At 34.8% G+C, this 72089-nt stretch overlaps 1 protein-coding gene and 2 long non-coding RNA genes across 7 annotated transcripts; 1 reads left to right on the forward strand and 2 right to left on the reverse strand.

The window, feature by feature from the left end:
* Window positions 1-26340: 26340 nt before the first annotated feature.
* Window positions 26341-42816, forward strand: LOC108338846 (protein ZINC INDUCED FACILITATOR-LIKE 1). Of its 4 annotated transcripts, XR_008248829.1 has the most exons (19): window positions 26341-26496; window positions 26606-26796; window positions 27433-27473; window positions 27771-27831; window positions 27926-28028; window positions 28113-28215; window positions 28324-28377; window positions 28460-28522; window positions 28856-28905; window positions 29015-29090; window positions 38823-39011; window positions 39144-39231; window positions 41010-41095; window positions 41193-41300; window positions 41420-41464; window positions 41562-41650; window positions 42008-42051; window positions 42136-42221; window positions 42463-42597. XR_008248829.1 is itself a non-coding variant. In XM_017575890.2 (18 exons), exons 2-18 carry the CDS (start codon window positions 26640-26642, stop codon window positions 42573-42575), a joined length of 1470 nt encoding a protein of 489 aa, XP_017431379.2. In that variant the 5' UTR covers window positions 26341-26496; window positions 26606-26639; the 3' UTR covers window positions 42576-42816. The 4 variants fall into 4 exon arrangements, 3 of the variants coding, with proteins under 3 accessions (XP_017431379.2, XP_017431380.2, XP_052733567.1); XM_017575890.2 differs by lacking the exon at window positions 42136-42221 and having other exon boundaries at window positions 42463-42816; XM_017575891.2 differs by lacking the exon at window positions 42136-42221 and having other exon boundaries at window positions 26398-26500; window positions 42463-42816.
* A 236-nt stretch (window positions 42817-43052) lies between these two features.
* Window positions 43053-46840, reverse strand: LOC128196551 (uncharacterized). 2 transcript variants are annotated; one of them, XR_008248984.1, is made up of 7 exons: window positions 44846-46840; window positions 44653-44762; window positions 44258-44425; window positions 44077-44180; window positions 43926-43974; window positions 43748-43843; window positions 43053-43659 (listed from the first exon to the last, which is right to left on the reverse strand). It is a non-coding gene; the product is annotated as an uncharacterized LOC128196551 (long non-coding RNA). The 2 variants fall into 2 exon arrangements; XR_008248983.1 differs by having other exon boundaries at window positions 44557-44762.
* Window positions 46841-49963: 3123 nt separating this feature from the next.
* On the reverse strand, window positions 49964-53560 carry LOC108339920 (uncharacterized). The gene is made up of 2 exons (XR_001833119.2): window positions 53458-53560; window positions 49964-50337 (listed from the first exon to the last, which is right to left on the reverse strand). It is a non-coding gene; the product is annotated as an uncharacterized LOC108339920 (long non-coding RNA).
* Between the last annotated feature and the right edge of the window lie 18529 nt (window positions 53561-72089).

Consider the following 72089-nt stretch of genomic DNA (forward strand, 5'->3'; position numbering starts at 1 on the left):
TTGCCAGATAAGATTCCGATAAGCCTTAGATACATGGTCAAAAGATGGAGTAAGTATAGAGATACGATCACATGCTAGTACTCCAAGGTCAGACCTAAATACATCTGCATTTGGTCAATATGCTACTCCTATAACCACGTCAATAATGACAGGTGTCCTCTCACCTGCATTTCTCCTAAGTATAAGTTATCTCAACTTCGTCGCTCCTTTGGTGGGTCTAGAAGTGGGGACTTCATCCCCTGACAAATGTGTTGCCTCAGCCATATATCTGTCACAAAAAATAAGATGAAAGATTAATAAAAGACATATAAAATAACATATTACATTTAACAAAAGCCATAAGTTTTTACACAAATGTGAAATTCATACATAATCATATGGATTGGTCATATGTATATTCCCTCATTGTGATCTTCCCGAATTGCATGTACATCATCAACTAGAGGGTCGTCATCCAAATTTATTGTTGGTTTAAATGGATGGTTGTAAGCAATATGAAGATTACTTATATTCTCTTATTTATCTTCAATTTGTCTTTTTCCTTAAAGAGCGACATACCAATGGTTAGACGCATGATCTTTGACATAAAAAACCTGACTTGCTTGATATGCCATGATAAACGATTCATCTCCATAACCAACCTTTCGAAAATCAACGAGTGTCATACTAGATTCATCTATTTTGACACCACTTTTATTGTCAACCCACTTACATTTGAAGAGTGCAACAGAAAACTTAGTGTAATCAACCTCCCATATCTCTTCTATTCTACCATAATATCTCATTGATCCAATTACAAGATTTTGATCTTTGGATGTGGAAAATTGTAGTGACTCAGCTTCTAGACTGACGCCACTATTTTGTATTGTGCTTTTATCATCCAAAGTGATTGTATAAAATGTGCAATTATTAAATTCATAGTCTGTACAACATATAACATCAAACTTCAAACCAATTGCTAGCCACAACAAAGTCTTAGATAACCGTGATTCTTTCAAAACTTCAAATTTGAACCAGGACAAGAATGTTATGTTATGCTCCATCAACTGCCATTTCTCTTATTGTCTTGCATACTTGTCCTTTTCAACCTCTTTGTGTGCTTCCAAAAACGGGATCACCTCATCTGTGTTGTTTAATATGTACAAATGTGCTTGCGTCAATTGTTCACGACTTTTCGTCACCATATTCACACCTCAAATGCTTTTACTTGTAGAACATCTATTCAACCATGATGTTCGAGGGACTCCTATCGGATTTGCTTTAGTCATATAATTAGAGCAGAACTGGATACTTTCTTTAGCAATATATCTTTCAATCATTGAACCTTCTGGACGATATTGATTTTTGACGTACCCTTCCAAAATCTTCATATAACACTCAATAGGATATATCCATCTTAAGTATATTGGTCCACACAACTTGATTTATCTAACCAAATGAACAAGTAAATGCACCATGATGTCAAAAAAAGATGGAGGAAAAAACACTTCTAGCTGACACAAGATGATGATAATGCCGGTTTGAAGTTCATCTAACTTTGTAGGATCAATGACTTTACTACAAATTGACGAGAAAAATGAGCACAATCGAGTTATTGTCAGCCTAAATTTTTTGGGAAAAATTCCACAAATTGCCACCGATAATAATTGTTGCATTAAGACGTGACAATCGTGAGACTTGAGTCCAATAAGCTTTAAATCCTACATTAACACTAAGATATTGATATATGAAAAGTATCCTTTTGGTACCTTGAAACTCTTTAAACAAAGGCGTAAACTTATCTTCTCTTGTCTGGACATTGTGTAACATGCAGGGGGAAAATAAGTACGTTTACCAATCTCTCTTGGTGCCAACTCTTCTCGGATCTTCATGTCAACAAAATCCAAACGAGCATTCACTCCATCTTTTATTTTTCCCAGGATGTATAGTAGTGTACCAATCAAGCTATCACAAACATTCTTTTCTACATGCATGACATCTATGAAATGTCCAACATCTAACTTTCATCAATATGGAAGATCAAAAAAATATTGATTTTTTCTTCCAAGGGGTTGTTATAGAAGACTTCTTGGACGTTTTCCCAAATACATGATGTACTCTGTTAACTTTTTCAAGAACTTTAAGTCCAGTAAGTGGAATAGGTGTATTGTCTTTCTCTTGTTTTCCATTGAATGCTTTCTTTAACCTTTGATATGGATGATTAGATTGTAAAAATCTTCGACGACGCATATACATTGTCTTCCTTCCGTATTTTAATTGATGAGCTGCAATGTTTTCTTCACATATAAGACATGCTTTATGACCCTTCACACTGTACCCTGATAAATTACTATAAGCTAGGAAGTAATTAATGGTGCAAAATAACATGGCATGCATCATGAAAGTTTCTGGAGCAAAGGCATCAAATATTTCAACCCCATCAACCCACAACAACTTCAAGTCTTCAACTACTGGCCTGAGATAAACACCTATGTCATTTCCAGGCTGCTTTGGACCAGATATCAACATTGACAACATCATGTACTTTCTTTCCATGCATAATTCAAGAGATAAGTTGTAAATTATCAGTATAATGGGCCAACAACTGTGATTGGTACTTAAATTACCAAATGGGTTCATTCCATTAGTAGCTAAGCCAAATCTAAGATTTCTACATTCTTGACCAAATTGGGGGAATTGTTGATCAATATTTTTCCATTGCTTTGAATCAGTTGGATGACGAAGCAGCCCATCAATTGTTCTGTCATCTGCATGCCATCTTAGGTTTTTAGCGTCTTTGGGATTTGCGAACAAACGCTTAAGTCTGGGCACGAGTAGAAGGTACCAAACTACTTTCAAAGCATAACCATTCTTTTCTGTGTGACCACTATCTTCACTGTTATTTTTTGACTTGTATCGTGATAACCCACATTTTGTACACTTTGTCAAAATTTCATACTCATTCCTATATAATATGCAATCATTCGGACGTGCATGTATCCTTTTATACACCATACCCATCGGACAAAGAATTTTTTTTGCATCATAATTACGAGTGAGTAGTAGTGTATTTCCATCTGGTAGCATTTCATTCAACAACGACAACAATTCTGAAAAACTCTTATTAGTCCATCCATTGCTAGCCTTTAAATTCATGAGCCTTAACACCGCTGACAACCGTGTGAACTTAGTTGAACCAACATACAAAGGAGTCTCTACATTAGTGGACATTGTTTCATACACATGCCCTTGGGAAAAAGCTTATGCGCCAACATCGCGGATCGTGTCCTCTAAGTTGTCTTCTTCCGGTCGATCTTCCATATCCATGGTGGAATCATATACATTTTCAATTGGAGAGAAAGTTGGAAAGTCTGTTAATTCGCCATGCTATATCCATGTTGTATAACTTCGTACAAAACCATGACAGATAAGATATTCCCTAATATCGATTACGTTCAACTTCCTCCCATTCAAACAGTACACACAAGGACATCTAAACTTGACTTCATCATCACTTGTACTCGCACTACATTGCACAAACTCTATAAATTCTTCTACCTCGCTCTCGTACTCAGTGCTTATGCGTGGTAAATTAATCCACCCTCAATCCGTACGCATGTTTACTGAAATTGTTTACAAAATTTCAATAATCTTGAATGATCACTTTGATTGTGTTTGTATTCAAGGTGTGACCCTATCCCATTCAAGAAGATTCACTTTTTTTAGTTTATTAAACATATAAATTTTAAAAAACATATCTAAAATTTCACGAAAATTTGTCAACATTTCACATTGGTCTTCAGGTTACACGAAATGAAAGTGATTATAAATCACAATCAAATATGCACTCGAAGATGAATACAAAACACAACGACAAATTTTCATGAAATTTATGACATGTATATTAAAATTGATATGTATTAATAAACTATAAAAAAATTATTACTCTTCTTAAACTGTTAAACCGGACAATTCAAGATTCAATACTTGTAAATTATTATTACTATCTCCTCTCTATTCATTTGTAAAAAGTACATTTTTTCAAAAAAATCTAGATATAGTAAATAATTTTTTGTATTGAATCTCAAACGGGAAACTAAGGCTAATTCTCAACAACAATATATATTCGAGCAAACAAATAATTACATATGTAAAATATAACAAAGTAAGCAAACAATATATTCAAGCAATCAAATAATTCATATGCAACATACAATATATTCAAACAAATAATGTATTCAAGCAAACAAATAATTATATATTTATATTAAAATGAAAATCTTAAGAATATTTACTTGGGAGCGTGAAAGCGATCAACAATGAAGAATGTCTGTGTTTTACAAACCATAAAATCTCACCACAAAAACACAATATCTGAACAAAAACAAATAACACATTAATTAGTGACATTATCGCCACAAAACTAATCTTATTTTTACTCACAAACTAAGTAATTTCTACAATTTACTACCTACATTCTTAGCATAAACTAAGCCTAGACTTATAAACTATCTTACAATATAATGTATACTCTACTGGGACCCAAATATTCACACTTGCAATCATAACAAAAAAAAATTTCACTTACCAAGCCAAGGAGGACCACGATAGTGACGACAAGGACCGTGTGAGTGACAGCGACAATAGGATGGAGACAGTGCGGCGTGGCGGGGTAGCAAAAGCCAAGGAGGACCACGCGACGATGGCGGCAATGCGGGGGCAACACTGTCTTCACTACGTGACGGCGAGGCAGAACCGGGAGGCAGCGGCGATGACGCTGTGGACGCAATGCGGAGGCAGCAACAGCGAGGCAACAGCGGGAAGGCGCGACGGTGAGGCAGTGGTTGGATGGAAGCACCAATAATGGTGTCTAGAGATCTTGCGCGACAAAAGGAACCATGAAGCAACGCGAGAACACCATAGCGGCGATAGAGTGCGACCTTGTAGTGGGGGCGACGACCAATCGGCGACCCTGTGGCGGAGGCGATGATGGAGCGCTTGGATGCAGCGAAGGCCTTTTCGCTTGGATGCAGCGACAAAGAAGAACAGTGCAATAGTAGGGTAACTTCCTTCGCGCAGTGAAAATATTGAACACATATTGCCTCAGTTATCCCCTTAACCGAGGTAATACAGAGCTACTACCTTGGTTTCTTCCGCCAACTGATGCCTATATGCAGACTATACGCCTTAGTCTGGTAGAACCAATGCCAAAGAGGTCGACATAAGGAATTGATAGCAGTTGAAAAACTGTTATTTTTATACTTAAAATGTACCTTAAAGACAACCTTTATGACTTAGAAACTAGCTTGAAATCATGTTTTTCTTTATGTTTTTGAAATAAGAGAGTTGGATGGGTTTTATGCTTGGTTTCCTTGTTTTTGCAGGTTTTAAGATGAATTGGATGAAAGAAGTGAAGTAGGAAGAAGTTGGAATCAGAAAAGAAAGTGAAAAGTGCATAAAAAGAGAAGACACGAGTATCGCTGAGCGGTATTTACCGCTGAGCGTCATTTTTATGGGCTTGGGCTTACTTTTCTGTAATTTTTAGAATAATATATAAGGTTTTAGTCGACCTAGGTCAGTCATCTTTGGCTGGAACGAAGCAAAATACACTTTCTTCACCCCTTGGAGGAGGATTTTGGATGCTCAAGCTCCACTCTTCAAATTCTAGGGTTTTATCTTTCATTTTTCCATTGTTTTTCATCTAGTTTCACCATGATTATGGTGAACTAAACCTTCATTGTTGTTGGGGAACCATTGTAATCCTTTAAAGCTCTCATGTATTGAATTGATTCTTTATAATATATGCTTTCTTTCATTAATTGTTAGGGTTTTTCTTCTATACTTTATGCATGCTTTGTTTAACTCATTCTATTGCATGATCATTGATTTTGTCGATATGGACACATACGGGGAAATCTAGACATGAAGTAATTCTCCCAATAGTAATATAAACCTAGACATAGGAATATGATGGTTGGTTGCCTTTAAGCTTCTATGCTAATAATGCATGAATAATTGCTAGGGAGACAAGACATTGTAAACTAGTGATTATGAGTAGGCTTTCTTCACCAAGACATTGGGTTTAAGGTAATTTAGAAAGCGGCATTAACATTAATGAAGAAAGATGAATTCTTGAATACATGAGAGTGGATAGGATGAATTGGTAAACCCCAACAACCTAATCATTCATACTATCCATCAACTGTTTTTGAATTGTTGAAGTCCATTGATCAACCTTGCATTCATGTTTATTTTTGCATAGTTCAACAACAATATTTTCGGTTACAAGTCTAAGATAATCAACAAATCACATAATTGTTTAGGTCGTGAGTCCTTTGGGAAACGATACTTGGTCTTACTAGTTTTATTACTTGATACGATTCGGTTACACTTGCCGAGGGTTAACAGGAATTAAAACCTTCAAATGTCAGATGGTCAGCATTTTGAATTACCCCTACTACCTTGGTTCTAGGGGGAACCGATGTCGTAAACTGTTGTCAGCGTAGGAGTCACATCTAGGTGAATTGTAAGTGGGAATTTACTGATCATTATGCCTTGAGTGGTTTTTATCCGAGGTAATAGAGTTGTTATGTCTCGAATCCTGTTGAACCGAGACCTATAAGTTCGCTGAAATTGCAAAATTGCCACTGCGTTTTCATATGCTTCGGTTTTGTGCAAACTGAGGTGTATTAGTCGCGTTAGAAAACCTTTTTTTTACTAGTGGTTATGCAAAGCAGGTTTTTCAAATAGTCATAGTTAGAGGATGAAGACATTCAAAAGAAATAACTTATGCGATTTTAATAATTCAAAAGTCAATTCTAATCGGGTGAACAAAAATGAGAGACATAAAACTATTTCTACGATACCAACTAATTTTACATTATTTAGAAGTTAAACTCAAGTGCACTACACTAAATAATTTCACATTGCTTAAGAATTAAAGTATAGTGCACTTTAAATATTCTTTTATTCTTCTACCTTCTTATGTGTTTTTCAAGAGCAAAATCATGATGGACAAAATTTCAAAGCAGACAATACTTCAGATATATGATGAGGAATTCATATCTCATTCAAGAAGATTCACTTCCTTTAGTTTATTAAATATACAAATTTTAAACAATACATCTAAAATTTCACGAAACTTTATCAACATTTCGTATATATACTGAAATCTTGAATGATCACTTTTGTATTGAAGGTTTGATCATATCTCATTAAAGAAGATTCACTTCCTTTAGTTTAATGAATATACAAATTTTAAACAATATATCTAAAATTTCACGAATTATTTTTTATCATTTCGCATTAATCTTTCTTCTAGTTACACAAAATGAAAGTGATTATAAACCACAATCAAATATGCATATTCATGAATTTTAATACATTTCTATTAAAATTTATGCATTAATAAATTATGAAAAATGGATTACTCTTCTTAAACTATTCAACTGGACAATTCAAAATTCAATACTATAAATTATTATTAATGTCTCCTCTTATATTCATTTTTAAAAAAATACATTTTTTTAAAAACTTGGAGAGAATAATAATTTTTGTATTGAATCTCAAACTTAAAACTAAGACTAATTCAATACAACAATATAATTAAACATATTATTAATCACATATCTAGCATACAAAAAATGAACAATGTACTACAACATTATATAAAATTATATGCCCATATTAAAAGGTAAATCTTAAACATAATAATAGGAACTAAGGAGCGTGAAAGGCAAACAACAATGGAGAACGACGCAACAACTTACGTTTTGGAAGGGTACAAAATTCCACAACAAAAAAACAATACCCGAACACAAATACAAACAAGATATTAGTCTCTGGAACCAAAGGAAACTCAAAAAACACCCAATAAAAGGTCACAAACGAAGCAACCAAAGCTCACCACGAATGGTGAAGAATCGTGCTCAAGAATGAAAGAGGTGTGGGACAACTTCAGACAGATTCAGACCATTGACAACGACGTTGAAGGCACTGACCATGACATTCAGACTGATGGAGCACAAATGGCACTGGTTGGCGAGCAACGAAGAAGAAAAATGTACATGGGTCTGTGAATTTTTGCGAGTTTTTGCCCTAGGAACACATATTGCCTTGGTTATTTTAACAACCGAAGCAATAATTGGTCTATGACATTAGTTCTACTAAAAACCGATGCCTAAAGCCTATCGAAAAAATTAAAAAATAAAATTTTAATGATATTTTTTAAATTTGGTTCACACTTTTGGTCTTAGTTGTTCATGAAACTGAAACATAAGGACTCTATGGCACTAGTTCTCCTAATAATCGAGACCATAAGTGTTGTCCAAATAATAATTAAAATAAAATGGTCATTTTCGAAAAACTTATGGCACCAGTTCTGAAAAGAATTGAAGCCATAAACTTGTTAAAAATGTGTTAGTCTGAAATATCAATTTACAAAGAGAATGTTAGGATTTTATGATACCAATTTTGCAAAGAAGCATGTTTAAAGTGTTATAAGTTAAAAAGATAAAATTTAGAACTTTTTAGGTTTCGGTTAGTTTTTAACCGAAGCCAAAAATTACATATAATTTTAATTTTTTTAATTGAATTCTACATATTCACAAAAATATTACTTTTCGGTTTGCCGAAACGTAATAGATGCATTAAAAACCTTTTTATGTATTGTTATGAAAGGCTACATCAATCACCACATATATAATCAAATAGAAGGTTATTCAAGGAAATAAAGTTAAAGATGTAATGTTATTCAACACAAAAATTGGGTGAGAAATAGATGTCATTAGATTGGAAAGATCATCCAGTCTTCAATCACTGTTTGATAGATTTTATCGAGTTTGTTTGGATTTTAGTTATAACATTTAAATTCACTTTTAATTTTTATTGAATATTTATAAATATATTTGACCTTTCATAGATTAAATTTATTAGAAAATATAATAATTAAATCTAATTTATTTTTACAAAATTAATTTATATTGAGATTATTGAAATATTACTATATATTGTTATTTGTTTCGGTAGATATTTGTGTAGGACCAAGAAACTAATCTTTCTGACGTGACTTTCCTGCTTTCCAAGGCCTGAGTCGCCTGCTCTGCTCGGTTGTCACATGCTCTGCTCGGTTATTTCCTACTCTGATCGGTTGTACTCTTGATCAGGGGGAGATACTTGCAAAAGGCACTCCGATGCTCAAGTTAGGAGCGGTTTAATGAACTATTTATCACAATTGAGTATTTGAGTTCTGATCGAACCTACCTGGCTTTTGGCCTTGTCATCCTATTTATAAGTGTTTCATGGATCTTAAACTAGCATAGATCCAATAAAATAAAAACAGACTTACTTTGAGATTCGGTTAGTTACTGATAAACAAGTTATCAATATCTTTAATCAGATATCTTTGATTATTTTATTGTCTACTGGACTATTAGCTCAATAATAACTTAAAATTTGCCTAATTATGGCCCAACATTGTTGATGTTGCGGATGGACCGATCGGTCGTAGCGGATTAACCGTTCGGTCTATATTATATACCATACATATGCCCCCCAAGTCCAAGTTAACCATTCGGCTTTACCCAAGGTTGACTATAGGACTTATAATAGGCGTATTGGAGTTTGAGAGGGGTCGTTCTCATTGTATCCGGGAGCTTGTTTTCAATGTCCTTTTAGTCGTCGCTCATCTTTGGACCGAAAGACGGATTCTAGGAGATGGAAGTTTTTTTAAAACTTTTCCCCATGTTGAGGAGTAGTTGGTAAGATCCTGAATAAATCTTCCTATGCAAGATATTTCCACCTACAGAAGTGTGCGTAAAATAAAGTAAAGTAATCGCATTAATAAAAAGTGTTTAGAACCTGGCTTGGATGAACTAAGCGTGAGTGATAAGAGTTCTCTGGGAACTTTTTCCTATCTTGAGCGGAGACTGATGGGTGTTCTTTTTAGAACTTTTTCCCATATTGATCAACGACTAATAATGTCCTGTTTTTCTACACTAAGGAAAAATAACAATCGAATTTGAACTATCAAAAAAGAATGTAGATGATTAGACTAACACATTTTACGAGGCTGAATGACCAAGTAAGCAAGACTGTTTGGTTGAAGATGCTTGAATGAGAGTGAATGTTCCTAGAGAACTTTTCGGTAGACGAGAATGACTGTCCGTGGCCCAGGAGTTCCTGAAGAACTTCCTAGTAGACGAGAATGACCGTCTGTGACCTAGGAGTTCCTAGAGAACTTCCCAATAGACGAGGATGATCGTCCGTGACCCAGGAGTTCTTGGAGAACTTTCCAGTAAACGAGGATGACCGTCTGTGACCTAGGAGTTCCTAGAGAACTTCCCAGTAAACTAGAATGATCATTCGTGACCCAGGAGTTCCTGGAGAACTTCCCAGTAGACGAGGATGACCGTCCGTGACCCAAGAGTTTCTGGAGAACTTCCTAGTAGACGAGGATGACCCTCCATGGCCTAGGAGTTCCTGGAGAACTTCCTAGTATATGAGAATGATCGTCTGTGACCCATGAGTTCTTGGAGATGCCGAACGGTCGAATAGTTTGAATGCTAGAGGCCAAATTTGCTTAGTACCTAAGGCCATGGAAGGGCAAGCAGTTGAGGCCGAAGGGCCGAATACCTGTGAAGCCGAATGGCCGAATACCTATAAGGCCGAATGGCCGAATACCTGTAAGGCCGAATGGCGAATACTTGTGAGGTCTAATTGTCAAATACTTGTGAGGCCGAATGGCCGAATACTTGTGAGACCTACTAGCCGAACGCTTGACCACTTGATTGAACCAAATATTTTCAACTTTATTTACTTCAACAAAAGAATTTAAACAACAATAGTCTATGTCTTAAGAAATGGAAACAAAATGGGATAGTAATGTTCAACTAAAGTAAAATTTGAGATGAATCGTTTTCCAAGTGTAAGGACAACTTTCCCATTGAATAACTCGAGCCAATCAGCTCCTCTCACAAAGTGTCGGGGTTAACCTGTAGTTGTTTATGCTCCGCTGCTCTTTTTAGGGGGAATGAAAGGTGTGACTTTTAAGCTAAGAATATGGCATTGTCGAGCTGTCCGTTGATCTGCCCGCAGAGTACATATGGTTCCTCTATCCGATGGAAACTTCATAGTCAAATGAGGAGTGGAGACCACAGCTCCGAAGGCATTCAAACTGGGTTGTCTTAATAGAGCATTGTACAGAGTATGTGCTTCTACTAATAAGAATCTTATTCTGAGCTCTTTTGCCTCTTCGCTTGTTCCAAGCCGAGTCCTCAAATCTAAATATCCACGAGTACCGACTCTTTCTCCTGAAAAAGCCATAATCTGTTCATTAAACGGGGCTATTAAATCCTCGGACAAATCCATTCTCAGGAATGTTTTCCAATAAAGGATATTGACTAAGTTTCCTTGGTCAACCAAGACCTTGCTGATATTGTAACGAGTTATCTCGGTTGTGATTACCATGAGATCATATTGATCAAGGTTAGGAGCATGAAAATCGACATCAGTAAAGTTAATATGTGGCTAGGATTGAGGCTTTCTTTCTACCATGTGAATTGTTTTCAAATTCCTTAGGTGCTTTTTGCGGACCGAGGATGGCACCCCTCCTCCAGCAAAACCTCCAGAAATGGTATCGATACGCCCACGGACCGAGCGACCATGTTCATGACTGTGACTGCGACTACGACTACGGTAGTGCCTCCAACTTCGGTAGTGTCTCCGACTTCGGTCGTCTCTTTGATATGACCGTTCGGGACTTCTACGTAGAGATTTTCCTCTACGGGGACTTCTTATTTGGGTCCCTTCTTTCTTTACGTACTTATGGAGATGGCTCACTCGAATGAGTGTTTCTATTTCATCTTTTAGTACCATACATTCTTCCGTAGTATGGTCGCGGTTCTGATGGAAATGACAGCTTTTTCTCTCGTCTACGTTATGGGGAGTTGCCTTCCTTCAGAGAGTGAGAAGTTTAGCATTGAGAGCCTCCTCGAGAACCTTATCCCTCGGTGCACTAAGGGCTGTATAGTATTAAACTTGGGTATCCGAGGGAGATCCCTCAAATGTTGACCTTCGTTTTTGTTGTCATTACCAGACGATCGCTTCCCTTCTTTCTTGTTCCCTCCTGCATAAGCTTCTTCTTGTTGTTTCCTCCTTGAGTTTCTCATGTCTTCAATACGAATGAACTTTGCAACCCTTTCCTAAAGTTCCTCCATAGTTTTTGGTGGCCGTGCATATAATTTTTCAACAAAATATCCTGGTCTCAAGCACGAAGGCAAATTGCTGATGATAAACGTGTGATTAACATCTTTAACCCGTCGTGTGGTTTCATTATACATTTTCATAAAGTCCTTCAAAGTTTCATCCTTCTCTTATTTGGTGTTCACAAATTTTGCCGATGTCATCTCCTGTCTCCGATTGAAGGTGTATTTCCTTATATTGACAATATTTTTTATCTCTAGAAACGAAACCAAAAACTTGTGATAGATCGGCAATTGTACCAAATCACACAAGTAATACAAAATGGTAAGACCAAGTATTGTATCCCTGAAGACTCTCGGCACTAAACAATTGCGTGATAACTCAATTAATTAAGACTTAAAAGAAACGAGATCATTGGTTTAAAATGCAAAGACAGAAAATTAAATATGAATGCAAATTGATCAATAGTAGAGTAACACAAAGATGAACGGAGGTTGTTTAATATGAGATGAATATGTTGTTGGGGTTAGATTTCACCAAGTTCCCTCTCATGTATATAAGAATTCCCTTTATGCATTAATGTTAACGTCACTCACTAAAGTAGTTAGAACCAAATTCCTTGGCATAATAAGCCTGTCTTAATTCCTAGTTCGTGCAATTCCTAGCATTCCTAGAAAATTAAGTCTGAAGATCAAGAGCTTAAGACGACCAAGTATGCATACCTTCATCCATGAGAAATATTACCCTTGGGAGAATTCAACAAGAACCTGAATTGTAAGGAGCCTCCCGGCACTCATGCAATTCATATTCATGCAACTAAATGAGTTAAATAGAGCAAGCATTAAAACAGATGAATTTCCTAACAATTAATGAATAAAGCATATATGATTAAGAATCAATTCAAATACATGAGAGTTCACAAGGTTACATCATTCCCCAATAACAAATAGAGTTTAGTTCCCCATAGACATGGAGAAACTAGATGTATAATGGAGAAGCATGAGATAGTAAAACCCTAAGGGTAGAAGAGGAAGCTTTTGCCTGCAGATCCGCCTTCAGAGAGTAGAAGAGTGTGCTATTGTGTTGCTCCAGCCAGAGATACAAAACCTAGAGTGTTTGGGTCCTTTAAAAAGAGTTGGGACAGAGTAGAAACAGGGCCCGATCCAAAAGAGTCGAAATAGAGTAAAACCTGGGTCGGATCTGCAACGCACGACGCTCGGGTGCCCCATTTAGGGCGCCCGGGCAGTGGACGTCGATTTCCGCAGGGCTTGAGCCTTCAATTTTGCCCGGGCTTCAGGGTTCGACGCCCGGGCAGCCTATCCCCCGGGCAGCGGGCGGCGATTTTCCACGCTCAAGCCTCCTACAGGTCGCCCAAGCTTCGTGCGGTTCTCTCTTCTAGTTCTTTTCTAGGCCTTTCTGAGTATTGAGTATTGGCTGAATCCGGAGTGAGGCATCAAGGAAGCTTACAAAGTTTTGAAACTTGGAGGCAAGGCGTGTGTAATTGGTCCTGTGTACCCAACATGTTGGTTGTCTCACTTCTTTGTAGATTTTTGGATGCTCTTTCCCAAGGAAGAGGAGTATTTTGAGTGGTTTCAAAAGGCAAGGTTTAAGGATGTCCAACTAAAAAGGATTGGCCATGGTTAGAGTTAAATAATGATGCACATGGAGGTTCTTTTTGATGGGTTATGTTTTGGTAGAGAAAAAATATGACTGTGAAAATTATAAAGATATTGATGCAGGGATTTAATATGGAAGATAGAAATGGAAATTGTTCTTCTGAGGAGATGATAAATCTGATAATGGCTTGGGTTTTTCGATGGCAGTAGTAACAACAACAGCTTGGAGACTAGAAACACTGAGTTTGTAGAGGGATCCACAAGCGATGGACACCGAGTCGGTCACCCCTTTAGGCTTTTCCAAAGAACGTCTAGAAGAATGCGCAGTGGTTTCCAAATCTCTCATTCGCTTTTCAATTTTGCCATGTCATAATTCTTTTATTTAAATAAAAATTGCACGTAATGAAACAATGCTCGTCAGCATAAACACGTCATCACAATTAGACACCGTTAGTGAAAACTTAACAGCGAGGGCTTAATTGGCTCAATTTTACAAGTTTATGAACCCAATTGAGACCGAAAAATAAATAAGGACCCACTTGAGATTGACCAACAAATATGAGGACTAAATGAGGGTTTAAACCATAACTTATAATTATTTTTGCAAATATCCAAAATGACTAAAAATTTGCTAATAACCCTTTGTTGTTGTAGATAAATAAAACAATGAAAGTTGGGTTATTTTTCCGAATTTATTGTTGGAGAACATTTAACTACAAACAAATGGAATTTTTTTTTATTAAAGATTACCATAAGTTAATAAATATTTGTTATACAATGATTTCATTAGTTGCAAACAAATTCTAATTAAGTTTTTCTTATTTTGTAATGAATTATTCCAACTATTTTAGATATATATTTGGACATCAAAGTTATCAACTTTGCTGCAAAAATTGGTTGGTAAATATTCCTAAGAAATCATTGTGTAAGCGTGTTTTTCCTTATGTTATGACATTTTAACCATTATGAGTCAAGAATTTAATAGTATACAACTTAGATTAGTACATGGATAATGATTAACTTTAGTACCTTTAATAAATAAAAGTTATAAAAGAATTTACTTTTATTGTACTTTTTAGATTAAAAATTACTTTCAATATATATATTCTTTCGGTGCAATCTTAACTTCAATTTAATTGGACCCATCAAACTTAAAAAAAAAAAAAAAGTAAGGAGGTGTAATAAAAGGAATATTTAGCAACCTTTGATTTAAGCAAAAATAAGAAAAATCCAAAAAATAAAAAGTGAGCTTAGCATTAAGTACGTGACAAACATGAAAATGAAAGTATGGCACAATAAGAGAAAAAGTATGACACATTAAATTAATTTTAACTTTCCATATCGATTTAGGTTTTGAATCCGATAAATAGTTGACTTGAGGTTTGCATATTATTTTAGAGATATAAAATTGTGACAAATATCTCAATATTTAGAGTGTGAAACTTTTTTAGAGTCTTATCTTGATGATAACATCTCATTATTTTTATTTGCATTTACATTATATATATTTTTGTTTATTTTAAATAACAAAATATTAGGAAAGCCTGTATTTGATATAATTTCAAAGATTAAATTTTTCATTTTTTGCAGTTTCTTTTTTTTTTAATTTTTTTTAGATGTCATTTCTTCCACTTGTCTTTCCTTAATTAAATAAATAATTTTTTTTTTCCTTTTTTATACAAGATAACCAAAAACAACTTCCTCTTCAACTTCTTTTTTTCTTAGTGAAACTCTTCAACACAAGAAAACAAATTGCTGCTACTTGTTTCCTGTAATAAAAACAAAAAAACATAACTATCCCAATTCACAAAAAAATAAAACAAAAATACATAACCATAAATAGAAAATGACTTACATTTTTTCATTCAGCATCTCCATAACTATGAGAAGTCGACAAACTTCTTTTTTCACATAATGATAAATATACATATTTATCAAACATTTTTTTTATATATTTCTTTCTTGTTATCACATTATATATTCTATAAATTTATCACTTTCAATTCCTCTTGTGTTGAGAATTTATTTTTATGTACATGAATAATTTTTCTTTTTACAAAATCTTTCAAGAGTTACACTTATTAGCCACGGAACCTTTACTAATCATTATTTTATTATTTCTTTTCTTGTATAATCCTGGTTTTTAAATTTAATATAAAATAAATAAATAATATTAATATTATTAACAACATTATTGTTGTTATTATTATAACAAAAATTAGTAAATACTAACAAAAAAATAATGGTAACTATTTAAACTATTTTTTTCTTTTATTATACACTTATTCCCTCTTCTTTCATTTTTTTTTTCAGAAATATACCATTGTAATTTTTATTTCTTAGTGAATTTTTGGTATTATCCTAATTACTTTTTGTTGTCTTTAATCACTAGTAAAAGTGAGTTTATCATTATGTTGTTGTTATGATTGTGTTATTGTATTGTTATTTTTATGTTATTTTTTTATATATTAAATAAAGATAATGAGTTTGTGATTTTTTTTATATGGTGTTTAGTTTTATTATTTTTACTTGAAATTTAAAATTATAAATGGATTATTTTTTATGTTTTTTTTATTATATTTTCAAAAGTATACTACTAAACATTAATTTTAATATTTTAAAATATATTAAAAGAAATTACCACGCAATAATGTATTTATAAGTCAGGCCAAAAAAAAAAAAAAAAGAAAAAATAACCTAACATAAAATATGCTACTAATGAAAATAGTACATACATTGGATTGTATGTGAATGATGGGAAACAAACAGGAAAAAAATAAATAATTTGAAGTCAGATAAATCTACAGAGTTGTTCCACTTGGTAGGGTTGAAAGAGCAAAATCAAACTTTAAAACTAGGTGTGGGATCCACCTCTCTATGTCACTTATGAAAAAGAATTAGCACCATTTAGGGTTCTTTCAACACAAACCTCCTCGGTCATATTTGTTTTAAGGGTCAAAATATAAGTGAGTATATCACTATCAATATAAAAAAGACATTTCAACAAAATATATGAAAAAAAGAGCATAACTTTGTTTTTAGGTTTCAATTTGTTTCCGTTGAATTGGTCGAGGGCCGGTCGTCTGATAACGGTTGAAAAATCGTTATTTTTATACTTAATTTTGATAATCAATCAACCTTTTTTGACTTAGAAACTTGCTTTAACTCATGTTTTTGCTTTAGTTTTGTGAAAAAGAGAGTTGAAGGTGAATTTAATGGTTTTGTGCTAGATTCCCTTGATTTTGTAGGCTAATTGAATGATTTGAAAGAAGAGTTAAAGTATCAACTGGTTGGAATGCAGAAAAGTCAACCAGAAACCACAAAAGTCAACCAGAAACCACAAAAGTCAACCAGTCAACCAGAATGCAGAAAAGTCAACCAGAGTGCAAGAAAAAATTGCGTCGAGTTGCGCTGAGCGGCAATTACCGCTGAGCGCCACTTTTCAGGTGCCGAAATCATCGCTGAGGGGCAAAAACAACAGTTGAGGGGCAAAACTGAAGTGTCGCACTTGTCGTTGAGCGGTAAAAATCGTTGAGCGGCATTTTTATGGGCTTGGGCTTTATTTTTTGTATTTTTTTAGAATAATATATAAGCTTTAGGACGTCCTAGGGTTTGTATCTTTGGTTGGGACGAAGCAGAAACACACTTTTCACCCCTTGGGGTAGAATTGGAGATGGTAACGGCTCTCCTCTTCTTTTTTTCGGGTTTTTCTATCTCTTCCATTCTTTCATTGTTCATCTAGTTCTTCCATGACGATGGAGAACTAAACTTTTATTGTTGTTGGGGAATCAATGTAATCCTTTTGGAACTCTTATGTATGGAATTTGTTCTTCAAGATCATTTTTATGATACATGCTTTCTTTCATTAATAGTTAGGGTTTTTCCTCTTTGCTCAAAGCATGCATTGTTTAACTCATTCGATGTCATGATTATTGGTTTTCTCGATATGGACACATACGAGGAAATCTAGATCTGGGGAATCTCTCCCAACAGTATATTACAAACTTAGACATATGAGTATGATAGTTGGTTGTCTTTAAGCTTCTGTTCACTATAATGCATGATTAATTGCTAGAGAGACAAGACATTGTAAACTAGTGATTATGATTAGGCTTTCTTCGCCGAGACATCAGGTTTAAAGTAATTTAGAAAGTGGCATTAACATTAATGAAAAAAATGATGAATTCCTAAATACAAGAGAGTGGATAGGATGAAATTGGTAAACCCCAACAACATATTCATCCATATATTTCAATTCACGTGTTTTGTTTCTTCTTGCCCATTGATCATCACATGCATACATATTTACTTTTCAGTCTTTTGCATTTGAAACTTACAACAATTTGTTTACAAGTCTTAATTAATCAATAAATCACATAACTGTCTATGCCATGAGTCCTTTGGGAGAACGATACTTGGTCTTACCAGGATTATTACTTGATACGATTCGGTTAATCCTGCCGAGGGTTAAGAAGTTTTTGACTCCGTTTTCGGGGATTGAAAATTTGTTCATCATCGTCCTTCCTTGCTTTTCTATCTTTCGATCGTTCAATCCTCTTCAAGAACGCAGTCCACTCTGATGGATTGTTGACCTCCATAAGACACTCTGACGCTCAAGTCAAATATCTTTTTCAAAGAGGTTGTTATTTTATTAGGATAGATCAAGCTTAGAAAAGGATGTCTTTACTTGGACATCGATTGTATATTTATAGGACTTATGGCAGCCAAGTCCCTTCATTAACCATTAATACAATATATTTTTAGGCAATCAAACCTAATAATCAATTACTAATACTGTATATTTGTAAAGTGTAAGGTAATCTGACCATTAATACTTGCTAATATATCTGTTAATTGCCCATAAATGATCATTACCTCGGATCGGTATATTTCATATAGTACATAAGTCCCCCAAGCAAGCTCTTTCTTGAAAGAGGTGCGCATGTATTATTATGAGTTTAAGAGAGGTCGCTCACGTTGTGTTAGGGAGTCTATTTTCGATGCGCTAGTCTTCATTCCTTTCTGTACCAAGCAGTGGACTCTAGGAGTTCTCTTTGGAATTGTTCCCTAGACTGAGCAAAAAATGCTAGGAGTTAGTTTTGGAACTTTTTCCTAGGTTGAGTAGTAGACACTAGGAGTTCTCTTTGGAGCTTTTTCCTGTGCATGAAATTTTCACTCCAAAAGATATGCGTTAAAAAAAATAAAGTAAACACTTCAATATTTTATAATCTAATGTAATAATGAAAAGGCATTGGAACCTGACACGACTGAACGTAGGTGGTCCGAGCGGAAAGGGACTGAACCTATTGAGTATTTGACGCTAGGAGTTCTCTTTGGAACTTTTTCTCTAGGCCGAGCGACGAGTGATAGGAGTGCTTTTAATAACTTTTTCTTATGTTGATCAAGGGCTCTAGAAAATCTCTTTGGAACTTTTTCTCTAGGCCGAGTGAGGAGCGATAGAAGTTCTTTGTAGAACTTTTTCCTACGTTGATCGATGAGCGATAGGGATTCTTTTTAGAGATTAAGTGCTCCAGAACCTTTTCCTACGTTGAAAAACGAGCGATAGGGATTCTTTTTAGAGCTTAAGAGCTCTAGAACCTTTTCCTACGTTGATCGACAGGCGGTAGGGATTCTTTTTAGAGCTTAAGAGCTCCAGAACCTTTTCCTACGTTGAACGACGAGCGGTAGGGATTCTTTTTAGAGCTTAAGAGCCTCATAACATTTTCCTACATTGAATGACAAGCGGTAGGGATTCTTTTTAGAGCTTGAGAGCTCCATAACCTTTTCCTACGTTGAACGACGAGCGGTAGGGATTCTTTTTAGAGCTTAAGAGCTTCAAAACCTTTTCCTATGTTGAACGAAAAGCGATAGGGATTCTTTTTAGAGCTTAAGAGCTCCAGAACTTTCTCCTACGTTGAACGTTGGTGGTCCAACTGACCAAGCGATAAGGGATTGAACCTTCGTGAGAAGTTTGAAGTTTAGTGGTCCAACTGACAAAGCGGTAAGGGATTGAACCTTCCTGACAAGGTTGAACTTTGGTGGTCCAACTAACAAAGCGATAAGGGGTTGAACCTTCCTGTCCAGGATATTTTTACTCACAAAAATATGCGTTAAATAAAATATTCAATATTTTATTTTTATAATGAGAAGTCATTGGAACCTGACAAGGTTGAACTTTGGTGGTCCAACAGACCAAGCAGTAAGGGATTGAACCTTCCTGTGCCGGATAGTTTTAATCACAAAAATATGCATTAAAATATTTAATATTTTATTTTTATAATGAGAAGCCATTAGAACCTCATAAGGTTGAACGTTTGTGGTCCAACTGACCAATTGAACCTTCATATACAGGATATTTTTACTCACAAAAATATTCGGTTAAATAACATTCAATATTTTATTTTTATAATGAGAAGTCATTAGAACCTGATAAGGTTGAACGTTGGTGGTCCAATCGACCAAGCGGTAAGGGATTGAACCTTCCTGTGCAAGATATTTGCACTCACAAAATTATGAGTTAAAGAAAATGAAATAAACACTTCAATATATTATAATTTATAAATTATAATAAGGGTTAAATATGTTTTTAGTCCTTCAACTATCAAGCGATTTTGTTTTTCGTCCCTCTTTCAAAATTTGTACGCTTTGATCCCTCTCCTTAAGGAAACTATAATTTTTCGTCCTCCTAAACTAATGTCGTTAGAATTAGGCTAAGTTGGCTAACGAATTGCCACGTCATTATTTTTTTTTCTGACACTAAGTCAATCTGTCCCTCACCGTACGGTAATGACCGAACAATATTGTTAATGGCCGAACGGTTATGATGACTGAATTGTGATGGTGGTCGAACGATATTGGTAATGGTCGAACGGTATTGGTACCGACCGAACGATATTGGTAATGGTCGAACGGTTATGACGACTAAATGGTGATGGTGACCGAATGGTGATGATGACTGAATGGTGATGGTGATCGAACGGTGAGGGACAAATTGACTCAATGTCAGAAAAAAAAATGATGTGGCACTTCACCGTTAGCCACCTCACTTGATTTTTAACGTTGTTGGTTTTGGAGGACCAAAAATTATGGTTTCCTTAAGGAGAGAGATCAAAGCGTACAAAGTTTGAAAGAGGAACGAAAAACAAAATCGCTTGATGGTTGAGGGACTAAAAACATATTTAACCCTTATAATAAAAAGTCATTAGAACATGACAAGGTTGAACGTAAGTCTGAACCTTCTTGTGCATGATATTTTTACTCACAAAAATATGAGTTAAACAAAATGAAATAAACGCTTCAATATATTATAATTGATAAATTATAATAAAAAGTCATTAGAACCTGATAAGGTTGAACTCGTAAGATTGAACCTTCCTATGCAGGATATTTTTACTCGAAAAAATATGAGTTAAACAAAATGTAGTACACACTTCAATATATTATAATTTATAAATTATAATGAAAAGTCATTGGATCTCACAAGGTTGAACGTAGGTCTGAACCTTCTTGTGCAGGATATTTTTAATCAAAAAATATGAGTTAAACAAAATACACACTGTTCAGTATATTATAATTTATAAATTATAATGAAAAGTCATTGGAACCTGATAGGATTGAACGTAGGACTGAACCTTCGTGTGCAGGATATTTTCACTCACAAAAATATGAGTTGAACAAAATAAAGTAAACGGTTCAATATATTATAATTTATAAATTATAATAAAAAGTCATTGGAGCCTGACAAAGGTTGAACGTAGGATTAAACCTTCGTGTGCAGAATATTTTTACTCACAAAAATATGACTTAAATAAATAAAAGTAAACACTTCAATATATTAAAATTTATAAATTATAATGGAAAGTCATTGGAACCTAACAAGGTTGGACGAAGGATTGGACCTTGCTCTACAACATACTTTTACTCACAAAAATACAAGTTAAACAAAATAAAGTAAACGTTTAAATATATTATAATTTATAAATTATATTAAAAAGCCATTGGAACCTAACAAGGTTGAATGTAAGATTGAACCTTCCTCTGTAGGATATTTTTACTCACAAAAATATGAGTTAAAAAAATAAAATAAACGCTTCAATATATTATAATTTATAAATTATAATAAAAAGTCATTAGAACATGACAAGGTTGAACGTAGATGTGAACCTTTCTGTGCAAGATATTCTTACTCATAAAAATATGAGCTAAACAAAATGAAATAAACACTTAAATATATTATAATTTATAAATTATAATAAAAAACCATTAGAACCTGTCATGGTTGAATGTAGGTTTGAACCTTCCTGTACAGGATGTTTTTATTCACAAAAGTATGAGTTAAACAAAAATAAAGTAAATGCTTCAATATATTATAATTTATAAATTATAATAAAAAATCATTGATACCTGACAAGGTTGAACGTAGGACTGAATCTTCTTGTTCAAGATATTTTTACTCACAAAAATATGAGTTAAACAAAATGAAGTAAACACTTCAATACATTATAATTTATAAATTATAATGAAAAGTCATTCGAAGCTGACAAGGTTGAACGTAGGTTTGAACCTTCATGTGCAGGATATTTTTACTCTAAAAAATATGAGTTAATCAAAATAAAATACACTCTTGAATATATTATAATTTATAAATTATAATGAAAAGTCATTGGAACCTGACAAGGTTGAATGTAAGACTGAACCTTCCTGAAAGTTCTCAAAACAAAAGACATGCCTTTAGATATTATTATGGAATTTTTTACTCTTAGTTGCAAAACATGGTATTGATCCGAAGTAGCGATGTCGAAACGAAGCGCGTGTCTGGTTTTTCGTGGCTTCATGGGGATGTCGCTCGGCTCCACGGTAGGCGCCATTTAAAGACTTCTTTGAAAAAGATATCTGACTTGAGCGTCAGAGTGAATTGCGTTCTCAGAGAGGATTAGATAATCGAAAAAGAGTAGAGTAAAGAAAGACGACCGATCCTCGACCAATTCAACCGAAACACAATTAAAGGTGACATGAATTTATTAGTGTTATAATTTTTTTTAGTAAACCACTCTTCAAAATACCCTACAGTCATTATATAATGTGAAAGGAATTTTGGATTTGTTTTTTTTTAAATATTATATTTTAAAATTCCCATGAATTGAAGTTTTAATTGCATTACTTCATTACCGTGCAAAATTGTTGACTAAAGGAAAAAGTTGTAACATCAAGAAACTTCATTTGTGGCTGATGTTATAGCCAAAGTTTATTCTCTTCTATTTGTCATCTGTTTCGGTATATTTTTCTGGGACCGAGAGACTAACCTGTTGACGTGCGTTTCCCGCTTCCAAACTCCGAAATCGCTCGCCTTCCTTCTGCTTAAACCGCGCGTTCGTCTTCAGCTCTCTACTATAGGTCGATCAGTATTGGAGCAAATCGATCGGTCTCCTTCTGGGCGATGGGGGAGGTACCTGCAAAAGGCACTCCGACGCTCAAGTTAGGCGTGTGATTTGAAGAGCCTCGACTCTTGGTTGAATATTTAGTGAATGATTATCACTATTGAGTATTTGAGAGTAGCGTAGAGTGAATCATGCGTAAGTGGAACGTACCTAGCTTGTGGCCCTGGCTTCGTATGTATAATTTACCTCATGGATCATGAACTGATAAAAGCCCAATAAAATATAAACAAAATAAGATATAAACAGATTACCTGAAAACCCTACTTATCAATATATCTTCAACCAAATATTTCTGGATTTGGTTTATCAAATATCTTTAACCAGATATCTTATGGTTCACTGGATTATTGGCCCAATTACCATTTGAAACAGCTTATTAGCATTGTAGGCCCAATTACGGCCCAAACCTTTTGACCGGGTTAACCAAAGAAGGATGGATCGATTGGTCTTAGTCACCGACCGCTCGGTCAATAATTTATACGATACATCATCTAACATGTAATTATGAATATGTGGCCAACCATGTCCAGATCAAAATAATTTATTATATGTATGATTATTGATCGTGACTAATGAATAAAAGTCATAATGATTTTATAAGAATACAAATAGTATTTATTACTATTATTAATTATTTTCTTTTAAAAAAAGACAGTATTTTAACTTTATTTCTTATTTATTTTTCTCTTTTATTCTTTAAAAGAAATAATTAATACTTTTTGTAAGTAATTAAAGCCATACAATGTTTTGAGATAAATTACAAATTCTTAAATGAATAAGACATTATTGGCATAATCCTCTGAAAAACGTTATGATTTAGTTTGTATAGAAAGTCAAACAATAAGTACTACTTTTATGTTTATCTAAATCTTTTAATTTTATTTTAGAAACAAATTCTATCGTAAATATTCCAAAAATATTTACATGACTAAATATAAGACAGAGTTTATTGTACATGAGTAGATACAGATTTCAGTTTAAAATTTTATAAAATTAAATTAGATTAAATGTTTAATTTAAAAAAAAACATTTTATTATTAAATTATAATATGCTAGAGTCTATCTGTATTTTTTTCAGACAGACAAAATAAAAAAATTTGATTTTTATTACAAAACTAAATTTAGAGCATATAAGGTATTAATTTACTTGGTCAAGAATTTATCATCTTTTTGAAATATCAAAGATCAAGAACGTGTTTAAACCAAAAAATAACCATGTTATACAAATTTTAGGTTTAATGTTTCAATAGGTCCCTATTTTCGTCCGGAATCTCAAATAGGACCCTTTCTTTTTTGGCGTTTCAAATAAGTCCTTATTTTTGTAAAATTGAATTAAATAGGACCTTTCCGTTAAGTTAATGAGACGACGTTAAGTGTTCTATCATCTGGTATGCTGATTGTGTTATTTTTAACACACATGTCATTAGCAACGTGGTGGACGTCCTCTCTGTGGTGTTCTCCATTGACAACCGTCAGATCGTGTCGGTCTCTCTGGGTATGTGAACACTGTTGCTATTTCTCCCGATGGTTCTCTGTGTGCCAGTGGTGGAAAAGATGGAGTTATTTTGCTGTGGGATTTGGTTGAGGGTAAGCGTCTCTACTCTCTCGATGCTGTGGGATTTCGCTGCCGTTTCTGCTGGGGCTGATCCGGGGAGCGGCGGGAGGCGGAGAAAGGGGGCTGGGATGGTATTGGGGGAAGAATTTGAAAGGTTGAGAGGGTTATCAAAATGATCCAACAAAAAGGAAGGCGAGCTTGTTATTCTCGTGTTCGATCTCTACCCCGCTCGTTGTCACCTATGTTGAAGAAAGGTTTGGAACCCTGTAGAGAATGAGGAGGGGCCAAGGATCTTCCTCTCAACAGTGCTTCTCGGGGATCCACTCTCCCCCCCTGAATAAGGCCCCGTTAGCCTGGGCGAGGGGATAGGGAATAAGGATGGAAGCCCCCTTCACTCTGCCAGGGACTGGACAGGGGTTAGCTCTGGAAATGTGTAGAGCCGAGTGTAGTGTGGTGTAGTAGTAGGCACTTCTAGGCCCCTTCCCGGCTACTGGACCACTCCAGTGCTTTGGGTACTACGGACCCTCTGCCATCCATTGCAGCAGAGCCGTTTCATGAGATTCTCTGTATTATGATTGGTATGTGCAGTATTGTATTACTGTTATGAGACTTTTTCTCGGTAAACCTTTCCGTTGAAATAGTAGGAGAAGAAAGCAATCTTGCAAGGGAAAACACATCCATCTTTTCTCTCTATTAACATTAACGTTGGCCCTATCCCTCTTAGACTGGCTTAGGATTTTCCTTCAAAATCCACTCCGGCTGTATTAAGGGACTGCGCTTGACAAGGATTTTTGGAGGCTATGCGGTTTGCGAAATTAGGATTGGGTCGTCAGTCCGCGAAAAAGGAAGGGTTGAGAGGGGAGTGGCTGTAGACTGGTGCCGGAAAACATGGGGTCCAAGGAGGAGACGTCGCCGGAATTGCAGAGAGAACGGGATTCTGTGATTGAATTGCCAACTTTGCCCTAATTGAATTTCCCCTATTTTAATTTAATTTTTAATTCAAAATTTAAAATAATAGAATTTATCCACGTAATGACACGTGTGTTAAAAATAACATTGTCAGCATACCAGGTCATACAACACTTAACGCCATTTCATCAATTTAACGGAAAGGACCTATTTAATTCAATTTTACAAAATTAAGGACTTAATTGAAACGCCAAAAAAGAAAGGGTCCTATTTGAGATTCCGGACGAAAATAGGGACATATTGAAACATTAAACCCAAATTTTATTTCAAACCTTACCTAATCAAATTAGAGCCATACATAGGTATGTCACAGATTTGATATCACTTCAAAATTTCGGAACTAATCCGTGTTTGACTATTATGTTGTCTTCACTTCCGACATCATTTTGTTCCTATTCCTATCTCTGTCTTTAGATGTAAGACCCCTTTGTTTTGTTATTACTCATTTTCTCTATTTTAATCACATATATGATCTTAGATACGTAGATTGAATAGCTTCACACCCAATAACGATTCTTTCTTATACAACTTTTCCACCTTCATCACTACCCCCATTGCACATTTTTTTTCACTCTGACGTGTGCAATGATGCCACTAGTTTTGTTCGTCTACGGCTCTGGATTATTTGTTAGGTGGCATCATATAACATGTGAGAGAGAACAGAGCCTGTGTTGTCATGTTCCTACTTTTGCATTATAGCAAGAACGGGTCCTAAAGTTCCTCCTTTGATTGTGTGCATGTATGTATGTTTGTTTCCTCACCCTTTGTGATTCTCCATTGTGCGCTTAGCAAGTGGCTATCTTTTCTGATTATCTTTTCTGGGTTTGAATGATTGATGCATGTAAAAGGCAAAAGGGACCTGAGTGAAACAATATCACAAACATGAGAGAGGAGAACGTGAAGCAGCCATTGTTGGGGAGGAAGAAGTACTACGATAACTGCCCCGGTTGCAAAGTGGATCAGGCCAAAGAGTTAAGTGAGGGACAAGGCGTACCCATTAAAAATCTTGCTATCATATGGACATTGGTGTTGTCCAATGGTAAACATTTGACATTATTTTTAGCATTTTAACTTCTGGAAAAGTTGGTGCTTCCTGTTTCTGTGTTGTTGTTGGGGACTTCTGGGGTGTTTGTGAGTGCAATGTTTGCTAATGCTACAGCTACTGTTCTAGCTTCTGACTAACTGTTTAGATTCTTTAACTTCGTGTTAACTGTGAAAGGGCCTTTCTCACGAGAATGATCTAACTTTTTTTACTGCTCTTATCTTCTTTTGCATCACTCAAAGAAAGTTTGCCATAGGGGTTGCTAAAAGTTCAGCCAGGTAGGCATTAAATTTGGTGCTTATTCAAAGCTGAAACTGAAAATAAAGTTGACAGGTTACGTTAACAGTTTAATCTTAAGCTAAAGCTGTAATACTAGTGTTTTAACTAAATCAATCAGGAAAAGGACCCCCCTTTGTGGTGTCTGATTAAGTTTACATGAATATTTCATCTCTATCTTGAATGTGTGATATTGTGTACCTTGGCTAAAAAGAGCAGTGCCTTCTGATCCCATAATATTTTGAAAGGAAAATCAGCATTTGTTTCTCTATTTTACCAGTTGCCATTATTCTGTTTCTTTTGGTCATTTGAAACTATTGAGTTTGCTCTGATAGTACTTTATTCTGTCCTCTGCAGCACTGCCTATATCATCCCTCTTTCCATTCCTTTATTTCATGGTGAGTTTAGCTATCAATTGAACTCGATGTATATTTTGATCTTGTGACATTGTTGGAAGTTCTATGAATACATTTACTTGAATGCTTAAACATCATTGTTGGAAGTTCTAGAATACATTTACTTGAGTAGTTGGAATATGCTAAAGTCTTTTTTTAAGTGATTACTACTCTTAGTTCTGTTTTTTTATTTGTTCTGAAATACTTACAAAACTAAAGTTGTGATTACTGTTTAACTTTATGTCATGGATGAGTATAATACATATCCAGATTCCTCAATGATGGAACGATTATTTTCAGGTAAGGGATTTTAATATTGCGAAAACAGAAGCTGATATCAGTTCTTATGCTGGTTATATTGGTAAGATTACTTCTATCATTATCATTTTTTTGAAGTCTTCAACAATCCTTGCAAGTTACTTACTAGGGAAGCCTGTGTGATGAAAATGTTGTAGGCTCTTCATTCATGCTTGGCAGATGTTTGACATCTATATTATGGGGAGTTGTTGCTGATCGCTATGGTAGAAAGCCTGTAATGTTTGCAGGGATTGTGGTGGTGTAAGTATATCTCTCAAAGGATTGGTTCTTTCTTTAAGTTATTTGTTCAGCTTCCTATAATTCTCAGTGCTTACTTGATTTCAGTGTCATTTTCAACACACTATTTGGCCTCAGTACTAGTTTTTGGATGGCTCTTACTACAAGATTTCTTCTTGAAAGTTTAAATGGTATGGTTGGACCAGTGAAGGTATCATATTTTTAACACTAAATAGTTAGCACTTTCATAAATTTCTTGCTCAATTTAGTTCAAACTTCCGGTTGTACATGTCTGTTTGCTAACTCCTTTATTTAACAGGCCTATGCCACTGAAATTTTTCGAGATGAACACCATGCTCTAGGACTATCAACAGTTAGCATCATCATCTATTTTATACTATTACTTCTTAAAACTACATTTCCCAAGAATAATTCAAAGTGTGATTTGCTTTTAGGTCAGTGCAGCTTGGGGCACAGGTTTAATCATTGGCCCAGCATTGGGAGGCTATTTGGCTCAGGTTTTCTCTATAATCTTTGCCATCTGGAGTATAAATATCGGATGCACCTGCATAAAAAGCCTTTAATTTTGTATATACTGTAAGATGAGTTTGTTTTTCAATTGAAAGACTTCTTGCTTATTCAGAAAGTCAATGCCTGAAATTCTGTATTTGATTGAGGAATAGAAATTTTTACAGTATGGTCTCATGCATCTAGGAAAATTGGTCTCATGCATGTTCTGTTTTCTTTTATCCACATTTTGCATTGATAAGTACTCAAGTTTCTGTGTGAGTGGGTATTGTGCAGATATATCACATGTTTATCTAATACTTTTGGGAAAATTTTCATTGTAGCCAGTAGAGAAGTACCCACATTTATTTTCAAAGGGTTCCATTTGGGATAAGTAAGTGGTCTTTTGGATTCGATTTCCTTTCTTCTTTGTGTTTTTATCATTTTATCCTTTTAATAATTCTCTGATTTTCATTTACCAAAGCATATAAATCATTGTGCAGGTTTCCATACCTCTTGCCCAACCTTGTAATATCAGCAGTAGCATTTTTAGTAATTATTTGCTGCTTCTGGATTCCGGTATGTTTCTAAGGTTCTTCATTGATTACGTATGTTTCTATCTTCTTTATGTTTTGTGGCTTTTTAGTCTTGTAACAATTTTTTGATGACTTTTTATAGTGTAGAACCATCTTCATTGGCTATATTATCTAGTTTGTCTACCTCATCTATTAGAAAAGAGATGACTTATATCTCTAGCCAAGAAAGGGTTAAATTGGAGTTTGCTTTAAAAAATTGATATTTTCAAAAGCTTTGCAAAATCTTTGGTTTTCTTGAAATCATAAACAACAAATGTTGAATCAATGGCAAAAGAGTAAAGGATAGAAAAATATTAACACAAGCAATTTATATTGGTTCGGCCAAGCCTACATCCAGTCTTCCTTCAACAACATGAGTTGAAGGAATTCCACTATATTGATCTTCTAAGTACACTCCAGTAGTGCAGATCCAATCAAAACAATTCAGCCCAGTTTCTTGATAAAATCTTGATGTGCAAAACCCAAATTTGATCCTTGATTCTTCAAGACACTTCTTAGACGCTTCTGTAATCAAAACTCAATGAAATAGTTAGTTATGAAATTGATTGCAATTGAATTGTTTTGAAACAATGCGCAAGACATTATTTATAGGATTTTCTAAATCGTGACGCATTTTTATTGATTACTAAATTTATGTTATCTATTAAGTTTTTCCTTATGCTTTAACATATTCTCCCAAGTTTTCTTATTTTGATTTTAATAGATTATGCACATGTAATCGATTATATAATTCTTATAAGCCAGCAATAAATTCATTTGACCGTTAAAACAGTTCAGGCTTTAAATGAAATTGATTTTGACACATAAAACATACTCAGCCGATTATGAAACTTATGTAATCGGTTATGTCAACACTTAAGCAAATTTTCAAATCAACTTTCATTCTAAACAGATCAATACACTAATGAAACATATATTGCATAGCTTCGTGTTTTAATCGATTATACAACTTATGTAATCGATTATAGTTGAAAATAAGACTTATTTTATTATTCTCAATCATAAAAAATACATTCTCATACCCTCTATTTGTAATAATCTAGTTCTCCTAAAAAAGGAAATAGGGAAACTAGGAAAAATAAAATAAAATAAAAGATTATGAATCTATTTCCTCTAATTAGGAAGATTCTAAAGATATTATCTCAAATTACAACACTCCCCCTCAAGTTGGTAAATGAATATCAATCATTCCCAATTTGCCTACAAGATCTTGAAATCTACCCGGAGTAAGTCCTTTTGTAAAAATATCTGCTATTTGAAGTTATGTAGGAACATGAGTTGTAATCACAAATCCTCTGTCAAGATTATCTTTAATGAAATGTCTGTCAATTTCAATGTGTTTTTGGTTCTGTCATACTGTACTGGATTATGGGCTATGCTCATAGCAGACTTATTGTCATAGTGTAGTTGCACCGGGTGTTCCACTTTGACTTTAAGATCATCCAAAATGATTTTCATCCAGAGTCCTTCACACATTCCTTGAGCAAGGGCTCGAAATTCAGCTTCTGCACTAGAACGAGATACTCTATCTTGCTTTTTGCTTCTCCATGTTACCAGACTATCTCCAAGAAATACATAATACCCAAAAGTAGGTTTTCTGTCAATAATAGAACCTGCATAATCAACATCAATATATATCTTCATAGTCAATGTGTCTTCCCTTTTGAATAATAGCCCCTTTCCTGGACTTGACTTCAAGTATTGGAGAATTTTGTCAACTGCTTTCATGTCTCTCTCTCTTGGATCATGCATAAATTGGCTCACTACACTAACTGCATAAGCAATGTCTGGTCTTGTGTGTGATAGATAAATCAATTTTCCCACCAATCTCTAATATTGGGCCTTCTCTACAGGAGCACTTTCTTCACTTCCAATTATGTGATTCTGTTTGAGGAGATCAAGTACATATTTCCTTTGGGAGATGAAAATTCCGTTCTTGGAGTAGGCAACCTTTATTCCAAGAAAATATTTGAGTTTTCCAAGGTCTTTCATTTCAAATTGAGCTGTCAATTTTTCTTTTAATGCTAACTTTTCTCTTTCATCATCTCCTATAATAATCATATCATCCACATAGACAAGCAATAGAGTGAGTTTACCTATAGAAGAGTGCTTTATGAATAAAGTATGATCTCCTTGGCTTTGTCTGTTGATAACGGTTGAAAAACCGTTATTTTTATACTTAATTTTGACCTTAAAATCAACCTTTATGACTTCGAAACTAGCTTGAAATCATGTTTTTGCTTAAGTTTTGGAAATAAGAGAGTTGGATGAGTTTTATGCCTGATTTTCCTTGTTTTGACAAGAATTAAGATGAATTGGATGAAAGAATTTGAAGTAGCAAGGAGTTGGACTCAGGAAAGGAAGGAAAAGTGCACAAAAGAAGAACTGTTGTCACCGCTCAGCGCCATTTGCACCGCTGAGCGCCAATCTGGCTGATGAGTACACTGTCTCACGCTTAAGCGCTACCACTGAGGGCCAATTCAAGTATCGCACCTACCGCTGAGTGGTATTTTTACCGCTGAGCGTTAGACTGTGTTGTTGAATACACTGTTTCGCGCATGAGAGTCAACGCTGAGGGGCATTCTGAGTGCCGCACCTGCCGCTGAGCGCCAAAACTATCGTTGAACGCTGTTTAATTGGGCTTGGGCCAATTTTCTGTATTTTTAATAAACTATAAAAGAGTTTAGTAGACCTAGGGTTGATATTTTTGGACAGAAAGAGGCGAAATCACACTTCTCTCACCCCTTGGAGGCGGATTTTGGATGCGGAAGCTTCTTTTCTTCAAATTCTAGGGTTCTATCTTTCATTCTTTTCATTATTTTCATCTAGAGTTGGGGAAATGATGTAGTCCTTTGAAACTCTCATGTATTGAATTGATTCTTGATTATATATGCTTTACTTCATTAATTGTTAGGGTTTTTCCTCTTTACTCTATGCATGCTTTGTTTAACTCATTCAATTGCATGATCATTGATGTTATCTATATGGACACATATAGGTAAATATAGAACTGGGGAAATTCTCCTGAAAGAAATATTACCTAGACATAGGAATAGGAGGATCGATTGCCTTTAAGCTTCTGTGCGAATGTAATGCATGAATAATTGCTAGGGAGACAAGACATTGTAAACTAGTGTTTAGGAGTAGACTTTCTTCACCGATACATGGGGTTTAAGGTAAATTAGAAAGTTACATTAACATTAATGAAGAAAGATGAATTCATGAATACATGAGAGTGGGATAAGATAAATCGGAAACCCCAACAACATCATCATTCCATATTTTACATCAATCACTTTTGCATCTTTCAATCCAATTGATCAAAAACTTGCATTCATGTTTATTTTTCGCAATTCAACCATAATGATTTTGTTTACAAGTCTAATTTAATCAAGAAATCACATAACTGTCTAGGTCGAGAGTCCTTTGGGAAATGATACTTGGTCTTACCATTTTATTTTTACTTGATACGATTCGGTACACTTGTCGAAGTGTTAACAGGTCTTACCATTTATTATTACTTGATACGATTCGGTGCACTTGCCGAAGTGTTAACATCTGTATCCCAAGGAAACCATTGCTTTTGTAAATCTTCCAAACCATGCTCTAGGGGATTGCTTAAGACCATACAATGCTTTCTTTAGGAGGCATACCTTGTTTCTTTCATTTTTCACTTCAAAACATTGGGGAATCTCCATGTACACTTCCTCATCTAGATTTCCATGAAGAAAGACATTCTTCACATCCAGCTGGTGTAAGTCCCATTCGAAAAGGGCAGCCAAAGCGAGAATAACTCGAACTGTATTCATCTTTGCCACTGGGGCAATTGTCTCTTCATAATCAATCCCATATTTTTGGACAGAAAGAGGCGAAATTACACTCCTTTCACCCCTCATAGGCGAATTTTGGATGTGGAAGCTCCGATCTTCAACTCTTAGGGTTCTATCTTTCATTCTTTTCATTATTTTCATCTAGTTTCGCCATGTCTATGGTGAACTAAACCTCCATTGTTGTTGGGGATTGATGTAACCTTCGTAAACTCTCATGTATTGAATTGATTCTTGATTTTTGATCCCTGGCAACGACGCCAAAAACTTGTTAACACTTCGGCAAGTGTACCGAATCATATCAAGTAATAATAAATGGTAAGACCAAGTATCGTTTCCCAAGAGACTTACTGCACTAAACAATTATGTGATTACCCAACTAATTAAGACTCTAAAGAATAAATTTTTGGGTTTTTGAATGCAAATGCAATAAAAATAAACATGAATGTAATTTGATCAATTGAGGCTAAACACAAAAATGAATGAATGAAGTTGATGGTATTGTTGTTGGGTTTTAGATTTCGCCTAGTTTACTCTCATGCATATATGAATTCGTCTTCTTCATTAATGTTAATGTCACTTTTTAATTTACCTTAAACCCGACTCGGTGAAGAAAGCCTAATCCTAATTACTAGTTCACAATTTCTTGTCTCCCTAGCAATTAATCATGCATTACATTCGCACAGAAGCTTAAAGACAACCAACCCTCATATCCCTATGTCTAGGCAATACTGCTTTTGGGAGAGATTCTCCAGATCTTGATTTCTCCGTATGTGTCCATATCGACAAAATCAATGATCATGCAATTGAATGAGTTAAACAAAGCATGTATAGAGTGTAGAGGAAAAATCCTAACAATTAATGAAGTAAAGCATATATAATCAAGAATCAATTCAATACATGACAGTTTACAAAAGTTACATCAATCCCCAACAACAATGGAGGTTTAGTTCACCATAGACATGGTGAAACTAGATGAACAATGGAATGAAAGGATGGAAGAAATAGAAAAACCCTAGAAAGAGAAGAGGAGAGCTATCACTATCCCCAAATCTACCCCCAAGGGGTGAAAAATGTGTTTTTGTGCTTAAGCCATCAAAAGATACAATCCCTAGGACGTGCAAGTCCTTAAATAGAACTAAAAAATAACAGAAAACAGGTCCAAGCCCACGAAACTGACGCTCAACGTCCAAAAAGGCCGCTCAGCGATAACTGCGGCACTAAACTAGCGCTGAGCGCTACTTTTCTGCACTTTGGTTGACTTTTCTGCATTTTGGTTGACTTTTCTACATTGGTTGATGTTTTTGCATTCTTGTTGACTTTTCTGCATTCCAACTATTTGATACTTTAACTCTTCTTTCAAATCATTCCAATAGCCTACAAAATCAAGGGAATTTAGTGATAAAATCATCAAGTATAATCTCAACTCTCTTATTTAGAAAACTAAAGCAAAAACATGAGTTCAAGCAAACTTCTAAGTCAAAAGGGGTGTTTTTAATATCAAAATTAAGTATAAAAGTAACAATTTTTCAACCGTTATCAGGGGAATCTCCATGTACACTTCCTCATCTATATCTCCATGAAGAAAGACATTCTTCACATCCAGCTGGTGTAAGTCCCATCCAAAATGGGCAGCCAAAGCGAGAATAACTCGAACTGTATTCATCTTTGCCATTGGGGCAAATGTCTCCTCATAATCAATCCCATATGTTTGGGTATATCCTTTTGCCACGAATCTAGCTTTATATCTTTCTATTGTCCCATCTGCCTTATGTTTCACTATGAATATCCATCTACACCCTACTGCCTTCTTGTCTCTTGGCTTATCAACAATCTCCCAAGTTGAATTTCTTTCTAATGCATTCATCTCTTCTTTCATGGCTTTATTCCAATGTTCAAGTTTCATGGCCTCCTGGATTGAGGTAGGAATTTCTGTGGCATCAATGGCAGCAATAAAACTTTTGTGCTTATTAGAGAGATTGTTAGTGCAAACATACTGAGAAATAGGATATTTAGCACATGATCTTCTTCCCTTTCTCAATGCCATGGGTAAATCCTCAGTAATACTTACCTCTTCCTCATTGATATCTTCAGGGATCCTCACCTCCAGATTAGACAAATTTTCTTGCTCGAGAGTCGAAGTGGGTTGTTCTCTTCTTTCATATTTTTAGGCAAAAAACTTGTCTTCCTCTTCTTCCTCACTGTGGACTATGGTAGCTTCATTGCTCAGGTCTTGGGCATCCTACAAAGACAAACATGGTAATGACAAGAAGGAGAGTTCATCCACTTCAAGTGCTTTCTCCCCCTGAAGTGGTGGACTGACATAAAAGGATTTTGTTTCATGAAAGGTGACATCCATGGTGATAAAGACGCGACGACTCTGAGGATGATAACATTTGTACCCTTTTTTTATTAGAAGAATACCCAATAAAGACACATTTAAGAGCTCTGGGATCTAATTTACCACGGTTAGGATGATGAGAGTGAACAAAAACAACACATCCAAAGACTCGACTAGGTAGACTTGTTATTAGGGAAGAAGAAGGACCAAAAGACAATAGAGACTCTATAGGACTAATGTCATTTAAGATACGAGTGGGTAACCTGTTTGTTGTAATTTGAGATAATATCTTTAGAATCTTCCTAATTTAGAATCTTCCTAATTAGAGGAAATAGATACATAATCTTTTATTTTATTTTATTTTTCCTAGTTTTCCTAGTTTCCCTATCTCCCTTTTTAGGAGAACTAGATTATTACAAATAGAAGGTATGAGAATGTATTTTTTATGATTGAGAATAATAAAATAAGTCTTATTTTCTACTCTGTTGATGAGATATGTGGCAGTTAACACAACTTCTCCCCAATAATTGTTTCGAATAGACATTTGAAAAAGAAGAGCTCTAGTTACTTCAAGAAGATGATGATTCTTTCTTTCAGCAACCCCATTTTGTTGAGGGGTATTAACACAGGTTCGTTCATGAACAATACCATTATGAGACAAAAATTGAGAAATTCGTGATTCACATATTCAGTACCATTATCAGACCTAATTCTTTTGATATTTTTTCCAAATTGAGTTTGGACAAGACGGAAAAAATTAACAAAAATTTGAAAAACTTCGGATTTATTTTTCATAAGGTATGTCCACGTGACATAGGTACAATCATCAATAAAGATAACGAACCATTTGGCTCCGAAAATAGAATCTATGACAGGACCCCAAACATCAGAGTGAATTAAATCAAATGGAGAAATACTCTTTTTATTACTAATAGGATAAGATGCACGATGGTGTTTTAACATTTGACAAATATCACAATTAAAAGACTCAACAGACTCCTTGGTAAACAAATGGGGAAATAAGGACTTGATAAGACTAAATGAAGGATGCCCAAGCCTTTGATGATGTAACCATATTTGAGATTTTGCCCACGTCTCAGATGTAGCATGTTGACTCATGATTTGTGTGTTGCTTTGGTCATAAACTCTAAAAAATACAACCCACTTTGCTCCTTAGCAGTTAAAATCGTCTTCCTCGTGGCAAGGTCCTGAAAAACACAATAAGTTGGAAAAAATATTACTGAACAATTTAAATCCTTTGTGAGTTTTTGCACAAAGATAAGACTATTAGCTAATTGAGGAACATGTAAAACATCCTTCAATATAATAGATGAGTCCAAAAATATATTCCCAGAGCCGCATATAGGTATACCCTGACCATTTGCAACTATAATAAGTTGTTCTTTATTGCTTTTTCCATATGAGTTGAAATACCCATTAAAAGGTGTCATATGATCAATTGCACCCGAATCAAGGATCCAAATACCTTGAGACACATGACCAACAATATTGAGACAAATCTTACCTTTTATGGACAAAGTACATGATCCAGAGGGCTTACTCATTGATTCAACTATTGCTTCCAAGCACTCAATTTTCTCCTTATAAGCTTTCATATCAAGATCTGGTGGTGGTGGATTAGACTAGGAAGGACTAGATTGATTGGTAGCTTCCCGTTCTGAGGTAGTATGATTTACCCATCTTTGAGTAGGCCCTTTGTTGTTTCCCATGCGCTCGAGAACATTCTTTCTTCCATGGAGTTTGAAGCATGTTTCTTTGGTATCTCTAGATCTTTTACAGTATGAACAATAATCCCCATGAGTACCTCTTTCAAACGTCTTTCCCCAGCATTTGTTCCCTTGTGGACTCCCTTTCCAATTGTCATGGCAAAGCCTATGTTGGAGATCCCTCCATGAAGCATGACAGTTCTCCGAGTTTCTTCTCCTCTTACCATAAAAAAACTTTTGATAAGGGTGGTAATTTTTATCTTCCAAAAATTTGAACCCGGATTGGGTCGTACTAATGATTTAGGCCCTGGAGAAATTTAAAGGTTTTTTCCCCTTCAATGAATTCACCAAGAGCGGCAGCATCTGTTTTACACATCTTTATTGTTTGGATCTGATCGAGTTCCATACAAAGACCATTCAGGATTCCGTGATATTCTGATACGAAAAGGGAGCCCTGTTTTGTATTAAATATCCTATTCTTGATGTCATAGTAAGCAGCAAGATCCTTTTTTAAAGAAAAAAGTACTCTGTAAATCATCCCATATTTCTTTTGCAAAAGAAAAACATATAATTTTTCCTTATCTCAGGAATCATGGATTGCCACATCCAAGTCATAATTAATGAATCTTCTTTGTCCCAAATTGAAAAATGAGGATCGTTTGGTCCTGGTCCTCCTCCATCTATGTGATCACGTTTTGAACGACCCTTGAGAATCCTTAGAATAAATTGGCTCCATTGTAAGTAATTATGACCATCCAACCAAGAGGTACTTCCTATATTTGGTAGGTCATTAGGCACCCCCAAAGGAATACTTTTTTCTTCGGACATCACGTACCCAAGAAAAAAGAGCAAAAACTTCAAACTCAGATCTACTCAAATAAAGGCCAAACGGGTCGTCACCAACCCTAAAAATAGACTCGGGAGGCTTCGGCGACTCTTCTGTGGCGGTGACTGCAAGTGGGTCACACCGAGAAAAAAGGAGCAAAACTTAAAACTCATATATACTCAAATACAGCAAAATGAGTCATCACCGACCCTAGGAATAGACACAGGGGGCTCCAGCGACCCTGTCTGTGACGGCGGCGGCGAGTGGGTCTCGCCGGAGGTGGGCGCATGGGCTACACGCACCGGCAGGGGTGGCTGCACGTGGCGGCTCCTCTCACGGAGCGACTTCCAGCATTGTGAGCGCCGGTGTTGGGCGCACCTTTCTTCCCTATCAACGACCCCAACCGACAACGGTGGCAGCGGCGGTGGTCGGACAACGGCGGCGGTGCGACCTTTTGCAGCGGAATCGAGCCCCAAGATCACCAAGTTGAAAATAAGACTTATTTTATTATTCTCAATCATAAAAAATACATTCTCATACCCTTTATTTGTAATAATTTAGTTCTCCTAAAAAGAGAAATAGGGAAACTAGGAAAACTAGGAAAAATAAAATAAAATAAAAGATTATGTATCTATTTCCTCTAATTAGGAAGATTCTAAAGATATTATCTCAAATTACAACAATTACTATACAGTTGTTTTCCCTTGTTAATCATACAATGATATTTGGAGAAATCTAACAGATTATATACATTGTTTAACCGATTATTTCTTCCAGAAATGAAATGTTCAATATGTTTTAGGCATGATTCGTTTACAAACAATGAATTCATATATCAAGCACAAACACAATAAAGATGAAACAATTGTTATGCTATTTGTTGTGCAAGAAACTATAAAACTATTCTTTTGTTCATCATAAAAAACATAGATATTAAGGGTTGAATAGCTCCCCCTATCACCATCATCTATATAATTGTTTAAAATGCCTACAGGAAACACTTCACACCCATAGTTGTAGTGATGAATCCGTGGAAGATGCTGAAGCTTTGGAAAATGGAAACAGTGGAGCTGGCAAAGACATGACAAGTCAAAAGAATGAAAACCTCCTCTTGAATTGGCCCTTGATGTCATCTATCATAATTTACTGTGTTTTCTCACTTCATGATATTGCTTATCAAGAGGTATCACTCATTGATCTTGATGATGTTACAAATGGTCTATGCATTTCCTTTGATATATGTTATTTAGATTTTCCTGATTTTTATTCTTTTTCTGCTTAAGTGAACTACATTCATTCATCTTGCTTTCATTAGGTTTTCTCATTATGGAGTGTCAGCCCTCGAAAGCTGGGGGGGTTGAACTTCTCAACAAATGATGTTGGCAATGTTCTTTCAATAACAGGTGAATCTTTGGAACTAACAATTTTCGCAATGTTGCTTATTTCAATAAGATGTTTCCTTCCTAATTTTTTATCTGCAAATATTGCACATAGATTTTATGCATTTATGTGAATTTTACGGATTTGGATTGCCAAACTTTGGTCAACTAATGTATAGAAAAAAATTTCTTATTTATTCATTACTTGCCAAAATTTTCTAGTGCAACACCAAGATGCTATAACTTTGACTGCAAGATTATTATATCTTTGTCTTTACGAAAGAGGAAGCATGAAAGATAGGCTATTTTGTATCATAAAATGTTTGAAACAGTATTGACATTGTAGGATACCACTTGAACCACATTAAAGTTATTCCTATAGTTCTAAAGTTTTACAAAATTGTCTGGATTTTGGGTTTGAGAGTGAGAAAAAAGCTATAGAAAAATTTTGCATTTAGTGTTGTGATGACAAATTTATGAACACCAAAAACGGTGCCACAAACTTGTTTAACAATCGGCAAGTGTGACCGAATCGTATCAAGTAATAAAACTAGGTAAGACCAAGTATCGTTTTCCCAAAGGACTCACAGCCTAGTTAGTTATCTAATTTGTTGATTATTTAAGACTTGTGAACGATTGATTGTAGGTTTTTAATGCAAAAGACAATAATTAAACATGTATGCATGAGGTTGATCAATGGCAAAAAGAGTAAAACAAACACGTAATGAATTATATGGATGAGTATGTTGTTGGGGTTATCAATTTCATCTTGTCCACTCTCATATATTTAAGGAATTCATCAATCTTTTCATCTATGTTAATGCCACTCTCTAAATTACCTTGTCAAGAAGGCCTATCCTTAATTATGAGTTCATACAATTCCTAGCATTCCTAGTAATTAATTCTGAAGTGCAGAAGCTTAAAGGCAACCAATATGCTATTGGGAGAAATTCCCCGGATCTAGATCTCCCCGTACGTTCCCATATCATAGCAATGAATGAGTTAAACAAAGCAAGCATTAAGCAAAGAGGAAAAACCCTAACTAATGATGAAAGAAAGCATGTATCTTAAAGTAAGATGTTAAAACATTAATTCCATATATGAGAGTTTCACAAAACTACATTGATTCCCCAACAACAATACAAGGTTTAGTTCACCATATTCATGGTGAAACTAGATGAACAATAATGAAAGAATGGAAGATAGAACCCTAGAAAGATGAAAAGGTAGCCTGAGCATCCAAGATCTTCCTTCAAGGGGTGGAAAAGAGAGTGTTTGCTTCGTCTCAGCCAAAGATACAAACCCTAGGAACACCTAAAACTTATATATTGTTCATAATAATACAGAAAATTAGGCCCAAGCCCAAAATAGTGCCGCTCAGCGGTAAGTGCGTGAGTTGTTTTCCTCCCCTTAGCGGCCTTTTCACCCCTCAGCGGAGCCAACGTGGGTTCTTGAGTGCCGCTCAACGGTAAATTGCCGCTGAGCGGTAGTTGCGGCTTCTCCTTTTGCACTTTTTGATGTCTTTTCTGATTCCATCTCTATCTTTCTTCACTTCTTTCACCACATTCACCTTAAAACCTGCATAAAACACTGAAATCAAGCATAAACCTGTTCAACTCTCTTATTTCCAAAAATATGAACAAAAGCATGATTTCAAGCTAGTTTCTAAGTGTTAAAGGTTGCTTTTAGTATCAATTTTAAGCATGAAAATAACAGTTTTTCAATTGTTATCATGTTGATCTTCATTTTCCTATTGTACAATTGATACTTTATAATTACTAACTCACTTCTCCAATGTTTAGGTGTTGCAATGATCATTTACCAAATTTTGGTCTATCCATTTGTGGAAAGAGCTTGTGGACCTGTTGGAATTGGCCGCATTACAGGGGTTAGTTTTCATCAAATTGTAGCTATTATACCGTTGTTTTTAACATTTCAAATTTTGTTATTTGAAAAATGTCCTATTACTTTGGTCCCATATGCAGATGTTATCAATACCTCTTTTGCAAAGCTACCCTTTCATAGCATTGTTGTCAGGTGTTGCACTAACCATAGTCATAGTTACTGCTTCAATTCTAAAGAATATTATGTCTGTAAGTGAACCTCTCTGTTCATTTAACTGTTTAATAGTGATTTAAGTGTTTAAATTGATTCAAAAAAGTTTTTACATGTTACAAATTTGACTGATTGAACTCTTTTTTGTTGAATTTAGACCACCATTAGAACTGGTTTGTTCCTCCTACAAAACCGAGCAGTGGTAATTTTTTGGATTATTGCAACTTTTATTTAATACAATGGTTGAGACTATTTGTTGATGGATTGTGACATATATGACATTTTCATTTGGAAAACAGGAGCAACACCAAAGAGGTGCAGCTAATGGCATTTCCATGACAGGCATGTCCCTGTTCAAAGCTATTGGTCCTGCTACAGGTGGTGCAGTGTGAGTGTTCTTGTTTCAGCTTTTACTAGATTTACCTGTCAGTTCAAAAAATTTCAAATATACTGGCATGTCAATTTGTAGGGTTTTCATTTCATCCATTCTAAATTCCTTTATGATATGGTTTTTTTATAGTGAACTAGATTGAAAGATAAAGGTATCATGTTACCTGTCAATGTATCCCTTGACCCTTGTTGGCATAGAAAGATATTTAATAGAAATTACGGCTCTCCACTTTGATCCATTAGCAATTGGCTTGACAGAGTTTTCATCAGTAGTTCTTAACCACATACTTTCTTACCAAAGTATCATACATTAAGAATTATATCTAATTTTCTGATATGATGATGGTGAATGCAGATTAACTTGGTCACAAAAGCGGATGGATGCTTCATTCCTCTCAGGTATGATGCTCAACTAATTTATTTTTGTGCACATGAGATGTTGCATTTATTTCTACTATCTAAACAAAGAAAGAGTAAATGCAGAAGGAGATATGTTTGAGTAGACAACATGTGTGCAGTGGTATCATAAAATATTGTCTAGCTAATAGGGCGGTTCAAGGCTCAAACAGGTAAAGTCCTTCCTTTAGGCCTCCAAGAAAAGAATACCTCAAAAAAATATTTTTAAGAACTAATTGTTTTAGGTCTCAAAAACCCTTGAGTTTGCTTTAGGCTTCATTCTTAAGCTTGTTTTAGGCCTTCCAAACCCTTTAGCCGTTCCCGCTAGCTAGACCATGATGTCAATGCAGCTGTTAAGGGCATTGTTTCTTTTGCTAGGAGCTTACTTACTGATGTGCATTTATTTGACTGCAGGCACCAATATAGTGTTCTTTGTCCTGAACATAATTGAAGCAATTGGAATAATAATGATGTTCAAACCATTTCTTGCTGAGAAGAAGAAAACACAGTCAGATCAGTTACAGTGAAATCAATAATTTTTACTCAAGTCATATAGCATCTCCCTGGAACTGCTATCTATTGTAGAGATGATAACCAGATGCATGAACTTTCTCATATTGAAGTTAAATTAATGGAACCAGTTCAATTTGTAACTTGCCTTAAGTGTATAGGGAAAGGCCAATTAAGCCTTACAACCCTTTTTTTTTCAATTGTTTCAATCTAGTATGTAATATACTTTCTTACTAGTATTGTTTTGTAATCATACTATAATATACTACTTCTCATATCATTTATAAGGAAAAAATAAATTCAAATGGTTTAAGAAAATCATGCATTAAATTATCTAATCTCTTCATATCTATTTCTTCTAGAATTTTAGTTTTTAATATCAATGATATAATTAAAAAAGTCGAACATTAATCTCTTCATATCTAATCTCTTCATATCTAATCTCTTCATATCTATTTCTTCTAGAGCTTTAGACGTCTATTCTTTTGGCCTTTCGATGTCCGACCTGTACCCGACGTCTTTGTGGGTGACGTTACTCAAACATCGGGGGTATACCTCGGACGTCTGTATAGACGTCAGATGTGGTCAGACCCGACGTCTATCTAGACGTTCGAGGTATACCCCCGACGTCTATGTAGACGTCCAAGGGATATAACCGACGTTTGTGTAGACATTGGATGTTACCACCCCCCGACATCCATAGGCCTGAAACGGTTTGTTTAGGGTTTAGGGGTTGGACGTCGGTTTGGGCACTGCCAAACGTCTATAGATGTCCGTTAGTGCACTAACCGACGTCTATTGGGTGTTTTTTTTTTTTTAAATTAATTTATTTTTGCAATAAAACCACACCTAAAAAGCAGAAAATTGTCATAGAACAATATAGTATAATATATATATGCGTTTCATATAAAGAAAGTTCTACTTAATGTAAAAAATAATCCAATACCAAAACTATCAAGATATAAACTTAAACTAAACCTAAGCAATGTTCAACAACAAATAAAAGTGTTCCTAGCTCCATCTTTCCAGAAGATAAGTTGTCCACTCCTACCTTATCTGCCTAATTATGTCCTCTAGTATAGGAGATGTACTCTTGAAGCACTGCAAAATTGAAGAAAGATTCATTATGGTTTCATATATGTTTAAAGATGAATTTGATTTGTAATGTATTCAAGGTATGCATCATTACCTCATTCCAGTCATCTGTAATGACAGCTGGAATGATGGTTTTAATCCAACACATGACATAGAAGCTACATTCCCATGAATCTAGCCGCTGGTTACACTAAAATGACAAACTAAATAGTCAAGAATTTAGATCATTTAATAACATAGAAAATGAATTAGAACTATAAATGACTTACAACCTTTGGATACAAAATTTGAACTAGTTGACTTCGAGATTTTCCAATAACTCTGTATAGATTGGAAACACAAAGTAAAATTAATATAACTATATTTATCATAAAATTTTAAGGTGAACATCAAATTCAAATTCATTTTTGGAGAAACACTTACCCTTGAAACATGGTTCTCAAGTCATTTTTCATCTTCTTGTGCAACGAACAAAACCATATAATTTACATTGTTTGGGAATGATGACCATCAGCTGCCAGTACGACCTATCACGAAGGACAAATAGTTATTTAACTAATTAAGGAAACATTAATAATGAACTTTTACATATAACAACACCTACCCATCAATGTATGACACAAGGTATACGTCTCTTTTTGACTCATCCATCCATGTTTGCAAATAATGTTGTCTGTTTTCAAGTGTGTTACCAGAAGGTTGAATGGTATGAGGTTCAACAAATCTGTACATGGAAGACCAACCTTGGTCTACAACGATTGTGTCCATGTACCTAAAACAACAAAGTTAAGTTGTTAGAAACTAGGAATCTAAATAAAAGTAATATGGAAGACAAAATTAACTATCTTAGATGCACCACAGTTGAATGATGGAAATATTCAACATCCTGTCTCCCCCAATCACCTGCAATGCATCAGGCAATGTGATATATACTGGCACATGGGGGGAAGACCAAATACTCTAAAATCTCAGTATAGTTCTAATGATGCTCTCTTCAACCTGGGTAATCTTGTCATTAGCTTTGATAGAGGATCATCCTCCGCTTCAGCCATGTCATCATCTTCATGTATGACTGTATCATGAATCGACTGCTTCTGAGGATGTGTGAACTGAAGATAAGAATTTCATCAAAGAGTTATCAACAAATATTTTTAAACTTAACATAGAAATATTAATAACAAAGACATTATACCTGTGGAGTAGCGATGTGTGACATGATCAATGCTCTAGGCCAGGCTATAAATGATCCTATGGCCTCCCTCACAAAATTAATTTCTAGAGTGGGTACAGGCACCTAAGCCTGGGGATCCCGAACCTCATCAATCATCACACGCACGTGGTGGGGTAATATGGGAACACCATGAATAGTTTGCCCTCCCTCAAGCACTCGTCTGACAGCCACAATGCGTGGGGGATCCCCATCAACCAATAGCTCATACTGACTGCTATACTGAGTAGGTTCTACAGCAGAGCATGATCCTCTAGTGTTGACACGAGGTGGTGTGGGAGTTTCAGCGGGCCCCATGTTGCCCTACGTCATGGAATGCAGCTTCTCTTCAAGCGCTCTTTGTATTTCTTTTTGTTCTTGTTCTCGTCAATCATTTATAAGAGAATCATACAAATTAGCTCTTCCAAAATTATCTTCACCGACATCACGCATCATGTCCTCTAAATGATCACTCATCCATTCTTCCACATAATTCGTTCCTTGTGACGTGGTAGGCTGGTCCACTATGCCAATTCCAAACGTTATAAGTCCTCATTATGCCAAACATGAATAGATGGTCACGCACATTGCCTAAGTCTTGCCGTATTTGATTAAGACAACGAACACAAGGACAAAAGTATGTCCCGTTCACAGACTTAGCATTTTGTTCAACGTATTGCAAGAACTCCGAAACACCCTTATCATATTCTTTACTGATGCGACGTTCATTCATCCAGCTTCGATCCATACTATGTTCGTAAAATCATCAGTTTAGGTTTTTAACTCTCACAAGGTTAGGCCCTACCCATTCAAAAAAATTATTTTTCATAATTTGCTAAGACACGTGCAAAGAAGTCTACATCATAAATTTGATAAGATTTCGGCAGCATTTCGCATTGGTCTCCGAAATACACGAAATGAGAGTAGTCAAGGATGACCACAATCAAATATGCATCCGGAGAACAACAAATATTGAACCGAAATTTTATCAATCTTATCCATAAACTCCAACGTACATGTTATTGCAAATTATGAAAAATAATTTTCTCAAATTGTCCAATCGGACAATTCAAAATTTAATGCAAACGATTAAAAGATTAATCGTTTGTGTTAAATTTCAAACGGGAACTAAGTTTCACTCAATGATTTGATACTTATAATCTAACATGCCAATTATAAAAACACAACTATCACATGCATATTCAAAAGCCAATAACACATGCAGACCTTAAAGTAAAAAACATGCATAGACAAAAGCCAATAAAATGTAAACACAAAAGCCAATAACATGCATACAAAAAAATTACCAACAAAGAAGCTAACATTTTTAACAGATTCAAAAAGAAATCAAGGGAAATGGAGGAGTGCACGACCTAAAATGTAGGCTAAAAAGAGTAAAAAACGTCGCCCAAGAACATGCCAGAAACTGCACCAAAACGCACCGAAAACGATTTTTAATCGGTTCAAATAAAAGATATTTCATCAAAGAGTAATTTAATCGGAGTAAAAGTAAATTTAATAGGCCCAAAAGAGAGAAAACGCACTTGGAAATGCAATGCCGCAGAGAAAAAACGTGGGGAAGACGATGAACAGTGAGCGTAACTCCTCGCGAGTTCGCGATTTTAGTATAAATGGCAGTAGACGTCGGGGCTCTAACTAATCTGACGTCTTTCTGATTTAAATATTCATATTCGCGGGGCATTTAGACGTCCGTTAGAGGGGCCCCGACGTTTATAATATTATAGACATCAGGGCCCCCCCACAACAGACGCCTAAAGGGTAGAAAAAAATAACTCCTCACCTACCCTGTCATCCCTTTAGACGTCCGTTGTGGGGGGGCCCCGACGTCTATAATATTATAAACGTCGAGGCCCCTCTAACGGACATTTAAGTGGCTGAAAAAATAAACTCTTAAAGTACCCTGTCAGCCCTTTAGACGTCCGTTGTGGGGTGCCCCGACGTCTATAATATTATAAACGTCTGGGCCCCTCTAACGGACATTTAAGTGGCTGAAAAAATAAACTCTTCAACTACCCTGTCAGCCTCATAGGCGTCCGTTGTGGGGGGGGGGGGACGTCTATAATATTATAGACGTCGGGGCCCCCCTAACGGACGTTTAAGTGGCTGAAAAAATAAACTCTTCAACTACCCTGTCAGCCAAATAGGCGTCCGTTGTGGGGGCCCCGGACGTCTATAATATTATAGACGTCGGGGCCCCCCCTAACAGAAGTTTAAGTGGCTGAAAAAATAAACTCTTCAACTACCCTGTCAGCCTCATAAGCGTCCGTTGTGAGGGTCCTGAATGTCTACAATATTATAGATGTCGCCCCCCTCCCCCCCCCCCTCACAACGGATGTCTAAAGTCCCACTTATTTACGAAAATGCCACTGGTAAATAATTTACGTTAGTGTTTTCGTGGACGGACGTCTATTGGGTGACGTTAAAGGCCAATTCTGCACTAGTGAATGTTAAGGTATTTAAAAAAAATAAAGAACCAAATATATAATTAACTCTTTATTTTAATTATCAATAAAATCTTATGAATTATAAATACCCAAGGAGTGTATGAATATGGTGGCTAGGGCCATATAGAACAATGAGGCTTTAGAATTAAATGTTTTCCTTATAAGTAAGCTCCCAAGACATTGTTAAATACACAACTTTTATTATTTTGTTAATTGAATCCCTTATATTTTTGTCATTTTTATAAAGTTACCTTTTCCATAAATGGGTTACATAGTAGAAATTATGTGTTTTGGTTGATTTTTACTTTCTACACCTCCACAATTTTTTTCACACCCGCTCAAACTTTTAAATGACTATTTTATCCTTTGAAAAAGTGACTCCCGAATTTTGTATGAAGTTTTTTGGAACAAGTTTTCCATTTTTTTCGGAACAACATTTCCGAAACAATTTCCAAAATAAAATTTCTCGAACTAAATTTTCAGAATGTTATTTCTGAAACAAAATTTTTGAAAACATATGAAATATGTTTTGGAATAAAATTTTCAAAATGAGATTTTCATAAAAATTTCTAAAACTCAATATATTTTGGAATGAATCTTCCTAAATATTCTACATCAAATGTTTAGGATCACCCAGGAACTTCTAAGCATAGAGAGGTGAAATATTGGATGTATCTTTGTAAAATCTAACAATTGAAGTTTATAAACAACATTCCCAATCTTCTTAATTATCTCAGATGGCCCAAAATACCGAAGGCTCAATTTTTGTTCTTTCTTAAAACAATGAAATGTTTCTATATGACTATAATTTCATCAATGCTAGGTCCCCTACCTTTAACTGTATATACCTCCTCTTTTTATCCACCTGCAATTTCATGTAGTTCTACGAATGATGTAGTTTTTTTTTCAAGTTTTGTTAACATCGCATCACAAGCTTTTAGACAGTCTTGGAGATATGTTGGATCATGTCACTATGTTCATATCTAATGATAGAAGGTGGTGATTTTCCATACACGGTCGGATAAGGAGACATGCCAATGTTGTGATGGAATGAAGAGTTATATCAATACTGATGAGCCCATAGCAACATATTCATCCAATCCTTAGTATGATCAAAGACAAAACACCTTAAGTACATTTCTAAGGTTTTGTTTAAATTCTCAGTTTGACCATCTGTATGGAGATCCTGGTGCCTTAAGATTTAAACAATTATTTCCAAAAATTGCTGACAAACACCTTATCCTGATCCTATGCAATGGACTTTGGAAACCCATATAGTACGAGCATGTTTAGCAATGCAAAATTTACACATCAGTTTAATTTCAAACCATAAGTTGAAACAATATAAGGATGCACATATATTGATTGATCATAGACCACAAATCAATGATCCAAGAGTCCATGTCACAAGCATTAAGTGAAGAACAAATGAAAGCTTTACCAGTCTTGGATTTCTCATTAGGTGAATGATCAACATGAAAACTTACATTCACTTCCACTGACGAATATTGATCATATTGGAGTATACTGATGAGTTTTTCACATTGTTCAGTTCTAAGATCTGGCACCACAGATCTTGATGAGTTTGTAATTGTTTTGTCAATTATTTCGTAGAACATTAGAAAAAGTTCTATTAATATTAGGTGAGAGATCCATCAATAGAATTTGAGATTTAACAATAGTAAAATACTAATTTAAACCAGTCAAGAATCTAATTGCATAATTTAAATAGTTATAGTGTCTTGCATTTTTTATAACAACATAGGAGCATTTTACATGACATGCACAACTAGGCATTGGCATACAGGTTTCCAACTCTTCCTATAGAATTTTCAATTATGAAAAGAACTCAGTTACTGTGCGTGAACCTTCCTTGAGTGAGTAAATTTCTGGTTGGAATTCTAAAATGTCATATAAATTTCTTTCTCCAAGAACACAATACTATGCCCGATTGATTCAGTCACTGAATTCATTAGAAAGTAAAAACACGTAATGAATTGTGAAATGTGTAGAGTAAAATTAATAATAGTAGGGTTAATAAGGTAATCAATAATACCCTACTTACTTTGGAGAGAAATGCCTAGAAAAAAATTATAAAAGTAAAACAGATAGCAAAGAAAAAAAGCTACAGCCTAATGCATAGAAAATAAAAACTATGCTAATTTTGCTATCCTATTGTGGTGATGGAAAAGGTTACTATGGTTTTCGATTTTAAATTTCAAAACTATGCAAAAAGGTAAAAATGTTGACTTCTCTGGAAGCATGCAAAATTTTATACTCCGAGAATTTAATTTCCACAACTACCGGTTCCTAACAAATTGTTTAAGAGCATTTTGAAATAAATGACAAACAATTGCATACGGGACAAAAGAAAACTTGGTTTAAATCAAACTTAATCTCACAAAAACCAATTTGTAATAGAGATTCAACACTCACTTATATATTTTATTCTAGTCATATTGAAACAAATATAAGTGAAATTTGGTTCTCTTGATAGTCAATCATGAATCATGAAATCCATAACTGCAGTGAGAGGACCCTAGAGGATGAGTTAAGATCTATACAATTAGCATAGAAAATATTGTAAAGCACAGTCTAACAAATTAGTTTGAAGAAACACAAATACGATATATAGATCTAGCCTTCAATCAAACATCAACCTAAACTTTATCATAGTTACAAAAGCCTTGATGTATTACGATTACAAAAGCCCTCAAGGGTGAAAAATGTGAATGTTAATAATATTTTCTAGGGCCCACATAAATTCACTAACACAATAATTATAGAAGTGGCTCTCTAAAAAATTTCCCCTTAAAATCCGGAATAGGGTAAGATGACCAAAAGTCACTTGACTAAAATAAGTCAAAGACAAATGCAGGCCATGCATAAAGAATAACATGGTTCATTATTTATCAAGTATATATACCCTAGACAAAGGCATTTGGAAGCAAGCATCTGCTTAGTACGAACTTCCAAGTTGTATCTATTTCTTCACGTTGAATGCCCCCTCGTCTGTTTATCATATAAAATAGATAAGATTAAACACAAAACAGACAGAATCAGCATTTTCTTAGATGAGAACAAATATGTGATATATAGCACATCACCAAAATTTTGGATCCGCTTCGTAAATCAAAAATGAAAATCTTACATGAAGACAAACGAGGAAACTGTTAGAATGATTATACCTATGTATCATCATTAAGCCTACTAAAGGGTAGTGTGCTAGTCTAGTATCTAGAGTAGTACTTATGTCTGCACCTAGGTGTTTAGAGCAGACCCTTAATCTTCCATGTATATTTGTATTAGAACTTTATTATAAATAGATGAAAGTGAGAGGGATCAATTAGGCCCTCTAGAAATATATTTTCTATTCTAATCTAAACATGATATCATAGCAGGTTGTCGGGGTCTCTTCCTATTGTCTTTGTTGTCGCCGTGGCCGGTGGCCGCCACCGCCGACGGCCTTAAAAATTTGTCTTTTCTGCAATAAGCAATCATGTTCTTGTTGGGTCTATCATGGAGGGGGTTCGCAGTAGAGACACAAACACCAATGAGATATGAGTTCAATCATATAAGGGACTGACACCACTCTCTACCCAAAACCTTAAGGCAATGGGTTAATGGATCTTTCACCTTTATATAATGCTCTACTTTATCATTTCTATCCAATGTGGGACTTAGACTCACACTTGGATTCCCAACAATCTCCCCCTCAAGGGTGAGTCCCTTCCACATTGGTACAGTCCCCCTCCAACGGAAACATTCCCAACCACGAGTACCTCTTTGTACCACTGTTCATCTTAACGGGACATACTTACCTGGAACCACTAGTGCAAAAATAGCGTATAACGTCACGCGTTCAACATCTAACCACTCAATAGCCAACGTTAAAAATGATCAGTGGCAATTTTGTAAATAAATGCAATTATTAAACGTCGTTTAGAATTATAATTCGACGTAAAAGGATATAAAACATCGAATGTCTCAACGTTAGACTTCAAAATGCTAATGAATTCAATAAAAATTTGAGCGGGAGATTGAAAATTCATTCACTTTATCTTAGCGCGAGACCCTCTTTTCTGCTCAAACTTTTCTCAAACAAAGTTTGACGATCATCACATGTAATCTTTCTTTCATTTGATACAAATGCATATTAATTAACTACTTTAGGAATGATTTTTGTTTTGTTTTCACTGGTTATTTTCGTGTTCTCGTCCTTCATAGGCGCATTCTGGTGGCAACACTTTATTCCGATGAACCCACCTTTTAAAGGTTAGTTTTCGTTTTCGTTTTGAAGAACTTATTTGTTGAACTTGTTTGTTATTTTTTCTTGTTGAACTTGTTTATTGTTGTTGTTTGGTTGAACTTGCTTGTTGTTGTTGTTTGATTGAACTTGTTTGTTGTTTGTTATTGTTATTTGTTGATTCTATATTACCGTTCATAGTTATACTTTTCAGGTATAGTAGAGTTGTAAAAAAGGATTACCATTAATTTAAAAAAATAAAAAAAAATTGATTAACGTCTCGACGTTAAATTAATGTTGTATATTGACAAAATTTGATGTTAAATTAACGTCGAATGTTTTAAATTGGACGTCAATTTAATGTCTCCCAATATGACGTCGTTCTCGAATTTGACGTGAAAAGCCAAAAAGTATTTGATGTTGTATGCTATTTCTTACTAGTGAACCCTTCGCCAGGAAGACTTTCAATACAGGGACCATTGTACTCATCTTGAGCCAGTCACAAAGACAAACCATCGGTTCTGATATCACTATTGGGTCTATCGAGGAGGAGGTTGATGGAGGTCGCACCCCGTACAAATTTGATGTGCATTAAGAATGCAGTATAGTGCTAGGAAGTGACTCCTAGGTCGAACACGTAGTGAGGGGTTGATGAAGAGTTTGTAAATGCGGATGAACTTAAATAAGATACGAATGCAAACAGAAATGTAAAAACGGGTTCAAATAGAGAATAAAAACGGTTTGTCATTAATTCAATTACATGCTTCCAATCAGAGATTAACGACAATTACACACTACTCTGATCCAAATCCAACATGAATTACCCAACTAAGCGAAGGGTAATCCGGTCTTCAAAATTACAAACTAAGTGAATGCAATTCACAAATTCAATCAGTCCTGGATCATACAACCTAATCAACTAAGCGAAGATTAAACACCGATGAGGCAACTAAGCGTATACCCAATCGCAAACACAAAACAGATCGAATATTGAGCCAAATCAGAGTATCGACATGACAGTTAAAGTGCAAGAGTCTCATGAATATACTACTCTAACCTCTAATCCAACATGAATGAATAAACTAAGCGAAGACAAATCATGCTATCATAACTGCGAACTAAGCGAACACAATACATCCATTCGATCCAATGTGTTCTATACAGATTGATCAACTAAGCGAATATGCAATCACCAATTGGGCAACTAAGCATATACCCATTGCAAGACCACAATCACATTTCATACAATGTCAGGCAGAGCAGTATAAACATAAGTATAGTCCAAAAATCTCAAGGAAACAGTGTAATTTTCCTAGTGTCCAACCAAAACTTAATTAAACTTCCATCAAATGAAATTAGATGCAACAAAACATATTACAATGAATAAAAATGAAATTTATACAGTAAAAACGAAACTGTTACAGTAAATACGAAACTACTACAGTAAATACAAAAATACAGAAAAATGAAAATACAGAAAATAGTAAATACAGAAAACAGTAAAACAGAAATTAAAATTACAGCAATACATAATTATTGCAGTACAGAAAATACAGAATTTCAGAATTACAAAATTACAGCAGTACAGAAAATAGAAAATACAGAAAACAGTAAAATAGAAAATAGAATTTGCATAATACCGAAACAGAATCAGATTTGCAGAAAACAGAAATTGCAGAATATCAGTAACAGAATACAGAAACGAAAATACAACAGTAATATAGAAAACAATAAATACAGAAAACAGAAAAACAGAAAAACGAAAATACAGCAGAATTTAATTACAGCAGCATAAAAACAGAAACAAATTTATTCATCATCAAATATCTTAAATTGCAAGAGAAAGGAAAAGAAATTGGAACCAGAATTGAAGTTGGAAAGGAAACCTTAGCATAGCTTCTACAAAACACCCCTTAAAGGGGGAAGAAGAAGAACTTTCCTACTCTACATTTTTTTGAACGTAAGAACCCAAGGAAGAAGAAGTTCCCATTCCAATTCTGATTTTTGGTCTTAAAGACCTAAAATTCCAATTATGCCCTTTCCATTTTGGCCTAATTACAAATTTGTCCCAAATTACATTGAAATGGAATTCAAATGCAAATTACAATGAAATAAAATAAGAAAAATTGCAATATAAATGATGTGGCATCTCTCTTTAAGTCCCAAAATAAAATTCCAAAATTGCCCTAAAAATAATAATAGGAATAATTAAGCTCAAATAATTCAAATATTAAGAGGTGAATTTTTGTTTAGTACCCGGTTTTAAAAATGAAGACATTGAGTCCTTATGTTGTGAAAAGTATATGAATAAGGTCGACAAAGAAAGAACAAGTTCAACAAATCATCAAAGAAAAAGCTGAACAAGAGAGAGAAAAAGTTGCACAGCAAAAGAGAGAAGAGAAAAAGTTGGACAGCAAAAGAGAGAAGAGAAAAAGTACGGCCACATCAACATGGACTTAACACTGTTGCTGTCAACTTAACGGACATGACCTTATTCATACACTTTTCATAACATAGGGACCCAATGTCTTCATTTTTAAAGCCGGGTACTAAACAGAAATTCACCTCTTAACATGAGGACGAAGTAAGCATTTAAGCCTTAATTAAAATATGAATTATTGATCAAATTAAGCCCAAATAGCAAAATTAAGATAATAATGGACAATTAAGAACAATTCACTAATTAATTTTGGTGCAAAAAGCTAAGTGAATAATAGAAATAACTGACTCATCAGAGGTTCACCGAGGAGACACAAACACCAATGAGATATGAGCACAACCATATAAGGGATTGACACCACTCTCTACCCAAAACCTTAAGGCAATGGGTTAATGAGTCTTTCACCTTTATAAACTCATTTTTATCCAATGTGGGACTAGACTCACACTTGAATTCCCAACAGTTCTTCTAATCTCATTATCTGAAGTATTGTTTTCCTTGTTTCCCATTGTTCACCGTCGTCTACCTTCTGTTCCCATCTCTGTCAGCACAATTTAGTTTGGCGACCAGCAGATCTAGATCGCCTCCTCAAGTGGTGACCAACCCCGCCAGAATCAGCGCAAACCTCTCATCCACGTGCCACCTATCTCCAGCAAAATCTCGGGCGCATGTTCGTCACACGCCACCTTCCCGGTGTCAGAATCGCACTACACCATTGTCGGTTGTGTCGCCAAACCTCCCTCTCTATTCTAAACCTCTATAGCAGCCACACCATAACAAAAGTCATGTGGTAATATTGTGCTAGCTTTTCGCGACACCCTTCCAAGCATCCATTGCAAGTGGATTGCGAATTCGCCCTTGCGACAACCCTTTGCGACCTAGGAGGCATCAACCAAAGAAAATAATTGAGAAATCCCAATTTCTCTACAAAACCCTAAAATCAAAAATCCCCAAATTTTTTTATGTTTTTGTTCTACAAGTCAAATCCATGGAGACCTCTATCATCGTTTTCCAGTTCTGAAGCTATGAATATATCTAGTGTGCAAGAAAGTAATTCGGTTTGGAGTCACTAGCGGCAAATGTAGTCCCCTTGTCAAATCCACACAATGTCTCTCAATGAAGGTCACATGATAACAGGTGATTTCACTGTTATTTGAGAGTAAATTTTGATAACAAATGAACCCTTTTTGACTTAGAAACTTGTTTGTTCTCTTGTTTTTAGTTTATTTTGATGAATAAGAGATTTGAGGTTATAGTTGAAGATTTTATCACTAAATTCCCTTGATTTTGTAGGAAACTGGGATGAATTGGAAGAGGAGTTAAATGTTAACAAGTTGGAACCTAGAAATGACAGAAAGAGCATCACAAGAGAAAGTTGCTAAAGGTCGCATGACGCTTGGGCGCCCTGTTATGGGGCCCTCAACGTAGGAGCCTCACAATCACGCTTGGGCGCCCTCTTTGGGATGCTGAGCGCCAACTGATATGTAACATCTCACGCCTGGGCGCCCTAAGTGGGGCGTTGAGCGGTGTCAACATTGGCCCATGATCCAATTCAACCCTATTTAAGGATTTGCTCAACCTAAAAAGAGTATCTTTTGCAAAATTAACACAAATTCAGATTTTCTTCAATTCACTAAAGGCAGAAGTGGATGCGGAAGCTCTCATCTTCAGTTTTTAGGGTTTTTTCTATCTTTTTCATTCCATTGTTCATCTAGTTTCTCCATGACGATGGGGAACTAAACCTTATTTGTTGTTGGAGGATGATGTAACCTTGTGAACTCTCATGTATTTGAATTGATTTTAATTACATATACTTCTTTCATTAATTGTTAGGATAATTCTTCTTCGCTCAATGCTTGTTATGTTTAACTCATTCATGGCATGATGTATGATTTGCATGAGTACCGGGAGGTATCTTACAATTCAGGTTCTGGAGAATTACTCCCAAAATCAGTATTGCTCAGGGATGGGGCTATGAGTTTTGGTCATCTTAACCTCTTAATCGTAATGCAGAATTAATTATTAGGGATGCAAGGGATTGTGGTCTAGTAATTAAGGATAGACTTTCTTCACCGAGGGATCAGGTTTTAAGTAATTTAGAGAGTGATGTTAACAATTGAATGAAGAAGATGAATTCATATATGCATGAGAGTAAACTAGGTGAAATCTAAACCCCAACAACATATTCATACCATATTCAATATCATCCATTCACATTTGTGTTTCTTTTTCAATTGGTCCAAAGTGCATTCATATTTACTTTCTTGTTTTGCATTCAAAATTCCAAACTGTTCTTCAAAAGTCTTAATTAGTTAAGTAATTACATAACTATCTAGTGTCGTGAGTCTCTTGGGAAACGATACTTGGTCTTACCATTTATTATTACTTGATACGATTCGGTACACTTGCCAATATCTTAACATAACACTTCTTCTTTACCCTCTTGCAGATTAACCTTTTTCCCTTTAGTGTTAAAATTGTCAAATTTGAATGAGCTTCAGGGTGTGTGTAAGTTTCACCTTTTTCGATGGGTGATGGAGAAAATTAGGATACTATGAGTCTATATGGTCTTCCTTTGAAGAATTCAGGTTGTGATGATATTCCATTTGCTTTCCAGATCGACTCCTTAGTCTCAATAGTTTTGTCACTCAACAACCATATGTGTCACTCGTAATAGCATCAATACCAGCATCATAGTCTTCTTCTTCCCTGCATACGGGTTCTTATTGCCTCTCAAATTTTGTCGAACCCTTGCATCTCTTGTGGAAAAGTCTTTTGAAGAGCCAGATCTTCCACTTTCACGGTATGTCATCGATTATCGTCAATTTCGTTGTTTACCGTGAGGGGAGTATGTGTCAGCTACTGTAGGCCCCATCAGTCAGTGTACAATCCTTGTAGTTTATCGCTTTCGGCCTCTATAGGCCCCATCAATTACTGATGGTAATTTATTCCCTGTAGTTTGTTGCTTTTAGCCATTATCGGCCTCATCCTTACTTTATGGCAATTTAGTCCCTGTAGTTTATTGCTTTCAACCACTACAGGCCCCATCAATTAGTGATAGCAATTTAGTCCCTACAGTTTGTTGCTTTTAGCTACTGCAGACCCCGTCCTTACTTGATAGCAATCTAATTCATGCAGTTTATTGTTGTCTACCACGGTTGGTCGTCATCCACTTTTGGTGGAAATCTACTTTATCAAATTCATCCTAGATGTCCATTGATATCCAATATTATTCTCCATAAGTTGTTGGGAGTTATTCGTCAATTTGTGTTTCCACTTTTGCTATCTATTGACTACTGTCATTTGTTTGTCGCACACTCTTAAAGACGGGTCATATATTTTAGAAGGAATCTCTTTGGTTACGCTGGTTTGTGAGTCCAATTTGGTTTATAGACTTTCTGTAACACCCCACTTTTTAAGGTGTCACAATGTAAAAACTTTTCTTCAAAATATTTCCATAAGACAATCCTTTAATACAATCAAACTTTATTTGATTAAAACATAGAAGCAAACCATAATTATAAACGTTGTCTGTTCAAAACGACAATATCAATTAATCTTTTTTACAATAAAATACCAAGTCTGAAAACTTTTAAATAAAATAAATGATCATTCTCGAAATAAAGATCCCAACTCTCACGTCAACTACTTCGATTCAGTCTTAACTACAACACCATCTACTTCGGTACAAGTACGATCATCGTAGGTGGAAACCACAACCACAACATGCAAGGGTGAGCAACCAAAAATATGATAACACACAATATATAATAATTATATTAGCTAACAGGAACCTGTTCTCACTAACAGGGCAATTTGAGTCGTCTTCCATCGCAACTTCCGACATATCTCCCCGACTTCTCAAGGAATTACGAGTAAAAACTTCGGTTAGGCGCACCCATCGAGCACTATACTCACACGAGTCGAAGTCATTTTGGGTGAGACATTCACATCCCCGTAGTTGGAAGTGACACTCGAATCACTTTCTCTAAATGAGAGTCCAACACAATATCACTGTAGCTCAGTACGAAAAGTTCATCCATGACCGGCCACAGTACAAGGAAATAACATAGTTTCATATTCACATCACAAATTCATACATATTCTCAATAACTAACATTGCTCACCAATCACAATATTTATTTCACCATTTTGAATAATATTATATTCACAATCGCTTCACTCATTCACCACAAGAATCCTAAGCATGATTCCCAAAATTTATAACACAATTCATACATAGTCTCCACACCATATATCAACCCATCAATCCCAAGGTTTAAACACAATTCTAATTATATTACATACACACTAAGTCTCAATCATAAGTATTATCTCATCACGACATAAAGTACCAAAGTAATTATTTAATTCAATTGAATAACACCATAATACAATCAACTTCAAGTGGTCTCATATGACATACAAAAGAACATCGGACAATAGTCAAACATGACAAGCAAATAAAGTACAACCCATTAGGATTTAATTTTCTTCTCTTTGAGTAAAGAGAAGTTAACGCCACTGCATTCCGTTCACCGAGAAGAATCCCTCTACTTGCCCACACTTCCTTTCCAATTTTCTCTAAATCTATAATTACATTAATGGGACCCACCCAACCACCAAGGGAGCTTCGCCTTCATCTCTGCATGAGAGATTCACACATGTAACCTTTAAACCAATAGTTTCATCTTTGAGAAAAATGATAAAAACCCAACGTGGGTCCCGCACCTAATATATATGGATCTTGATATTTTAACAACTAATTTTAATAACGTTTTGACAATGGGTCATGCGTCATTGTTTTATTGGTCTGTTTGAATTTGTTTTCAGAAAAATATTTGAAATTAACCAATCACAAGCTTTCATGTTTGCATTGTCAAAAAGTTGTTAAAAAAAAGGCTTAAATGCTTACTTCGTCCCCATGTTAAGACGTGAATTTTTGTTTAGTATCCAGTTTTAAAAATGAAGACATTAGGTCCCCATGTGATGAAAAGTATATGAATAAGGTCCACAAATAAAGAACAAGTTCAACAAATCATCAAAGAAAAAGCTGAACAAGAGAGAGAAAAAGCTCGACAGTAGAAGAGAGAAGAGAAAAAGTACGGCCACATCAGCATGGACTTAACGTCGTTCATCTCTCTATATATATATATATATATGTATATATATATATGTATATATATATATATATATGTATATATATATATGTATATATATATATATATACACACACACACCTTTCCAATTGAAGAAACTTTCCCTAGATGCAAAATCCCCTCATGCAACTAAATAGAAAATAAAAACCACAAATCCCAAGAATAAAAATTCCTTCTTTGCAACAAAAGAAAAATACCACTCCCTTCAACAAAAGTGAATGACCACATTTAAAGCAACTACCGTGGGACCTACCTAATTCAATGCTCATGAAATAAACTCACTTTCTCTATCTCTCACTCTTTCAAAGACCAATATATAAGCACACCCTTTTTATAACAGTTGAAAAACTATTATTTTTATACTTAATTTTGACCTTAAAGACAACCTTTCTGACTTAGAAACTAGCTTGGAATCATGTTTGTTTAAGTTTTGGAAATAAGAGAGCTGGATAGGTTTTATGCTTGGTTTTCCTTGTTTTTGCAGGTTTTAAGATGAATTGAATGAAAAAAGTGAAGTAGCTAGGAGTTGGATTCAGAAAAGGAAGAAAAAGTGCATAAAAGAAGAGTCGCAGGTACCGCTCAACTCCACTTTTACCGCTAAGCGGCACTCTGAAGACCCGCAGTCACCGTTGAGGGGCAAAACTGCAGCTGAGCGTCAAATAGAAGAACCGCACTTACCGCTAAGCGCCATTTTTATGGGCCTTGGGCCACTTTTTTGTAATTTTTAGGAAGCTATATAAGGTTTTAGTCGACCTAGGGTTAGTATCTTTGGCCAAAACGAAGCAAAATCACACTTTCTTCACCCCTTGGAGTAGGATTTTGGATGCTCAAGCTCTATTCTTCAACTTCTAGGGTTTTATCTTTCATCTTTTCATTATTTTTCATCTAGTTTCACCATGTCTATGGTGAACTAAAATTTCATTGTTATTGGGGAATCAATGTAATCCTTTGAAACTCTCATGTATTGAATATGTTCTTTAATCTATATGCTTTCTTTCATTAATTGTTAGGGTTTTTCTTCTATACTCTATGCATGCTTTGTTTAACTCATTAAATTACATGATCATTGATGTTATTTGTATGGACACATGAATAAATCTAGAACTGAAGAAATTCTCCCAAGAGTAATATTGCGTAGACACAGGGATAGGAGGATTGGTTTCCTTTAAGCTTCTGTGCGAATGTAATGCATGAATAATTGCTAGGGAGACAAGACATTGTAAACTAGTGAGTAAGAGTAGGCTTTCTTCACCGAGACATCGGGTTTAAGGTAAATTAGAAAGTGGCATTAACATTAATGAAGAAAGATGAATTCATGAATACATGAGAGTGGATAGGATGAATTGAAAGCCCCAACAACATCATCATTCCATATATTTCAATCACGTTTTGCTTGTTTTGTTCAATTGATCAACATATGCATTCATATTTAATTTTTAGTATTTGCATTTAAACCTACAAGAATTCGTTCACAAGTCTAAGGTAATCAACTAATCACATAACTGTTTAGGCCGTGAGTCCTTTGGGAAATGATACTTGGTCTTACCTTTTTATTATTACTTGATGTGATTCGGTTACACTTGCCGAGGGTTAACACCTTTCTATTTAATTACTCTCACACATAAACCGAGACCAACACTTTACAAACCACTCAAACTCCAACATTCTTCAAGTATCTACAGCTCAACACAAAACTTTCAATATTTCTTCTTCATCCCTTAAGATTCACGCACGCATGTCCTTACCACTTCCAATATTATTCTTTACTATCCTTCCTTATATAATAATCAAGTACACTACTCTCTCCTTCTCTCCCTTTCTGCATCTTTTATTTCTCTTTCATTCCTTAACTTACTTAATTAGAACCAATTCTAAAGTTCTCCTCTCCACATTCCTTTCACCATTTCATCACTGAATCTTATCTCTTTTCCCATCAACCTATTAGCATAAAGCTAAACAACAGAAATTTTTGATGATGTCTCAAAGTCAAGTCTCAAGTGCTCTTATTGTAGGAAGATCTTCATGAAGACTTGTTTTTATATTAAAGCTTTTATAATTTAGTAGATTTATGTATAGGATGTGGTTTATATTTGATTCTATGTATTGTTTGTCTTAGGTTGCGTTAAAATTTATTTTGAATTAGAAAACCTCATTTTATACTCAAGATAATTGATTATCAATTTATAATAATCGATTATCAGTAATCAATTATGACTTGCCATAATTGATTATAATGAGCAATTATGAGAATTTTTAAGCAAGTTTTTTTATCGTTGTGCATTCATTAAATGCATAATTAATTACCATAATTGGATAATTGATTATCACACGTTAATTAGTTGACAACAGATTTTTGGAGGTATCCTTGAGTGAGATCTCTATAAATCAGATTGGGACTCTCATTCTAAAATACGAAATACGAAAATACGAAATAAGTGTATTTCAGAAAATCTTATCTGTAGTGTGCGGTGATAAGTGTTCTAGGGTTTGTTGAACCCTTGTGTTGTGGCTTTGAGAACTTGGCGTGTTGGCATAGAGCGAGAACTTTCACAGGGAGTGTGATTGAGTGGTGTTGTTGTTGCTGAGTTAAAAGCCTGTCATCCTTCGTGAAGCATTCGGAGGAGGTGTTCATCCTTTGTGAAGATTCAGAGGAAGTGTTCATCCCTTGTGGGTTACAGGGGAAGTGACTTTCATTTCTTGGGGTAACAAGAGAGGTGGTTTCTAAACTTTTACAAATTGTTTCTTTGTGATTGTAATTTGTAATTGTTTTGTGAGTAGTGAACTGTTTATCTTGATTTGAGATAAGCGACTGGATGTAGGATTGGTAAGATCCGAACTAGGATAAAATCATCTGTGCAAATTTCTCTCAACCTTACTCTCTTTATTTATTATTTTTATTTTCTTGGTAAGTTTAATTGAGTAGAAATTAAAAGGCACATGTTCGTATTAAAAACCCTTTTGTTTTGTTATTCCACGCTAATCATTCTACTACAACCGCTCTGACAATTTGCATCAGAGCTTGATTTGATAGTTATTCAAATGGCAGGATCTTATCAAACTTTTGCAGAGGGTTCTTCTATCAATAGACCATATTCACAGGTGCAAATTATGCATTCTAGAAGGTTAGAATGCAAATATTTATTGAGTCTATTGATTGTGATATTTGGGAAGTTATCACATTTGGTCCTTCTATTCCTACTGATAATATGCAGGAACCAAAGCCCCGTGTTCAGTGGAATGCTGAAGAAAAGAAAAGGTTTCAAAACAATGTAAAAGCTCGGAATATTATTTCATCTACTTTAACTGTTGACGAGTTTTACAGGATCTCTATTTGTAAGACTGCTCAAGAAATGTGGGAAGTGTTGAGAGTAACCCACAAAGGTACTGATGACGTAAAGAATACCTTGGTCCAGGAATACAAAATGTTCAGGATGAAGCAAGAAGAAACAATTTCAGACGTCCAGAAATGCTTCACAAACATTTTTAATCATCTCATTGGACTAGGTAAGTCTTTCGAAAATGATGAGCTTAATATTAAAATTTTGAAATCTTTAGATAGGTCGTGGCAACCAAAACTGACTACAATTTCTGAGTCACAAAATCTCAATACAATGACTATGGCAACATTATTTGGGAAATTGAGAGAGCATGAGCTTAACCTCGGAAGACCAGATGAAGAAGAAGAAAAAGCAAAAACTAAGAAAAAGAGTCTAGCCTTAAAATCTGAGGTAGAAAGGAGCAAGAGCAAAATAAAAGATAAGGACTCAGAAGATGAAGAAAATTTGAGACTCATGATAAAAAGGCTCAACAGGTTCATGAAATCAAAAGACAAAGGAAGTGTCAAATACGAAAAGAGAGAAAATCAAGGATCTTCCTCAAACTATAGATGCTAAGGTTGCAGAGAAAAGGGGCATTTAAAAGTTGACTGCCCAAATCAAAAGAAGGATGAAGAAATAAAAGAAAAGAAGTTCTTCAAGAAAAAGAAAGCCTACATCACATGGGACGATGACAACAAAACAATTTCCGACTTGAGCGAATCTGATGAAGAAGCAAACATTAGTTTAATGGTGAATGACGACGCTAGAAGCCAAGTAAGTACATCTAGCGATTCTAATAGTTATAGTTAATATATTGAAGATGAATTGCATGAAACTTTTGCTGCTTTAATAGTTGAGTCTGGAAAATTAGATAAAGCTCATAAGAAATTGAAAAAAGATTTCAAAAAAATAAAATTAAATTTTGAAAATATTTTTGAAGAAAATAAAAATTTAAAATTAAATTTTGAAATTATTTTTGAAGAAAATAAAAATTTATTAAATTTTGAAAATATTTTTGAAGAAAATAAAATTTAAAATTAAACTTTGAAAATATTTTTGAAGAAAATAAAGATTTAAAAAATAAAATTTCCTATTTAGAAAAAGGAAAATTTGATAGTAATGATGAATGTATATCTTGCATAAATATGAATAAATTACAAGAAACAACTTATTCTCATACTAGTAAAAATAATTCAAATGTTAAAATGGTTGATAAAAATGTTCCTATAATTATAATTACTACGATTATGATTATGGTGATAAAATTGAAAATGTTCCTAAATATAATTATAATGATTATAATTATAAAAATAAAATCAAGTATGTTTCAAAATATAATCAAAATTATTATGATTATAATTATAAAAATAGAAATTATAGGAACCCAAATGATAATACTTGTTTTTATTGCATGAAAAATGGTCATACATCAAATAAATGTAGAATAAAACATTATGGTGTTCCAAATGAAATATATGCATGGATTCCAGTTATAAAATAATTTGTCTCTAACTTTAAAGGACCCAAATAAGTATTTTTGGGTACCAAAATATTATTTTTTTTTCTATTTCTTAGGTTATTTTAAAATTAAGGAAGAAGTTTTTGGTATGCACAAAACTTGGTAAAGTATGGTTTGTCAAATCAAGGGGGAGTTTTTAACTTGAAAAAAAAAATTGATAATTTTTTTAACTACTTTTGTTTCTTCCTTAAAGAATCAAATGCAATTTAATTCTGTTTAAGTTACTCAATAAAGAGGAGTATTTTTTATCCTATTTTTATTTATTATGATTTCTAAATTTATTGTATTTTCTATGTTTTGAATTATGCCTCCTGTTTCCCTTTAATAAAAATTATGATAATTGTTATTTATTTGTTTATGACTTATATTCAAAGGAAGTTCTTATATTTAGGGGGAGAATTTTTTTTTATATCATACATAACGCCTTTTTAATAATGATCAAAAGGGGGGAGAAATATGTTTAAAGGCTTAATTATATTTATCTTTTGTCTATTAGTTCCTCTTCTTTAAGTTATGTATGAGTTACAGATCAGTACAGGTTACAAAAAGCTTTAATTTAAAATATTTTTGATCATCATCAAAAAGGGGGAGATTGCTAGCATAAAGCTAAAGAGTAGAATTTTTTGATGATTGATGAGTGCATATTTATGCTCACATTTATGCTTTAAAATTAAATTTTTTTTGATGAAATTCATGTGCTTGAATGATTGATTTAAAGAGGATTTGTGATGATTGAATATATTGTGTTTGGAAATAAAAGGGACTTAAAAAGTGATTTTAATTGCATAAATTATTCTTGGAAATTCTTACGTTTATTTGTGCAGCTGAGAATATAAGTTTTATTAGTCCAAATGGAAATTCAAGGCCCAAATTCAGATTTTGTTTGGAAAATAATATACAAATGGGCTAAACAGACAGACTTTACCCTTGCACCTCCTATCAAATTAATACTACTTTCCAAGGCAACTTCAGTATTGCCAAGTAGTATTCAAGAAAGTAGATAGGGTTAAAGTAACCCGGAGTCGTCTCCCAATGAATACGGAATTGTCGTTCAATATTTCAATCTTATGAATGCAATGCTTGGAGAATAAAAGTAATGTTTGGAGAATGTTTAAAGAACAAATAAGAAACTTAAAAACAGTTATGATTAAACAGGCTAATTCCACTACTTTTCCAAGATAGATTCATCATCGGTTATTCACAGATAATTGTTCAATTGATTATTATTTAAGTTTCAAATTAATTAAAGTACATTCTTAATTAATTTGAGGGCGATCATGCACTTAACTAAAGTAAATTCTCAATCAAATGCAAAACATTTCTAGATTATTCACAATGAATTCAACCAAAGCACATTCTCAATCAAATCCTATTGTGTTTAATCATGTCTATTTTTAAATCGCCTAACCAAATTAAAAACTAATCAATCAAAGTAAATTCTCAATTGATTATAGTTAAAATTATTACTACCAATCAAAGTACATTCTCAATTAATAGTAAAAACCAATTAATCATATGAAAGTTCCTAAATTAAATCAAAGTAGATTCTCAATTAAACCTATAAACTCTAGAACTCATATAATCAATATGCATGTAGATTCAAACACATTATGATGCAAAAATCTTTGCTTTTAATTTGATAGAGAGATGAAAGACATAGAGAGAGAAAAACTTAAATCAATAATCAAAATAAACAATTGCATTAACTCAATCTAACCTCAGAATCCATAATGGAATTATAGCATAATAGCCCTAGATGCTTAGCTCTCCATGAATGGAGTTGAATACAAGAAGAAATGAGAGAGAGAGAGAGAGAAGTGGTGAATGAATGAATGAAGTGAAGTTTTCTGCCTCCCCTGAGTCTCTTTATATAGGGCTTGATTGGGCTTGGACTCTGAATATTCAAAATCTTTTATCTTATATCTTCCAAATAACTAAAAGATTTAGATAATTATAACATTATTTGGAAGATATTTTCGGTTGATATTCCCAAATTAAATTAATTCAACAATTGAATTTTATCTTTTAACTTTTCTGACTTTCCAAAATTTCACAAATGCCCTTAAATTTCCTCTAGAGCGTTTCTAAAGATTTACATTGATTCCCCAACAACAAAATAAGTTTAGTTCACCATATTCATGGTGAAACTAGATGAAATACAATGGAAAAATGAAAGATAGAACCCGAGAAAGTTGAGAAAGGAGCCTTAGCATTCAAAATCCTCCTCCAAGGGGTGAAAGAAAGTGATTGTGCTTCGTCCTAGCCAAAGATACAAATCCTAGAACGTCCTAAAGTTTATATACTATTCTAAAATTTACAGAAAAGTAGGCCCAAGCCCAAAATAATGCCGCTCAGCGGTAAAATACTGCTCAGCAGTACCAGCGCGTAGTCAATTATTCCCCTCAACTGCATTGTTACCCCTCAGCGGTGCCAACGGGTATTCAGAAGTGCTGCTCAGCGGTAAAATGGCGTTGAGCGGTACTTGCAGCTTCACTTCTTTTGCACTGTTTGTGTCCTTTTCTGATTTCATCTCTATCCCTTTTCACTTCTTTCATTAATTTCATCTAAAAATCTGCAAAAACAAGAGAATCAAGCATAAAACCTGTCCAACTCTATTATTTCTAATAATTCAACAAAATCAAGAGTTCAAGCTAATTTGTAAGTCATAAAGGTTGTAATTGAAGTCAATTTTAAGCATAAAAATAACAGTTTTTCAACTGTTATCACAACCCCAAACTTAGAACTTTGTTTGTCCTCAAGCAAATAAGATGTAACTCAATCTTCTACCAATCCATTCAATGGTTCACCACATTCAAAAATCTTTCTTTCAAGATAAGTAAATACTCAATTTAGCTCATCACAAAACTTCAATCAAGATGTGCATATGCTTTCAGTGTTCACTCAATCATATAATTTTCAACAAATGCTATTTTCATGAATGATCAATCAACTAAGCAAAGATGTTCTTATGGAATCTATCCTTACTAGATAAAGTGTTTCACTCAAACACACCAGTATATAGGAGAAATTCACTCATTCACTTTATTATCACAATGTCACATGAATCAACTTTGCCTTTCATTTATACACAATCAAAAACACTCACAAGCAAGCATCATCAAAAGGACTTTTCAATAGCTTATGATGTGGCTGGGCTAACAATAACAGTTGGTTTTTCTGAATCACAAAACCCTTGAGTTAAGAGAATCATCTAAACACAATTATTCTTAAAGTATTTCCAGCTTTCTTTTACATTGAGCTTTTTCTCTTCTTTTTCTTTTTTCTTTTCACATGCTTAGCTTTTTGGCTCAATGCTTTTTATTTTCCCTTTCTATTTTCCAACAACCCCAAACTTGAACATTTATCAATACCACAAAATATTTTCAACTTAAGTCAAGGTAAAGCTTTTCAAAAAGGGTTTTCAAATCATGTTCAAGGCTAAGGGTTCAAAGGATAGAACACATAGTGGCTCTCTTTTAATGGGCTAAATTGATGTATTTGGCTAATAAAAGGAGTACCAACAAATGGCCTTGATCATATGATGCAAACAAGAAAGTGATTCAATCCTAGAAAACCTGGGCAAAGTCATTCATGCTTTCCGAGTAATAATATTCAACAACTCTCGAGCTCAAAATTTCACATATTAGTTCATTCATATTCCACATACACATCTTGCTTAGCATCATAATCACAATCATAACTTCACACATTTGTTCACATAGCTCGTGAACAACCTGTATAAGCATATAATGTGCACATTCTAAATCATCAATCAAGATCAAAACATCATCAAGCATTACTTATCACACAATAGTCACAAGCAAACCACCAAAAAAGATAAAGTTTCTAATTGAGTACATCAAACTCTATTCTGAAAACAGAAGCAAATAAGTTCGATAATACAAAACCAAACAAATCCTGCTCTAGTGCTGATAGCATCCATCACTGAATGCTATCTCAGCTCCTCCTCAACCTGTGGTGTCATCTGTATCTGCCTCCTCTTCCTCATCTTCAGCATCCTCAAACGCATCATCATCAGCATCATCTTCATCCTCCTCCATAGCTGAAGCTTCAGCTCCTCTTCCATTTCGCCCACTTCGTCAACATCGTCAACTTCGTCCACTTCGCCCACTTCGTGCACTTTGCCCACTTCTTCTTCTTCTTCTTCTTCTTCTTCCATTTCGTCCACTTCGTCTACTTCGTCCACATCGTCCACTTCGTCCCTATCGTCCACTTCGTCCACATTGTGCACTTCGTCCACTTCTTCCATCCATTTTGTGCACTTCGTCCACATCGTCCCCTTGTTCCACTTCTTCCATTTATTCCACTTCTTCTTCTTCTTCTTCTTCTTCTTCTTCTTCTTCTTTTTCATCTTCCTCTTCTTCCTCTCCGTCCACTTCGTCTACTTCGTGCACTTCGCCCACTTCGCCAAAAACTCGATGCACAAATTTTTAATCCCCGAAAATGAAGTCAAAAACTTGTTAACCTTCGGCAAGTGTAACCGAATCATATCAAGTAATAAAAAGTGGTAAGACCAAGTATCGTTTCCCAAGAGACTCACGACACTAAACATTTATGTGATTACTCAACTAATTAAGACTCTAAAGAAATATTTTAGGGCTTTTGAATGGAAATGCAATAAAATAAACATGAATGCAATTTGATCAATTGAGGATAAACAGAAGAATGAATGAATGAAGTAGATGATATTGTTGTTGAGGTTTAGATTTCACCTAATTTACTCACATGTATTTATGAATTCATCTTTCTTCATTAATTGTTAATGCCACTTTCTAAATTACCTTAAACCCGATGTCTCGGCGAAGAAAGCCTAATCATAATCACTAGTTTACAATGTCTTGTCTCCCTAGCAATTAATCATGCATTATAGTGAACAGAAGCTTAAAGGCAACCAACCATCATACTCCTATGTCTAGATTTCCTCGTATGTGTCCATATTGACAAAATCAATAATCATGATATCGAATGAGTTAAACAATGCATGCTTTAAGCAAAGAGGAAAAACCCTAACAATTAAAGAAAGAAAGCATGTATCTTATAAAAGATCTTGAAGAACAAATTCAATACATGAGAGTTTCAAAAGGATTACATTAACTCCCCAACAATAATAAAAGTTTAGTTCTCCATTGCCATAGAAGAACTAGATGAACAATGGAATGAAAGAATGGAAGAGATAGAAAAACCTGAGAAAGAGAAGAGGAGAGCCGTCACCATCTCCAATTCTACCCCCAAGGGGTGAAAAATGTGTTTCTGCCTCGTTCCTAGCCAAAGATACTAACCCTAAGAAGACTAAAGCCTTATATAGACTTCTAAATATTATAGAAAAGTGAGCTCAAGCCCATAAGAATGCCGCTCAGTGATTTTTACCGGTCAGCGGCTAATGCGACACTTTAGTTTTTCCCCTCAGCCACTGTTTTTGCCCTTCAGCGATGATTTCGGCACCTGAAAAGTGGCGCTCAGCGATAATTACCGCTTAGCGCAACTTTTTCTGCACTTTAGTTGACTTTTCTGCATTCTGGTTGACTGGTTGACTTTTTTGGTTAACTGGTTGACTGGTTGATTTTTCTGGTTTCTGGTTGACTTTTCTGCATTCCAACCAGTTGGTACTTTAACTCTTCTTTCAAATCATTCAATTAGCCTACAAAATCAAGGGAATCTATCACAAAACCATTAAATTCACCTTCAACTCTCTTATTCACAAAACTAATGCAAAAACATGAGTTCAAGCAAGCTTCCAAGTCAAAAAGAGTGGATTGATTATCAAAATTAAGTATAAAAATAACGGTTTTTCAACTGTTATCACAATCCCAAACTTACAACTTTGCTTGTCCTCAAGCAAACAAGATGTAACATAGCTCTCAACCAATCAATGCAATGATTCAACACATTTCAAAACATTTTCTTTTAAGAGAAGTAATTTCTCAAATCAACTTACCATAAAGAATATCAGTCAAGATGAATACATGCCTTGAATCAATTCAGCTCATTGTGGTGCTCAGATAATCACAAAATATTCAATAGATGCTATGCTCATGAATGATCAATTAACCAAGCAAAGATGTAATCATGAATCTTTCCTCACCAGATAAAGTGTTTCACTCAAACACACAAGTGTATAAGAGGTTACTCATTCACTCCACTATCACAATGTCACATGAATTAACTTTGCCTTTGATTTAACCATAATTAAATATACTCACAAGAAATTATCATCACAAGGGCGTTTCTATGGCTTGTAATATGGCTGGGCTAAGAAGAAAAATTGGTTTTTCTGGATCACAAAATCCTTGAGTTAAGAAAGTCATTCATACTTTCATCATTTAAACACAACCATTCTTATTTATTCCCAACTTTCCCTTGCATTGAGCTTTTCTTTTCTTTCTTTTCTTTCCTTTTTGTTTTGCTTTTCACGTGATTATCTCTTAACTCAATGCTTGTTATTTTCCCATTCTAGACTTCCCAACAACCCTAAACTTGAACCTTTATCAATACCACAAAATATTCTCAACTCAACTCAAGGTAAAGATTTTCACAAAGGTTTTTCAAATCATGTTCAAGGCTAAAGGTTCAAAGGATAGAACACATAGTGCTCTCTTTTAGTAGGCTAAATTCATGCATTTTGGCTAAAAAGGGTTAACAACAAATGGCCTTGATCATATGACACATACAAGAAAGTGATTCAATCATAGAAAACTTGGGCAAAGTCGTTCATGCTTTCAACGTAATAGCACTTACTCACAAAAACATTGGAGTTCAATCCTCACACAGGCTAAATCAAATTCCAACATTTAGATAATCATCCTGCTCAGTATCATAATCACAATCACAATTCATCATGAATCTGTTTCAAAATATTTTGAGCAACCACCTGTGTATCAACATCATGCATCATCTCAACATCAATCAATATAATCAACATCATGAAGCAATACTCATCACAAACATCATAGCATCAACAAACCATTGCACACAAATAAAGTTTTAAGCCAAGTACATCAAATCCTATACTAAAAACAAAAGCAAATAAATTCAAAAGATAAGAAAAATCCTGCTCTAGTGCTGATAGCATCCATCAGTAGATGCTATCTCAGCTCCTCATCAGCTCATGCTATCATCAGAGTCTTCCTCCTCTCCTTCTTCAGCATCTTCAAAATCATCATCCTCATCATCTTCTTCCATAACTAGAGCTTCAGTTGCTCCAGCTCTTCTAGCCTGTGCCTGCTCCTCTTGCCATGTTATCTTGGACAATGAGGAAGTGTTGCTCATGCTTACAGGAAAGGAGCTTGCTGGAATAGGGTTGATTTGGTTCCTTCTCCTTTCTTTTGAACATTGTAGTCTGGAATCTCTTGCCCGATGAGGAGGCCATCCCTACATCAAACTCAATTCACAAAACCACAAGACACATCATTAAGCATTAGTAAACCACAAACAACACCCTAAAACCATTCCTCTCATTGCTGAGAGCAATCAAAAACCCTTTAGTGCAACCTATGCAGCAAAACCGGCAAGCATAATAGTGAAGAATGCTCTATGAATGTGAAAAATTTAGCCCCTAATAGCAATGCTCTCACCAAACCCCAACCTTGAATGGAAACTTGATGCAAAAATGAATGGAAGAGAGGTTTTATGAAGGGGGAAGAAGGGAAAAGTGAAGAAAACTCTTGAGAAAGTGTTTAAGAGTGTGTGGGAAGAAGGAAATCTAAAAATAGGGGTAAAGCCGCGACCTAGGGTATAAAAATACCCTAATGGGCCCTACTCCCGCTGAGCCCAAATGAACCAAACAGTCAAAACCAAGTATGCAATGCTACCGCTCAGCGGTAATTACCACTAAGCGGCACTTGCGTTACTTACTCTCCTTCTTCCTAGCTCGCCCTATATGTCCCATAATCATCCTTCTCACTCACTTCCTGTATTTAAGCTCTCTCATCACTCAAACATTCAATCCCTATCATGCAACTAAAATAGAATCAAAACAAATAAACAAAAATAAAGTCAATCAACTGGGTTGCCTCCCAGGTAGCGCTTGTTTAACGTTACGAGCCTGACCCAAAATCCACCAACA

The sequence above is a fragment of the Vigna angularis genome, chromosome 5 (assembly GCF_016808095.1).
Source record: "Vigna angularis cultivar LongXiaoDou No.4 chromosome 5, ASM1680809v1, whole genome shotgun sequence".
NCBI classification, from domain to species: Eukaryota; Viridiplantae; Streptophyta; class Magnoliopsida; order Fabales; family Fabaceae; genus Vigna; species Vigna angularis.

Excerpts from the sequence above, each read along its gene's own strand:
- LOC108338846 (XM_017575890.2), top strand. The coding sequence starts at position 26,640 with ATGAGAGAGGAGAACGTGAAGCAGCCATTGTTGGGGAGGAAGAAGTAC. Across the intron at positions 28,906-29,014 it reads AAGGGTTCCATTTGGGATAA|GTTTCCATACCTCTTGCCCA; the intron begins GTAAGTGGTCTT and ends ATCATTGTGCAG. Across the intron at positions 29,091-38,822 it reads TTTGCTGCTTCTGGATTCCG|GAAACACTTCACACCCATAG; the intron begins GTATGTTTCTAA and ends AAATGCCTACAG.